The sequence below is a fragment of the Hordeum vulgare genome, chromosome 5H (assembly GCF_904849725.1).
Source record: "Hordeum vulgare subsp. vulgare chromosome 5H, MorexV3_pseudomolecules_assembly, whole genome shotgun sequence".
In the NCBI taxonomy this organism is placed as follows: domain Eukaryota; kingdom Viridiplantae; phylum Streptophyta; class Magnoliopsida; order Poales; family Poaceae; genus Hordeum; species Hordeum vulgare.
In genome coordinates this window covers 526,474,300-526,545,079 of record NC_058522.1, presented here as the reverse complement: position 1 = coordinate 526,545,079, position 70,780 = coordinate 526,474,300, and the positions used below count along the sequence as shown (strand labels likewise).

The following is a 70,780-nucleotide window of genomic DNA, read 5'->3' as shown; positions in this document are numbered from 1 at the left end:
GTTCCCTTTATTTTCGGAGGGAAAGGCATTGGCATGGTATAGGCTCTATGATGATACTCACACATGGGTTTGGAATCGTTTGAAACTGGAGTTCCACCAGAAATTCTATCATATGCATTTGGTTCATCGCGATCGGAATTATATTTATAACTTCTGGCCTCGTGAAGGAGAAAGTGTCGCTCAAGCTTGGGGGAGGCTCAAGTATATGCTTCATACATGCCCCAATGATGAGCTCTCAAGAGAAATAACTCTTCAAAAAATGTATGCTCGACTTTCTCATAATGATCGAAATATGCTTGATTCTTCTTCAACTGGTTCTTTTATGAAGAAGTCTATTGAATTTAAATGGGATCTTCTTGAAAAGATTAAGCACAACATGAGGATTGGGAGATGGATAAAGGTAATGAGTCAGGTATAAATCTTTAGTTTGATTGTGTTAAATCTTTTATGGAAACAGATGCCTTTCAGAAATTCAACACCAAGTATGGACTTGACTCTAAAATAGTAGCCTCTTCTTTTGAATCCTTTTCTACTCATGTTGATCTTCCTAAGGAGAAGTGGTTTAAATACCATCCTCCTATAGCAATTAGTCTAATCAAACTTCACATCTACCGTCTCTTCAACTTTTTGAGTGAAGTTGTTGTAGACACGGTAAGTGTGAGAGTTTGATCCGTAACCGAGTAGGAAACCTTCATATGATTTAGGTGCAAATTTAGATCGATGATGCTTATCAAGAATATAGCACTTAGAGCCGAATACCCGAAAGTATCCAACTTGGGGTTTGTTACCGGTGAATAGCTTGTATGTCGTTTTACCGAGAAGCTTGTGCAGGTAGAGTCGGTTTATGGCATGGCAAGATGTTTCCACCGGTTCTACCCAAAAGTGTCTTGGAGTCTTGTATTCATCAAGCATCGTTCTCACCATCTCTATGAGAGTCTGGTTCTTCCCCTCAACAACTCCATTTTGTTGAGGCGTGTACGTCGCCGAGAAGTCATGTGAGATACCTTCTTCATCGAGAAAAGTATCCACATTCGTGTTCTTGAACTCCATTCCGTTATCGCTTCGAACCTTCTTGATCTTCATTTCAAACTGATTTTGAGCTTTTCAAGCAAAGTTCTTGAAGATAATTTGTACCAGAGACTTATCATTAAGAAAGAACACCCACGTAAATCTGGAAAAATCATCAAGAATGACTAAACCATAAGAATTTCCACCGAGGCTCTTGTAAGCATTGGGACCAAAGAGATCCATGTGAAGCAGCTCGAGTGGTCTACTGGTAGTCATGATGTTCTTCACGGGATGACTTCCACCAACTTGCTTTCCTGCTTGACAAGCACTACAAAGTCTATCTCTATCCAAGATAACATCTTTAACACCAAGAATATGATTACCTTTAATAAGCTTGTCTAGATTACGCATACCAACATGTCCTAGCCTTCTATGCCATAACCAACCTTTCAAATATTTTGCAATAAGACATGTACATGGTTTGGAAATCTTAGAGAAATCAACAATGTATAGATCACCTCTACGGAAACCAGTAAAGACAATGTTATGATTGTCGCTACGAAACACTAGGCATTCAACTTTCGTAAGTAGCACATCGAAGCCAAAGTCTGCTAGTCTAGATACGGAAAGAAGATTGTAGCAAAGGGATTCAACAAGCATGACATTTTGAATGGAACTATCATGAGATATTACCACCTTACCAAGACCAAGTACCTTACCCTTGGAGTTATCTCCAAAAGTCACATACCTCCGAGGTCCACGGTTTGGTGTGATCCCATGGAACATGTATTTATCTCTGGTCATGTGATCGGTGCATCCACTGTCGAGAACCCACTACTTTCCACCAGCCATGTAGTCTCTAAGGTTTGCCATAAGACTAAGGTTCCTCATGGTCTTCTCATACTCGATGTCAAAGTCCTCATCTTCATCGTAGTAGCCATGCTCCACATAATCATCATCGGATAAAGTTTCCTCATAAGAAACAAGAGTTTCATCAGAATTTTGTCTATGACAATGTTCATCTTTATGCATTCGAATGGCTTCAACAATGATATTGTTAATAGTAATGACATCTCCTTTGGCACGCACGGGGTCACGAAGCTCAAATAGGCATTTATCAAAGTTATGATTGGTAGGCTTGATTTTGTGAAAAGCAATGTATTTCTGGACAATGATATCAAGATTTTTCAAGGAATAATTTGGATATCTTTTCTCTAAGTATTTCCACAAGGTATGAGCACACTCAAAGTTTTGCAACTCATTAAGCACATTTCTTGGTAATCCTCTAATGATTAGATTGACAATGTTAAGATTACCAAGCATATCAATTTCGTCATCATGAGAAGTATGTATAGGATCAATGGGAGGCGCATAGGGATACTCAACATATTTGGGCAAATGGAACTCATCAAATATATCAAGCATTTCATTTTCCATTGTCTAAAGTACCCCCATCAAGAATAGGCACTCTACAACTAAAAATACCAGAACTAGTCACACTCATCTTCCTCCAATGATGATTAAACCAAGGTTTTGGAGACCTTGCTCTGATACCAATTGAGGGATCAATAGAAGATGTGTCTAGAGGGGGGTGAATAGACTACTTGTCAACATAAAATCTCTAACCTAACCCAACTTCAAGGAAGGCAGAAATTTATCAGCCCTAACAAGTCTAATGCACCCAACACATGCTAGTCAACATAAATGGCAGCGAAAATAAAATAAAGACTTTGCACATGTAAAGGAGTAGAGATTAGGAGTTCAAACTCAAAGGTTGACACAGCGATTTTTGGCATGGTTTCGATAGGTGGTGCTATCATACGTCCATGTTAGTGGAGACTTCAACGCACGGAGGGTAACGACTGCGAGAGTACACGAAGGGCTCCACCCACAACAGTTCCACGAAGAAGCGGCCTTGTCTATTCCACCATGGCTTCCGCCCATGAAGGACTAGCCTTACTCACGGTAGATATTCACGAAGTAGGTGATCTCCTTGCCCTTACAAACATCTTGGTTCAACTCCACAACATGAAGTATGAGGCTCCCAAGCGACACCTAACCAATCTAGGAGGCACCACCCTCCAGAAGGTAATAGATGTGGTAGATCAATGAACTCCTTGCTCTTGTGCTTCTAAAGATAGTCTCCTCAACACAAAATTATTCTCTCACACAATATGCCAAGTGATAATGGGTTTTTACACCGCGGTGTAACCGAACAGTCATGATTTACAAGGGGGCTCTAATTGGCCCCCACAATCAAGCTCCTATGGTTAAGTGAAAGATTTAAAGACACATAGTATGATTCCCTTGCTTTCTCATGCACTACAGCCCTAGGGAACCAAGACGTTGGCTAAGGGTAACAATGCGGAAGCCGAAAACACCCCCGATATCATCTGTCAAGAGGCTGAAGCCGACGATTGGAAACTTTCAGGTTTAAAGCGACCACACATGAGTTAAAATTAAAAACAAGATAAGACATGGTATACCATGCAAAAGTTAATAGCATTGTATCATACAAAATATCAACCACTATTACATGATAAGTTTTTTCATTCAAAGATTACATCTTTGGAGCACTACGCTTCTATAGCCCGAGCACCTTCCATTACAGTGGAGAAGTATAGCTCGTGGTGTCTATGTTCTTTTATAGGCGGTGTACGTGTGGTGGCCATATTGGAGGGTTCCACTTTTGGCTAATGCATCATGGTTCTTGCAAAGGCCATCCGAGCTCCCTCGATGCAGACAGATCGCTTCATGATGTCAATCTGGGGCGCAACGACAATCAGCTTTTGCACAAGGACAAAATAGCTGCTGGGAAGCGGCTCTGTCAACCAAAGCTTGATGCAAAGATCCTTCATGGATGGCTCTGCCATCTTGTGTAGCTCCATTAGTTGTTTCAGCTGATCGAAAACAAGCAAGAAACTGCTTGTAGAACATCGTTTGCTCGGTTTCACCCTCTTGAGATGCATAATGCGTCGAAGCATCAGCCGCACTCTTCGAGAGATCCACAAACACGCTGGAGAATGCCACACTCGAACGCCGAAGACAACTCGAAAGATTGTTTTTTATTTTTCTGCTCAAGGATCTCATTTTTAGTGATGGTGTCCTTGAGCTCTTGCTGTACCTCATTGACCTTGGCCTCGTGCCTATCGCTGGCACAGTTGACCATCACATTTCGCCCGCAGCTTGTTCGCCCGCCGCTCTTTGTTCGGCAGCTTCCTGCCTGGCCTTGTACAATTCAGCTTTGAGCCTCTCGACGTGAGGAGCGACAACTATGATTATCATGCACATAAATCACATTTAAGGGCACATATATTACGCACCTCAATTTTTATGTGAAAACTAAGTGTTAATATCTTACCTTGTGTGTCATCAAGCCGCTTATTTAGGTGGCCGAGCTCTTCCTCAGAAACCTTTAGTTTCTTGTTCCTTTCCACCAACTTTGTTGAGTTGGGGGCTGCTGTCGAGGTCGAGGCGTGCAGATAGGGATGCTTAGATTCTCAAAGTTCTCAGATTTTTTTTGAAATCCCCTCCTGGGAGGTTCTTATCATCCTACCAGAGTCTTGGGGGCTACGAGCAACTTTTTCAGAATGTTTTTCTGAACTACTTTTACCCCCACACGATTTCTTTCAAAACTCACACAAGGTTCGCGGGCTACTGATACGTCTCCAACGTATCTATAATTTTTGATGGTTCCATGCTATTATCTTGTCAACTTTGGATGTTTTATATGCATGAATATGCTATTTTATATCTTTTTTGGGACTAACCTATTAACTCAGTGCCAAGTGCCAGTTTCTGTTTTTTCCGTGTTTTTGACCTTTTTCACAGAAGAATATCAAACGGAGTCCAAACGGAATAAAACATGCAGGATGATTTTTTTCATAACATAAGATAGGCACGGGACTTGAGAACCAAGGCAGGAGACCTCTTGGGAGATCACAAGCCCCCTAGCCGCGGCCTAGGGGGGTGGCCGCGCCTAGCAGGCTTGTGGGCCCCACGTTGCTCCTTTGCCCTACCTCTTTCGCCTATAAATTCTCTAAAATCCTGAAACCAAAGACGAGAGCCGGGAAAATACTTTTCCACCGCCGCAAGCTTCTGTCTCCGGAGGATCCCATCTAGGGACCGTTCTGGTGCCGTGCCGGGGGGGATTCGGACACGTAGGGCTTCTTCATCAACACCATTGCCTCTCATATGATGCGTGAGTAGTTCACCACACACCTTCGGGTCCATAGCTAGTAGCTAGATGGCTTCTTCTCTCTCTTGGATCTTCAATACAAAGTTCTCCATGATCTTCATGGAGATCTATCCGATGTAACTTTCTTTTGCGGTGTGTTTGTCGAGATCCGATGAATTGTGGATTTATGATCAGATTATCTATGAATATTATTTGAGTCTCCTCTGATCTCTTATATGCATGATTTTGTATCCTTGTAATTCTCTTCTAGTTATGGGTTTCGTTTGACCAACTTGTTCTATAATTCTTGCAATGGGAGAAGTGCTTGGTTTTGGGTTCATACCGTGCGGTGTCCTCACCCAGTGACAGAAAGGGTAGCGAGGCACGCATCGTGTTGTTGCCATCAAGGGTAAAAATATGGGGTTTATATCATATTGCATGAATCTATCCCTCTACATCATGTCATCTTGCTTAAGGCGTTACTCTGTTTGTTATGAACTCAATACACTAGATGCATGCTGGATAGCGGTCGATGTGTGGAGTAATAGTAGTAGATGCAGAAAGAATCGGTCTACTTGTCTCGGACGTGATGCCTATATGTATGATCATTGCCTTAGATATCGTCATGACTTTGCGCGATTCTATCAATTGCTCGACAGTAATTCGTTCACCCACCGCAATACTTGCTATTATGAGAGAAGCCTCTAGTGAACACTATGCCCCCCGGGTCTACTTCACGTCCTATATTCAGATCTACAAAATTACTCTGTTACACTTTTCACCTTTAGATCTCACCTTGCAAATAATCGTGAAGGGATTGACAAGCCCTTTTTCGCGTTGGGTGCAAGTTTGTTTGTTTTTGCGCAGGTACATTGGTGCCTCATCTTGATACTCCTACTGGATTGATACCTTGGTTCTCAAACTGAGCGAAATACTTATCGCTACTTTGCTGCATCACCCTTTCCTCTTTAGGGGAAAAACCAATGCAAGCTCAAGAGGTAGCACGAAGGATTTCTGGCGCCGTTGCCGGGGAGTATTCAAAGTGAAGCATATCCAAGTAACTATCGCAAACTCATCTCTTGCATTTACATTATTTCCCTTTTGCCTCTCGTTTTCCTCTCCCCCACTTCTAAAAAACAAAATTTACAAAAATATTTGTGTGACAGCCCGATGCCGACATTCCAGAAGATTCCCCTTTCTTTCCGTTTTCATCGTGTGGGTATTTTCATTTGTCGCATCATCATCGCATCATACGCATCATCTGCATTGCATCGGCATCTCCGTTGCCGCCAGTTTTCAAAAATTGCATTCGTTGTTAGTTGCCGGTTCACGTCGTTGTCCGTTCTGAGCCCGACCGCACACGCACGCGTCGCGGCATCGTCAAAACCCTGTTTTAAAAGTGTGTTGAGAACTTTCTCTGATTGGGTTGAGATTTGACGTGCGGTGTTATTTTAATATAGCTAGGCCGCCTGTCGAATTTCGTCGCGATCGGAGTCCGTCTGGTATCCGAACGGTCGACCGTAGCAGCACCGTATTCGGTCTATCGTCGGACGTTTGTCGGTGTTTAAAAACCCCGATGCCGGGCTGCCCGTTTTTCCCTACGTTCCCTGCCTAGCCCCTCTACACACTGCATCGACCTGCGCGCAGTCTAGTTCGAAAAAACCTCTCGGAACCCGGACCGGGCGGTCGTGACCGTTGGGTCCGGATCAACCCCGTTTTACCGCAAGCAGTCATCAGCTTGTCCATTAGACTCTCTAACCTAGGTTTTTTTTCGACCGTCCGATCAGGATAACCCCTAAACTAACCTACCTTATATATAGACCACCTAATCTAACCTAGCCCTAGTTTTCCCATCCATCAATTCCCTCGCCGCCGCCACCCACTGAAATTTCCCCTTGGCATCCATCCCCGTCCAACCACATCGCTCAGACCACCTTCCTTGTTTTCCGCCGCCGTCCAACCTGCAACATCCTCCCTCTTGCCCGAGTGGACCCGTCCGCCTCCCTTGGATCCGTGCGCCGGCGCACCTCATCTCCAAGCAGCAGGCAAGAGCTAACCTCCAGCAGCACTCATGGCACCCGTGGTTCAGCTAGCTCCACCCGTGCGCCTCCGTGCTCGACCCCGGCCTCCAGCAAGCGGCGCGCTCCACCTCTCCTCGCAAGCCCGAGCCAAGCCGACCCCGCCGTCGTTCCAGCAAGTTGTCGGCAGCCAGAGCTCCGCAGGCCGGACCCGGGTCCCTCCCTTCTCCTTCCTGCACTCTTCCTTCTATTCATGTCTCTGTCTCTGTCTCATCTCTCTCTCGTTTCTTTCAGCAGACCTCCATGGACGCCGCCAAGGAGCTCACCCTCACCGGTCTCGCGGCGCCAGCCGTCGCCACCACCGGGAATGGAACCGCGACACCAAGGCCGTCTGGATCCGACTCGAGCTCGACTTCCTGTCCATCCGTGACGTGCGTCGTCCTTCGTGGTGCTCTCCTCTGCCCCTGTTCGTCAGAAAACGAGCAGAGCCAGGACGCCGCTGCTTCGAGCGAGTGTGGTTCTCGCGTGCCCAGGCAGGTGCCTCGCCCCCTCGTGCGCTTCCCCCTCCTCTCTTCTCGGATTCCTCTCCCCCCTGACTTCTCTCTCTTGCAGGAGGCCATGCCCTCCATGGACAGGAGCTGCGTTCCCGACCTGGCAACAGAGATATCTCTGTTTCACATTTCAGTTTCGTCAGGTTCGGCTCAGGATATGGTTCATCTAGCGGAAACCCCTTTTTGCATCACTAATTCGCTTGTATCCCAGTGGTCAGCGCGCTCGGTAGCAACCGTGGGGTCCAGGGATCAAATCCCGCTGGCGCCCCCTTTTGTTTATTTCGTTTTTCCCCCTGTTGCAGTAGCAGTAGAGTTAGTTTAGCTATGTTAAGTACTCATCTGTGGTCAGCTGTGCTGGAGTAGCATAGTGGTGTGGAGTTGTGCTTAGGGTACCATAGGTTCAGGGTTCGAATCCCCCTGCACCCCATTTTATTTTATTTTCTTTTAGGTGTGTGGTGCAGTAGTTGGGGTGTGTGTGTGTATTGTGGGGGTATGTCCCACTTGCATACACCCATTAGGGGCCCTGGTGAGTATGACCAGTGGGACCCTGTAGCTCCGTTCTTTGTTCCACGTGTTAACCGACTAGGATGACATGTAGAATCACCGCTTCACCTCTTGCCATGTTTAACCACATTTAATATTGCCGTGTATCTAATCGGGATAGAACTAAATAAATAAACGTGGAGTTTCGTCAATATGCAACTCGTTGCATATTGAACTTCACTTAATGTGTAGTGTTTGATTGTGTGAATTGTCATGCCGTGACTTGCATGTATTCAGTTGCCCATGCATCATACTTGTTGTGCATCGTGTGGTGAATATCGTGTGTTGATTTGTGTTTCCGGTTTGCTTCGTCTCGATAGAGTTCCGCAAGCGTGTCGGATTGTGAGGACCCGTTCAACTACAACGGTTCTTTGCTTCACGGAGTCATTCTTCTTCCAAGCGGGATCTCAGGCAAGATGACCATTTCCCCATATACCATTACTATCATTGCCATGCTAGAATTACCGCTTCTATCGATTATGTCTTGTTGCCTACCACATGTTAAATATCAGCCTCTCAACAATACCATGATTACCTTCAACCTGTTCGACCTAGCAAACCACTGATTGGCTATGTTACCGCTTGCTTAATCATGTTGTTAGCGTTGCTAGTTGCAGGTGCAGTTGCTTCCATGTGATAACATGGGTTCCTTGTTATATCACCATATTAATGCTATTTAATTTAATGACCTATATACTTGGTAAAAGGTGGAAGGCTCGGCCTTTCTAGCCTGGTGTTTTGTTCCACCTTTGCCCCCTTAGTTTCGGCTACCGGTGTTATGTTCCATAAACGAGCGCTCCTAACACGATCGGGGTTGTTATGGGGACCCCCTTGATAATTTGTTTTAGATTAAAGCTGGTCTGGCAAGGCCCAACATTGGTACTATTTGCCCAACATAATAATTTGATAATACTGAAATGCATAGGGAGTTAGCGCTAGCCGAGGAGTAATTCTACATAATACAGGAGGGACCAGTGCTGATGGTGTTGGTCCCAAACGGTCTGCCTGCGGGGCCACCGCGAGGAAACTCGAGGTTTGGCACTCGTAGCTAGTTCCATCCGTCGTGTCCTGAGAACGAGATACGCGGCTCCTATCGGGTACGTCGACACGTCGGGCGGCCTTGCTGGATTAGTTTTACCTTTGACGAGATATCTTGTGCATCGGGATTCCGGTGATGCTTTGGGTAATCTTAGAGTTGAGGTTTTCCACTAAGGAATTCGACGAGATTGTGAGCTTCGTGATCGAGGATTTCTATGCGGCTTGTGGTAATTTGTGATGGACTAGTTGGAGCACCCCTGCAGGGTTAAATCTTTCGGAAAGCCGTGCCCGCGGTTATGTGGCAACGTGGAAACTTTGTTTAACACTGGTTCTAGATAACTTGAAGTTAACTTAATTAAAACTTGCCAACTGTGTGCGTAACCGTGACTGTCTCTTTCGTGAGTTCCTTCTCCGATCGAGGACACGGTAGGGTTATGTCTGACGTAGGTAGGTGTTCAGGATCATTCATTTGATCATCAGTAGTTCATGTCCGTTATGCGTAGATCTTCCTCCTCTTATTTTCTTGTACTCGTAAGTTAGCCACCAAATATATGCTTAGTCGCTGCTGCAACCTCACCACTTGACCATACCTCACCCAGTAAGCTTTGCTAGTCTTGATACCTTTGGAAATGAGATTGCTGAGTCCCCTGTGGCTCACAGATTACTACAACACCAGTTGCAGGTACAAGTAAAGGCTACTTGACGCGAGCGCGTTGATTGTTCATTGGGAGTTGCTTCTTCTTCTTCTTCGTCATCGATCTAGGATGGGTTCCAGGCCGGCAGCCTGGGAGAGCAAGGATGGACGTCGTTCTTATTTTTCTCGTTTGTTTTCGTCCGTAGTCGGACCCTGCTCTTACTCTTGATGATTATGTAATGTACTGATGTGACTCTGATGTAGCTTGTGGCGAGTGTAAGCCAATTCTATATATATATCTCTTCTTTTCAGTACATGTACTTGTAACGATATCCATTCTTGCGACACGACAAGATGCGCTTCTATCCCTGACGAGGCCTTCGTGCCAAATTGAGGATAGGGTCGCATCTTGGGCGTGACAATTTGCCTTTTTCGTTTGCCTTTCCTTTGCTTGTGTTGCCATGTGCCTTCTTTTTGCTTGCATCTTCGCTTGCTAAAAATCTATTGATATGGATCCTCATCCAGTTGCTAATCTTTTCAAAAGACCAAATTATGATGAACAATTTACTAGTGAGTTGAGTGCACTTGACTATCTCTATGGAGTTTTGTTTGAAAATCATGAATCTGAAAATTTTGATGAAGTGTTGAAAGAAGAAAATTCTAAAGTGGTTCATGATATCTGCTTGAATGAAAAACATGATTTTCATGTTGTTAGTATGAATTCTCTGAGTATCTATGATGCTAATGATATGCAAAATCACAAGCTTGGGGATGTTATGCTTGATGAAGATGATATTTTTTGTTTCCCAAGTTTTGGTGATGACCCTTATGCTATAATTGATCATGAAAGGAATGCTTTGTGTGATAGTTATGTTGTAAGCTTCCTTCATGATGTTACTGAAAATTACTATGAGAGAGGAACATATGCTTTTACATATTGCAATAATATCAAGCTTCCTCTCTATGTGTTCAACGTTTTGAAGTTATGCTTGTTTTGCCTTCCTATGCTAGTTAATTCTTGTTCCCATAAATTGTTTGCCCACAAAATCCCTATGCATAGGAAGTGGGTTAGACTTAAACGTGTTTTTTGCCATTCATGATGCTCTTTTGCATATCTTAACTACTACTTTTTATGTGAGCATCATTGAAATCGTTAAGCCTAGCTAGGGGCGTTAAACGATAGCGCTTGTTGGGAGGCAACCCAATGAATAAATTTATTTTTTGCTTTTTTACTTTTTGTTTAGTTGAGTCCACACCATCATCATTCTGTTATAATTGTGTTTTTATGTTTTAATTAGTGTTTGTGCCAAGTAGAACCTTTATGATTAGTTTTGGTGATAGTTGTTTCATCATGCTGAAAAAGACAGAAACTTTGTGCTCACGAAATTATTTTTAATTCCTATCCAGAAAGAGCTTTTGAGTTGATTCTTTTTGCTGCTGGTTTATATGCGAATTGCCCTAATTGTCATAATTTTTCAGAATTTTTGGGATACCAGAGGTATACGAATTATACAGATTGCTACAGACTGGTCTGTTTTTGACAGATTCTGTTTTTGTTGTGTTGATTGCTTATTTTGATGAAACTATGGTTAGTATAGGGGGGTACTAGCCATGGAAAAGTGAGAATACAGTAATACTCCCTCCAATCCGGAAATACTTGTCCTAGAGATGAATGTATCTAACTTATTTTAGTTATAGATACATTCATTATATTCAATTTTAGGACAAGTATTTCCGGACGGAGGTAGTATAACATCAATCTAAATGGAAATCAATTTTACTACGGTACCTAAAGAGTTGTTGGTTTGTTTTCTTATGCTAATGATATCACGAGTTTCTGTTTAAGTTTTCTGTTGTGAAGTTTTCAAGTTTTGGGTGATGTCCTTATGGACAATGGAACAAAGAGTGGAAAGAGCTTAAGCTTGGGGATGCCCAAGACATCCCAAGCCAAATTCAAGGACACCAAAAAGCCTAAGCTTGGGGATGCCCCGGGAAGGCATCCCCCTCTTTTCGTCTTCAATCCATCGGTAACATTATTTGGAGCTATATTTTTATTCACCACATGATATGTGTTTTGCTTGGAGCGTCATGTATTATACGAGTCTTTGCTTTTTGTTTTGTCACAATCATCCTTGCTGCACACCTTTTTGAGAAGGACATGCACTCATCGTGAATTTGTTAGAATACTCAATGAGCTTCACTTATATCTTTTGAGTTAGGCAATTTAGCTCGCATGTGCTTCACTTATATCCTTTGACCTAGATAACTTTGCTCTAGTACTTCACTTAAATCTTTTTAGAGCACGGCGGTGTCATATTTTGTAGAAATAAAAACTCTCGATCTTCACTTATACCAGTTTGAGAGTGCTCTCTCTAAGTAACTTGGTAACTGGCATGTGCTATGAAATTAGTCCTAAATATGATAGGCATCCAAAGAGGATATAATAAAAATTTCATATTCAAGTGCATTGATTAGTAAGAAAAGTTTGATTCCTCACAATTAGTTTTGAGATATGGATATGGTAATATTAGAGTTATGTCAGTAGGGTGTTGTGAATCTAGAAATACTTGCGTTGAAGTTGGTTATTCCCGTAGCATGCACGTATGGTGAACCGCTATGTTAGGAAGTCGGAGCATAATTTATTTATTGATTGTCATCCTTTGTGTGGCGGTAGGGATCGCGCGATGGTTAACACCTACCAACCCTTCCCCTAGGAGTATGCGTTTAGCACTTTGTTTCGATTACTAATGAAACTTTCGCAATAAGTATATGAGTTCTTCATGACTAATGTGAGTCCATGGATTATACTCACTCTCACCCTTCCACCATTGCTAGCCTCTCTAGTGCCGCGCAACTTTCGCCGGTGCACAAACCCACCATATACCTTCCTCAAAATAGCCACCATACCTACCTATTATGGCATTTTCATAGCCATTCCGAGATATATTGCCATGCAACTTCCACCGTTCCGTCTCATGACATGTGCCGTCACTTTCATATTGCCATTGCATGATCGTAAGATAGCTAGCGAGATGTTTCAATGTCATACGCTAAGCTAGATGGTTGCACATCCCGGTACACTGCCGGAGGCATTTCATATAGAGTCATCATTGTTCTAAGTATTGAGTTGTAAGTAAATAAAAGTGTGATGATCATTATTATTAGAGCATTGTCCCATGTGAGGAAATACTAAAAAAAAGAGGCCAAAGATGCCCACCAAAAATAAGAAAAAAAAGAGGCCAAAGAGCCCAAACAAAAAAAATTGAGAGAAAAAGAGAGAAGGTACAATGCTACTATGTTTTTCCACACTTGTGTTTCGAAATAGCACCATGCTCTTCATGATAGAGAGTCTCTTGTTTGTCACTTCCATATACTAGTGGAAATTTTCATTATATAACTTGGCTTGTATATTCCAATGATGGGCTTCCTCAAAGTTGCCCTAGGTCTTCGTGAGCAAGCAAGTTGGGTGCACACCCACTAGTTTTCTTTTTGAGCTTTCACACACTTATAGCTCTAGTGCATCCGTTGCATGGCAATCCCTACTCATTCACATTGATATCTATTGATGGGCATCTCCATAGCCCATTGATACGCCGAGTCAATGTGACCATCTTCTCCTTTTTGCCTCACAACCTCCACCACACACTATTCCACCTATAGTGCTATATACATGGCTCACGCTCATGTATTGCGTGAGTGTTAAAAAGGTTTGAGAAAGTAAGAGTGCGAAAACAATTACTTGGCCAATACCGGGGTTGTGCATGATTTAAATTCGTTGTGAGGGGATGATGGAGCATAGCGAGACTATATGATTTTGTAGGGATAACTTTCTTTGCCCTTGTTATTTCAAAATTCGCGATTACTTTGCTAGTATGCTTGAAGTATTATTGTTTTCATGTCAATAGTAAACTATTGTTTTGAATCTTATGGATCTGAACATTCATGCCACAAGAAAGAAGTTACAAAGAACAAATATGTTAGGTAGCATTCCACATCAAAAATTCGGTCTTTATCACTTCCCTACTCGAGGACGAGCAGGAGTTAAGCTTGGGGATGCTTGATACGTCTCCAATGTATCTACAATTTTTGATGGTTCCATGCTATTATCGTGTCAACTTTGGATGTTTTATATGCATGAATATGCTATTTTATATCTTTTTGGGGACTATCCTATTAACTTAGTGCCAAGTGCCAGTTTCTGTTTTTTCCGTGTTTTTGACCTTTTTCACAGAAGAATATTAAACGGAGTCCAAACGGAATAAAACATGTGGGATGATTTTTTCCATAACAGAAGATACGCAGGGGACTTGAGAACCAAGGCACGAGACCTCGTGGGAGATCACAAGACCCCTAGCCGCAGCCTAGGGGGGTGGCCGCGCCTAGCAGGCTTGTGGGCCCCACGTGGCTCCTTTGCCCTACCTCTTTCGCCTATAAATTCTCTAAAATACCGAAACCAAAGAAGAGAGCCACGAAAATACTTTTCCGACGCCGCAAGCTTCTGTCTCCGCAAGATCCCATCTAGGGACCGTTCTGGTGCCCTGCCGGAGGGGGATTCGGACACGGAGGGCTTCTTCATCAACACCATTGCCTCTCCGATGATGCGTGAGTAGTTCACCCACACACCTTCGGGTCCATAGCTAGTAGCTAGATGGCTTCTTCTCTCTCTTGGATCTTCAATACAAAGTTCTCCATGATCTTCATGGAGATCTATCCGATGTAACTTTCTTTTGCGGTGTGTTTGTCGAGATCCGATGAATTGTGGATTTATGATCAGATTATCTATGAATATTATTTGAGTCTCCTCTGATCTCTTATATGCATGATTTTGTATCCTTGTAATTCTCTTCTAGTTATGGGTTTCGTTTGGCCAACTTGATTTATAATTCTTGCAATGGGAGAAGTGCTTGGTTTTGGGTTCATACTGTGCGGTGTCCTCACCCAGTGACAGAAAGGGTAGCGATACACGCATCGTGTTGTTGCCATCAAGGGTAAAAAGATGGGGTTTATATCATATTGCATGAATCTATCCCTCTACATCATGTCATCTTGCTTAAGGCGTTACTCTGTTTGTTATGAACTCAATACACTAGATGCATGCTGGATAGCAGTCGATGTGTGGAGTAATAATAGTAGATGCAGAAAGTATCGGTCTACTTGTCTCGGACGTGATGCCTATATGTATGATCATTGCCTTAGACATCGTCATGACTTTGCGCGATTCTATCAATTGCTCGACAGTAATTCGTTCACCCACTGCAATACTTGCTATTGTGAGAGAAGCCTCTAGTGAACACTATGCCCCCTGGGTCTACTTCACATCCTATATTCAGATCTACAAAATTACTTTGTTGCACTTTTCACCTTCAGATCTCACCTTGCAAATAATCGTGAAGGGATTGACAACCCCTTTTTCGCGTTGGGTGCAAGTTTGTTTGTTTTTGCGCAGGTACATTGGTGCCTCATCTTGATACTCCTACTGGATTGATACCTTGGTTCTCAAATTGAGGGAAATACTTATCGCTACTTTGCTGCATCACCCTTTCTTCTTCACGGGAAAAACCAACGCAAGCTCAAGAGGTAGCAGCTACTGAGCATAGACTGCTTATAAACACTATAAGAAACACAATTAATTTGTGAAGAAAAAGAGTGTGCGGATTACCTTGAAGCCTTCCAACAGACCGTTGAAAGCCTCTTTTAGACCGCTATCAACGGACTGAATAGTTTTCAATACCACACTCAGCTCTTCGGGGATGGAAGAGTCATTTAACCCTCCTCCATCATAGTCGGCCACCTAGTTCGGGGTTGTTCTGTTGAGGACGGCTTTGGGTGCGGCATAGCAGTTTCCCTTCGTGGAGAAACTACTACCAAGGGCTCCGTAGATTGAGGGGCCCCTAGAATCGTCTTCGGAGGGGACCCAACATGTGCAGGTCCTCCTTCTTTTCTCGCCAGGAGGGATTCATCCTCCTAGTCCTTTTTGGTCGAGGTATCAACCTTAGCCATGATATGGTCACCCCCGACCCTAGTTTCTAGCTCTGGGGGATTCTCTCGAGATACCACCTCCCCGATCTCCTCGATGGTTGGGGGAGATGTGTTGTGCGAGTGAGTCCCGCATTCTACCAGATTGGTTGGCAAAGACCCCCCCCCCTCCAAAATCAGATCAATGGGGAAGTCATGCGGTAGGCTACAATGCGGAAAAGGGTCCTAAGTGTTAAACCACGACATCTAAAAAAGAATGATATGTTTAGATTTTTTTATAAACACATTCGCGCTTGGGGTTTCACCCTGAGGGTCCTCCGAGGGACCAGTCATAATCCATGGACCCCTCGTCGGAGTCTGGAACATCTTCAAATAGGGTCGTGGGAACCCTGCATTGCTTCTTCAGAGTGGTGAGATCTAGACCTCCCTCGGCGTCTTTGGACGCCGCTCTATTCCTCGTATGGGAGGAGTTGATCTCCTCCTCCTCCTCCTCCTCATCTTCTTCTTCCTCTCCCTCCAGATTGGAGGGAGCCAACGTCTCCTCGGACCTGGTGTTCGTGGGACCCTTGGACCGAAGACCCTCTCGGACTTTCTTCTTCTCTTTCTTCTTCTCGTCCTTCTCATTTGGATCTTTGTACGGCTTCTCGACCAGCATGGTTGCCAATAAAGGCGTCACGGGGTCTTCGGGTAAAGACGTCGGGCAGCTGATCTGTTGGGACTTCTTCAGCCAAATCTGCAAGTACGGGAGAAGGAAGAAAGCGAGCACCTTATTTAAAGGAGGAGATGAAAGCTAAGCTAAAAACATTACCGGTCCAGTAGGATTAAGGACGGAAATGCCCACGTTCTCCTCCTCGGCTCGCCAAGTCTTCTGCGGTTTGAATATTACTTTCCACAACTTCTCGTGGGTAGTGCGGAAAAGTTTTGCACACTGGTTGGGTCCTCTAGATTATAAGCCCACATCGGGCTAGCACGATGTTGGCAAGGGAGAAGGAGATGATGTAGCATCACCTAGACCACATTGGTGAGCTCGATTTTCTTCTCCATTATTGAGAGATCTTCATGGTGAGCGCCTTCACCTCCGCTGCTTCCCCCCAATCCACGGCCTTCTCCGTCCAGGACACAAGTCGGATGGGAGGACCAGATCTGAATGCCATAGGAGCTGCCCCTTCCGTGTTGCATGGCTCAGTGATATAGAACCACTCTTTCTGCCACGCCTTGACGATGTCTATGAATGTGCCCTTTGGCCATTGGACCCGAGTAAGCTTGCCAATCATCACTCCCCCGCGGTCAGCCTGCTCGCCATTAATGACTTTGGGCTTGACATTTAGAACTTTTAGCCATAGGCCGAAGTGGGGATGGTCCCATAGAAAAGCCTCACAAACGGTGATGAAGACTAAGATGTGTGTAATGGTATTCGGGGGAAGATCATGAAAGTCTCGCCCATAATAGAACATAATACCCCGAACAAAGGGGTGAAGGGGAAAACCTATACCCCGGAGGAAATGAGGAATAAAAACTACCCTCTCCCCATCCTTTGGCGTGGGGATAACTTGGTCCTTCTTCGGAGCGCGGTGGGCTATGTTCTCCCGCAGATAACCGGAGCTCTTCAGCTCCAGGATATCCTTCTCGGTGACAGAGGAGGCCTTCCACTTTCCCTTCGAGCCTGAGATGGCCATGGCCGGACTAGAGAAGGGTCCGAGGAGGTGAAGGGAAGAAGAGAACTTGGGCGCCGGAGCTTTCGAGGCTGGGAATGGCAACGGTGATGCAAGATCTGGAGTGCGTAAGGAGGCTATGGTGACAATTTTACCTTTTATGAACCGCTGAGATACCAAGAGTCCCACTACTGCGCCGTGTATTTCACCATTTCCCGATAAAATCATGCATCTATGTGCGCATGGGAAAACCCAACTCATAAACCGTATCCCTGGAAAAGAGGAACACGATTTCTGTAATGGAACATGTCAGTAAAGACGGTCTCGAACCGTGCTTCCGTAGTAGGCCATAGGCCTTGACTAGCCGTGACCTTTCATTAGAAAGGGTGTCAGGCAGAAAACATTGTTCATGGTCGAATGGTCCGCCTGGATATTAAAATTTGGTTATATGTATATATGCATGTTTGGAAAAGGGAACGTCATCGGCAACCAAACTATTGTTGGTTGAATGTAGGAAGAGGAGAACTCGCCTCGCAAGCTGAAGACTCTGCAGCTGGAGATCGAGACTACGACGTTGGAGGCCAGTTCGGGGGCTATTGAGGGAGTCCGGGACTAAGGGGTCCTCGGGCCGCTTGCTCATTTCTATGGGCCAGACTCCTGGGCCATTCTGTCATCATTAAAGTGATGTTGAATACAAGATGGATTCTTCCGAAGACTTGGCATGTAATCCAAGGCCACGTAATAATCGACATATTCCTTCCCTGGTGTAACCGACGTTGTGTAACCCTAACACCCCCTAGTATCTATGTAAACCAGGGGACCATAGTTCGTAAGATAGATTAAGCTCATTATAGTTAGGGTTTAGACCACAACATCCGATCTCGAGGTAGATCAACTCTATACTCTATGCAACCCCATCAATATAACAAGAGCATGACGTAGGGTTTTACCTCCATCAAGAGGTCCCAAACCTGGGTAAACATCATCTCCCTTGTCTCTTGTTAACCATCGATCGAAAGACCCACACTTCAGACCCCTACTCGAGATCGGCCGGTTTTGACACCGACAAAGGCCGCCTCTGGGCCTGCCAAGCCATGAGGGCGCACACACAGGGGTGGGCGTGCCATGATGGCTTGGCACAAACAGGTGCCCTCCTCTGGTACTTCTTTGCTCCAAAAATTTGTATATATTCAATATAAAATCATCATGAAGTTTCAGGTCAATTGGAGTCCAGAAAATTTCCAACATTTCCCATGGCTTTTAAGTCCGGAATTCCAGTTTTCGGCACTTCCCTCTTTGTGTAGATCTTGCAAATTAAGAGAGAAAAGGCATTAGAATTGTATGATAAAGTGGAATAATGACCAAGAACCATATAAATATCAATAAGAAATCATGATGAAAAATGGACGTATCACTCCTCTCTCTATCAAAGGAAGCGTGATGGTGCACATTTATTCAAACTAAACAAAGACTTTATTCGTAATTTAACTAAAGAGTGATAAAACATACACATGCCTTTCAAAATCCCCCAAGCCTATCATGCTAAGCTGGTTCGATTCATTTAGTCTCCTTTTTATTGATACCCGCGTTCTTTTTAGGAGGTGGAGTGGTGCCGCCGGTAAGAGCGGCAATCAAGAGTTTGTTGGAAACCTCCATGCCTATTATACGAGAACGATACACGCACACCATTTCATCTTGGTTGGCGATGATCCGCATGCTCGTGTTGAGAGCCTAATGGGTCTTAGCAGCCAACGCAGCTCCCATATCCTTGATTTGCTCAGTCATTATTTTAGTTTCAATCTTAGAATTATTGGCATGTATCTTGGTGATGGTGTCTAGGACTAGGGGGTACTCACTACGTCATATCCCAGCAAGGAGGGCCGGGCAGAGGACCCCCATGACGGTTCACTAGTGGGACACGTCTGGCAGCCCATGCCGTATACGAGGAAGATTCCACAAGACTTGGTGATCAAGACAAGGACTCCTCTCCACTGACGTATCCGGCTAGGAATCTTGATATCCTAGGCCTCCGGTATATTATATAAGCCTAGGTCAGACTAGTTGATAGATCATATTCTAGAACATTCGAGTCATACACAACAATCTTGTGGTAGATACTTGTAATATTTACCATCCCTCATATCACTACAATCAAAAGTAGGGAGTAGGGTATTATCTCTCTGAGAGAGCCCGAACCTGGGTAAAATTTTGTGTCCCTATTACCATCGCTCCAAGATACCTGACTTAGGACCCCTACCGTGAGATAGGCTGGATTTAGCACCGACACTCTGGCTAAGCATATTGTGTAGAGTTGGTTGTGCGCCTCTTTCTTGGGGGTCCAACTTGGATGCGTGCACCGATGGTGTGCAACCTACGTGCCTTGGGGTCGATCTCCTGAGACTCTCCCATCGGCTCATTGATAGTGCAGTTACTAAAAACACACTTACCCACGATGATGGAGGTGTCCTTGATGAAATCGAATCGGTTCCCGATGGTGATGACCATGAGTGATTCGATGGGGATGGCCTCCGGCTTCTTCTCTTTTTCTTCATCTGCAAACTCAAAGGGTTCTTCCTCTTCAGTCTCCTCAGAAAAATTCGTTGGGAAACTTCTCAGGACTGGGAGGTATAACCTAGCTGCGCGAATCGACGATGTGTGAGATCGATCATATCACGTATCTTCGTAGTGATCCTGGGCGTGATCGTGCATGGTAATTTTTTTGTTGCATGGCACATTCCCCTACATAGAACTCTCTCCAACATAGATGAGTGCCATCCAAGAGTCATTGAACACGTTTTGCAGTGCCTATGCTCAAGTGGTAAATTTGAACCAAAGTCACATTGGATTCAATATCCATGTAGTTTTTGTTTGCTCCACATTGGTCATGATATTTCTTGCTTGTTTCATTTCTTGCATTATGTTCATGTGTGATTTTTGCTAGACAGGATTGGTGGGTACTTTGTACCATCAAACTGGGAACAAGCCATTCACTTTGGCCCATTGTTGGGTGGAGTTGAATGGGAAACCCAAGTGGGCAACCCCCATGAAGATCCCAAGAACCTCATCAACAAGAAGATGAACAATGATAGTACAAGCTCCTACCAATCTATTGAATTGGATAACGACAATGACAAGGTGGAGAGGTGGCCGGAATTGGGACTGAGCCAAAGAGAAGTAGGCACTTGAGGGGGAAGAAATGGGAGAAAGATAGGGCCCCACATGACGTCGTGGTGAGCAAGATGTTAGCCACGTGGATGAACAAGTCCAACAAAGAGGAGGAATCAAAGAAAAAGAAGGATAAGGAGGAGAGGTGCAAGCTCTCTTAGATGCGTAAAGGGAGAGAATGAAATTCGACCGACAAAGGGTGTGTGAGCGGATGATGATTGAGAGGGGGGTGATGGGGATGGAGAAGATGGACAAATGGGAGGAACTGGAACTTGAGAAGGTAAAGACACATGCAACTATCGAGCTTGAGAAAGAAGGTGCAACTCGGGAGGATTCTAGAGGAGTCGAGGATCATGTTGGTCAATACTAGCCTCATGGATGGCCATGCCAAAGGAGTGGTTCACCAACAAAGAGAAGGAGATCGACGAGCGCTAGAAAAAGCACTTGATTTATTCGTGTATCCCTATTCATGAGTTATTGAATTTTATTTCTCGTGGATCATTTTGGTTTGTGTTGTATTATTGAATTGGTTGTGTGCCATATTGACTGAATCATCTATGTGCATGATTTGCATGAAAACGGGAGGCGCCGTTGTCCATGCGGACAAATAGGGCTTGGCCGGCTCCTGTCCACGTGTCCGCGGTCCAATTAGTCCAGTCCGATTGGACATGCTCTTATTGCAACAATGCAATGAAGGGGTGTGCCAGTCTCCTCCTAATCCGCACACACACACAGAGACGAGTCAAGAACAAAACAAGGGGACACACACTTCAGAAACTTAGAAATACCCACAAGATAGGAAGACAACCAAATGCAGCTGGCTGAAATGAGAAACTTACAATCAAAAAGTGTTGTCATTGAATTCATCAGTCGAGATAATCAACATATGTACTTTCACGAAAGAATTACAGTGTTTCCTCTTTCACGCTACCAATACCAATCAAAAGAATGCTATCGAACTCTTCTATATTTCCCTTTCTCAAAATATACATTCCACCCAAGCCAAAACTGCAAGCAAACCAAAACCCAAACTATGCAGTCCTATTTTGTTTTTTAAATCTTCACTGCCCAGGAACATCACAAAAACTGTACCTATCTGTATTTTCCTTTATATACGTAATGTAATCAATCAGTATGCTGTTGCAGAAGAAAGTGGAACTGGGAGTTCTGCCGCAGTAGTGGCGGCGGCTCCACGTCAGTTGGATTGATGTTGAGCATCAACTGCGCTATATCGTCCAAGGATATCGGTATGCTGCAATGTCGTTCATATGGGTGTTAGAACAATGGCAACTGTTGGGGTTTTCGTTATGTGCTTCCTACAGACGTTACATCTTTGTGCTGCTACTGAACATACCTTGAATCGTCGTCTAGCAAGAAAGAACTGTTTGGAGTAGTTATCGAGTCGTCGGTCGTCATTGTTCTCATGTTTCCAATTACCTGAAAACATGCCTATTTTTGTCACGAAATGGAAACCAAAATGTTGTATCTTCGTTTGCTACCACATCATGTTAATGTTTTGCATGCTCTCATTGAATCACGAAGGGGTAACCAAAATGTTGCATCTTTGTATTCTACCAGATCATGCTAATGTTTGAGAACTGAAGCACGTCTATTCTATAGCAAGCACTCTCGCGTACCTCTTGGGATAAACCTTGTGCACCATATTTATCGTCCCAGAACATCGTCCCGATGCGATATATTTGGCTGATGCTCAGAACCTGCGAAAAATATTACAAATATTTGATACTGGATGGTTTGCCAAAATTTCAAGCATTTATAACCTTGTCTTGTTCAGGACTTACAGGGCAAAGCTCAGCAGTGATTTCGTCCAATGTTTTGTGCGATTTCTGATGCAAAACCTACAATGAAAGTTCATTTAGTAGGTCGGCTGTAGACAGATGGAGCAATATCTATAACGGTCAATAAGAGCATCTTCTCAGGCATACCAGGAACCCAACCGCCTGCCTTATGTGCTGCAGTTCATCCCAAGATGTTCCTGCATACTGGATTACAGAAATACATTTTAGTATGTCGACTTTCTACTGATTACTATGTTCCTTGTTGAAATCACACATTTTTTTACTTCACCTCTTCAGTTGTCCTACAGCACCATTGCTCCAGTTCCTGTAAACCAGCCTTCAAGAATTCTCCATTACTAAAGGAGCAGCATTCACGCCGAAGTAGCAAACTGAATGAAGAAAACAAAATTTGCTATACTTCAGAACCTAACCATTTTTTGAAGCGTTTACAGATGATTTTCACATGACAGTGTGTAGTCAAAAGAGTTAAATCGAGGGAACTTCTACAAGACTAGCAGTACCTGTTGAAGAGTTGAACGTTCATAAATGCAAATACTTGACTGAATGTTTTCCTAATTATCATTGGAGGTACCTACAAATCAAAGTTGAAAAAGGAAAATCTTTAGCATATTCAGAAATTTTTATGTATTTGCTAGGAAGACAACTGAAAACAAAGCTGTACTCACATAATTATTGTTCATTGTTTCCAGTGTTTGATTCAGGCACTTAACAATGTTTTGCCAATGCACACTTGATGCTTGCCTTGATATTGCACTAGAGTGTATACTTTTCAATGATCCTCGAGATGCTCTCACACGACCAGCTCTTGGAGCCTATGAATATTGACAAATGTTAGAAAAATTGTATCGCATTATACAACGATTAGGCATGAAGATGCCTAAGCCTTGAAGTACCTGTATGCAGAGAGTCAATATTGCACTTATTTCCCTTTTCAGGCTATCTCTCATCATGCCATATATCTTCTCGACGTATGCTGTTAACTGTTGCTTGAAACGTACAGCTGGATACTTGGCCTCTATCATTGATGTAGTGTCAGCCCTTCCTACCATTCCACTATATCCGTTTGAAATACCTAATCCTGACGATGATGATCGAGCATTCTGAAAGTGCAGTTTTTGGCATATGTAAGCTCATTTCCCCCCAAATGTAGGACATTTTTGCTCCCAATTGCATAGCATGAAATCGGTAAGACATAGCAGTAGGCAGTAGCAGTTCAATACAAATAAATAAATAATGAGCACCAGGAGCCGCGTCCTGATGCCCACCAAACAGAACTCCAAGACGCAAGCTAATGTTTTATAACGTGATCACAGATCAATGGTATTAAATGAATTTGAGATCTCAATCAAGAACTTCTGTTTATTCAGAGAAAAAGTCTAGATGGAGAACTTACCTGCACCATTCTATTGAACAGGTTGCCTGTTGCGGTCCTGCTGCGGTTTGGTACTTTTGTCGATGAACTGCTAGCTTTAAGGGTATTTTGTAGAAGGTAGAGGAGGGTTGATGTTGTCGACAACCAATAAGCTAGTTCTCCAGAACTTTCAGCATTCTGTACATATATTCAGCTAGTGAGTTTCTCGACAACTTGCTTACCAACTTTCTTATGCCATTGCATAGGAAAATATGTATAGTTATTGATGGGAATTACAACCTCAACAGATGACCTAATTGTATGGATGATACGGTCAAATATGTTTGTCTTTTCTGCTTCAAACGAGTGCCAGTGAAGGAGTGATTTGTAGACAATACATGCTGCAGCTGGTCTTCTGTTGTCATATCTTCTGTCTTCAGCCAGACTTTTGATAAGGACATCATGATTTTCCTGTAAAAGAGTGAAGGTAGAATAATTGAATTTTTTTAACATGTACAATGTATGTTAATTAAATACATGAAACTTGTTCCCACAGTGAAATTATAAGAAGTTAAAAGAACAAACTTACTTGCTGTCGGTCCGTCAGCGACTGTTGTTTGCTTAAATTCTTTATTGGGGGAACAACCACCTCCTCCTGCAAGCAAAGCATATGTGAACATTAATCCGATGACCTACTTGAGTATTGTTTGTTTCTATCTTACAGTATGTTTGTGGGGTATCACTGAGTTATAGTACATACACTAACCATTTTAGGTTCTCCATGCTGGTGTCCATTCTCGAGAACCTGATGAGATTTTAACACAAATGTTAGTGAAACTTTGTACTTCTGAAATACAGTTGTAAAAGCCAAAAAATATCTTATTAAACTTCCATTAATGGAATTGTACCTTTACAACAGCTGGCTCAATCACTTCAGGAGTGACAACTGCTTGAACAGCTGGTGCAGGATTGCTGCGGAGCAACTGATTCTCTGACTCCAAGATGGCAATCTTGCTTTCCAGACTAGATAAATCATTAATTGTATTAAGTTATGATGCTTCAACGCAGGCAAGTGGTTAAGAATGGAAATACGAGGTATACATATTGTAAAATTTTACCTCTCTATTTGTTTTGTCTTGTTATCATCATCTGCTGATGCAAGCAACGATTGTTGGCGTAGAACGTGGTTTTCCGAATCCATGTTGGATAAATTTGTTTCAAGCCTGAACCATATACCAAAAATCAGTGAGTGGATATGATATGTAAAGTCGACTTTTTCCAAACTCCAAAGCTATGAACTCATTAGTACCTAGAGATCATGTCTTGAAGTTGATTAATTTTGGAGTCCCGTTCTTGTGTCTCACGTGACAATTCATCAGACTGTTTTTGAATCTCAAAAAGCTTCTTCTCAAGATCTTCAGCCTTCGTTCTAAACGCACCGAGCTCAGTCTGGATTAGAAAAAAGGATGTGAGAATTTCACTATAAAATAAAATGATGAATCTTCCTTTTGATTACAGTTGTGGAACCTATTGGGTGTTTATACCTCAAGTTCCTCATTTTGACTCGTCAACAATTCAACTTTTGCATTATCCACCACTGGCACCTCTACTATCTTCGGTGGTGCCTGTTCAATTGCTAACTTTGCAGCTTCTTTCTCATTTATAATTGCTGCATGGGCTTCCACAAGCTTTTCTTGCAGTTCTTGCAACGCAGATTGTAACTTCGTAATTTCTTGACCCTTGGCTACCTCAAGGTCAACCTACCAACATACATAATTTAGCAAACTCACTGGTGTCCAAGCAACATATTAAATTGTACAGCAGCTACTATGATAATCTAAGTGAGTTACCCTCAAATGCTTCTCAACATCCAATCTCCATGTGAGTTCCTCAACTCTCTTTTCTAGCTTATCTTTTGCTTCTTTAAGTGCACCATTATCTCTTGCTTCCTGTTACATGCTTATACTTTAGTTTACAATGCATTAAAATACACATGAATGATGTACGACTTCTCAATCTGAAATTGGACAAACCATTTTGAGCTTCCGAAGTTCCTTCCTTGCAACACGTCCCCTCCATGAGCACTGGAGAATTAGAGAAGCTCTTTTTTGCTGCTTGTAAGCAACATAGGCTTTGTGTCGACGCCATCGAGTCTGGATTCACAAAGTAGTTAAGTTTAGTTGATTACAAAATTATCTCTGTACCTTGGTTCACATAAGAATACATACCTCGATGATGATGGCCGCTTTGGTCTCCCTTCTGAATCTGTGTTCCTTACGAGCAGCCATTGCACGTAATCCTGTCTGTATTGTTATGGATGATCTGTATATTTGCAGGTAAGCTTTCCAGGCAGAATGAGTACGGGTGTGCTTCTGTATTGTAATTGCAGCAGCGACTCTTCTCATGTGCTCGAAAAGCTTTCTAGCTAGTCGTGCTGTGCCATTTCATTATAGTATGTCAGCTCAAGTCAGAACTAAGTAAGAAGTACTTATATGAGTTATATCCAAGACATGAAGTACCGAAAACGAAGCAGTGAAGAAATACCTCTCCAGAACTTCTGAGTTTGAATGGAAGCTTTTTTTAAGCTAATGAAGTCCTTTCGCATAAGATGTGTCCTTATACGCCTCTGGATAAGTCGCACAGCATTGGCCAATACTTCTGCTCTTCTAGCATCCAGCTCTGCCATTTGACCAGCTCTTAAGAATACCTTTGTTTTCCCTATCTGATAAAGAAAAGGGTATGCACAGTCAATTTCAACCTGCAAATGCATATATGGTGGATAAAGTTGTTATGTTTCACAACTTCCCATTTTCACTGTAGGTTACCTGATATCCCTTCAATCCCATTTTATCACATATTGCTGCGCAAGCTGTCTTCTCATCAGAACTGCAAAATAGTTACAGAACAAGGGAAATTGATATATTTGACTTGAGTTTCATCTCCTTATCAACTCACGTAACTTGAGCAGCCATACCTGTCCACAAGCTCTGGTGCAAGCACTCCGAACCGATCAATGAACTCATCAAATGTCCTTTTAGTCGGATAGCCAGCACAACTGATCCGGATTGCTTCCAAAACACCCTGTGCCATGAGCCATGAGCACGATGCAGTTCTCAAATAAATTCAATGTGACACAAAACATGAAAAAAAATACATACCCCACATCTCAACTGATTCAAGACATTGTCGTTCTCGAAGATGCCAGGTTTCAGTACCGTATTAGGCTTCACACATCTAATGTAGTGTGGTTCTGTTGTACTCAATGTTTCCATCAGAGCTTGTAGTTGTTGCTACACGTATTATAGAATAGAGATTAATGAGTATTCCAAGGCTAAAGAAGAAATTTAGTTCCAATATGACACACCTTAAAGCGAGTGCCGATGGAAGAGAATTTGGACTGTTTAGAACTTTCCTCTGGTAATGGAGGAAAGAGATTTGCGACGAAAGAGCACCTTGATGAATTTAGTAGAGCTTGATGTTCAGCGACCACATAATCTTTGTTCTTGTCAAGAAAATAATCGGCTTGATATGTGACCTATCAAGTAGAACAGTTTGTTCAAAGTCCTTACTGATTATAAATGTAATTATCATACTATCACCGAACTAATGCTTACATCTCCTGCGTAGTGGTTGATTGTGAAGGCAGTCCTGGCAAGTTTGGGCTTGCTAAAGCGCTTATGTGATTTGTATGTTTGATACATCTTTTGTGCAAATGTCTCGTGAGTGGACTTCGGAAACATGCTGCATCATCGATAAGCATGTCAAATAATTGCATTTGCCTTCAGTTTGCATGCGATGAAAAGTATCCTATGTATTTTTTTAAATGAAAAATAGTACAGAAAATTTTCATTGTTGCAAGTGTCATCGTGGACATAAAACTAAATCTTGAATAACTCAAAAGTCAAAAGAAACTTCATTTTTGGGTCGAAATATCATATACCATGCCTCATCCAGGAGGGCAATTATTCCTCCAGGTTTCTGCACGAAATATTTAAATGTTATTGATAAGTAAATACTTGATTCATCTATTCAAGTTCACATACAACTTATGAAGTTATGATATGCTCAGAGGCTTTACCTTCTCAATCAGGTCCAGCACATCCTGATTGTCCACAAATTCCACGTAGCTCCAATCTATCTCATCCCTTGTATACTCTTCTTGCTCCATCTTGAATACGTGCTGCCCAAGGAATAAACATATTTATGTGGATATTAAATATACATTTCAAAATCATTTTCTCTTAGCACCTATATGTCTTAACTAACCTGATTGAAGTGCTGCTGCAATTTCTCATTTGTCATGTTGATGCACAGTTGCTCAAAACTGTCAGATGAGCAGAAAGTTAATCATGTCTAGAAACTGAATATCATACTTGCACTTCTGTAGTGTGACGAAGGTACTAATGGCAAACCTGTTGACCTTGAAACTCTCAAATCCATATATATCCAGCACTCCTATTATACTTATTGCATCAGGATCTTGACCAATCGAGTTATTGATCTTATCCACAATCCTGTTAACCCAGATAAGAAAAACCTTTCTGGTTAAATGGCATACAGTAGGGATGAAAGATATTAAAGTATAAAGTGCTAAATTTATTAGTTTTTACAAAAAAAATAAAATAGGAACCAGTAGGAGCACTGCCTTTTCTGTAAGAAGAAGTTAGATATATGAACAAACAGGTGGGCATGAACATGCCAAAACCCCTAGGTAGATAACGCTCGACTACTCCTGAATAAGCACAATGCTCTGGAATCCCAGGCAGAAACCCATGCCCCACTGGACGATTTCGTTATATTACACAATGGTCGATCTCTGCGAGTTTTATTAGCATTTTACTACTGTTATGACCGGTACAACGTACCAACGGAGGAGGCCCAATGGGCAGGGTTAATTACGGGCTTAGCCCAAGTTATCTTACCTATCTTAGAGTCCAAGTTATATTAGAGTCCAAGTTATTTAGAGTCCAAGTTATTTAGAGTCCAAGTTATCTAGGGTTTAGTGGAGGCTGTCCTCCTATATAAACACATGTACCCCTTCGATATTAAGCAGACAATAAACAGTATATTCTGTTGTCGTCTCCTTCAGGAGACGGGAGCCCCAAACCCTAGCCGCCTCTCTCTCTCTCTTTCTCACGCCGCGACGGCGCCCAACCGCCGGCGCCGGCGTCCCCAACCTCGCAGCCCGCACTTCCACCCCTACAACCTACGTCCGAGACCTGGTAGAACCCTAGCCTCTACCAATTTGGTATCAAGTAGCTTGGGTTCGATGAGTTTGTCGGACCTTCCCACCACCACCGCCTTCCCCGCCACCTCGCAGCAGCCGCCGCCGCCGCACCACTCGCCGCCGCCGGCCACCTCAGGTCCGGCCGCCTCCGGTCCCGCGGCCCTGACGGCCGAACCCACCCCCGTCCTCTCCCCGGCGGAGATGTCCTCGGCGATCCGCGACCTCAACCTGGCGGTCTCGAACCTCCGGACTTTCCTCCAGGCTCCGTACGCAACCCCGCCACCACCGCCTCCGCCGGTGGCGCCCTTCGCGCCACCGCCCCCGGCCACTGTCGCGCCCCAGGGCCTGCCGATCACCCAGGTCCGGTGGCCGTCGTCGCCGTCCCCGCTACCGAAGTGGATCGACACGCCAACCTACACGACGGCGCCCCTACAGCCGACGGTGTTGCAGCCACCCGCCCCCACCTTCGGGGGGTACACTGATCCGTACGTCGGGAGATCCGTGGTGCCGTAGCACTCTCCTTCCGCCGCGCTGGGTCGTCACGAGGGCACCTACGCGGCCTCGCCACACGTGCAGCAGCCGCCCCGCTTCACCAAGCTGGAGTTCGCCACCTACGACGGCTCCGTCGACCCCCTGAACTGGCTCAATCAGTGCGACCAGTTTTTCAGGGGGCAGCGGACCATGGCGTCCGACCGCACGTGGATCGCCTCCTACCACCTCCGTGGCGCCGCCCAGACGTGGTACTACGCCCTCGAGCAGGACGAGGGCGGGATGCTTCCGTAGGAGCGCTTTCGCGACCTGTGTCTCCTCCGGTTCGGCCCCCCCATACGTGGGAGCCGCTTGGCCGAGCTCGATCGCCTTCCCTTCACCACCTCGGTGCAGGACTTCGCCGACCGCTTCCAGACGTTGGCATGCCATGCGCCTGATGTCACGGCTCGCCAACGCGCCGAGCTCTTCGTCGGCGGCCTTCCCGACCACATCCGCATCGACGTCGAGATGCGCAACCCCCAGGACCTGCAGACGGCCATGTATTACGCACGCGCATATGAGCAGCGCGCCAACGCCCTGCAGCAGGCGTTCCCGGACCGCAGCACGCGTCCCCCGACCCGCCCCGCCCCGGCGGCCGCCACCCCGACACGCCCCGCCCTGCCGGCCGCTACTGCGGCTGCCCCCGCGCCGACACGCACCTTCCAGCACTTGACGTCGGCCGAGCAGCTCGAGCGGCGCCGCAAGGGCCTGTGCTTCAACTGCGACGAGCCGTATGCGCCGGGTCATACGTGCGCCCGCCTGTTCTACTTGGAGACCGTCGACGACGCGGAGGTGGAGGCCCTCACCGCGGAGCTCGACGCCACCACACTCTTCGAGGCCAGCGTCATGACCTACGGGCCGGTCGACGCGACCGCCTTCGTCGTCTCCCTTCATGCCATGGCTGGCATCAAGACGGCAAAGACGATGCTGCTACCGGTGACGATCAACGGGGAGCGTCTCACCGCGCTCGTGGACACGGGTTCGACGCACAACTTCCTGTTCGGGGACGCCATGCGCCGCCTCGCACTCCAACCGGCGGGCTCGGAGAAGTTCAGCGTCACCGTCGCCAACGGGGACCGCCTTGCTTGCCAGGGGGTGGCGCGGCAGGTTCCCGTCCTCATCGGCGACGAGCCGTTCTCCATCGATTGCGTCGGCATCGACCTGGGCTGCTACGACTTCATCCTCGGCATCGACTTCCTGTCCACTCTCGGCCCTATCCTTTGGGACCTCGATGTGCTGTCCCTCATCTTTTGGCGCGAGGGCGGCCGTCGCGTTCAGTGGACAGGCATCGGCGGCTCCGGCGCCGTGACTCCGCAGCTCCAGTTGATGGCGGCCGCACTGGACGAGACACATCCCCTCCTGGCCGACCTCCTGCAGCAGCACAGCGACATCTTCGACGAGCCACAGGGCCTCCCTCCCGCGCGGCCCTGTGACCACCGCATCCACCTGCTGCCGGACACGGCACCTGTAGCCGTGCGTCCATACCGGTACCCTCAGCTGCAGAAAGACGAGCTCGAGCGTCAGGTGGCGGTCATGCTCGCGCAGGGCATCATTTCGACATCGCCGTTCTCCGCCCCGGTGCTCCTTGTGCGCAAGCCCGACGGCACATGGCACTTCTGCATCGACTAGCGCGCCCTCAACGCCCTGACATCCAAGGACAAGTTCCCCATCCCCGTCGTGAATGAGCTCTTGGACGAGCTACACGGAGCGCGCTTCTTCACCAAGCTCGACCTTCGTTCGGGCTACCATCAGGTGCGCATGCACCCTGACGACATTGAGAAGACGGCGTTCCGCACTCACCATGGCCACTTCGAGTTCCTGGTGATGCCGTTCGGCCTCTCCAACGCGCCGGCGACCTTCCAGGCCCTGATGAACGACGTGCTCAGCCCATACTTGTGCCGCTTTGTGATTGTTTTCTTTGATGACATTCTTATCTACAGTGCATCTTGGGCGGAGCACCTACAACATGTGGCCATCATCTTCAACGAGCTTCGAGCGCATCGTCTTCACCTCAAGCGCTCGAAGTGCTCGTTCGGCACGACCTCTGTCGCGTACCTGGGGCACGTCATCTCGGCGGACAGGGTAGCGATTGACGCGGACAAGGTCGCCGCCGTCGCCGCGTGGCCGATCCCGCGGTCACCGCGAGCACTCCGCGGCTTCTTGGGCCTCGGCGGCTACTACCGGAAGTACATCCGGGACTTCGGCCTCATCGCCGCGCCACTGACGCGTCTCCTTCGACGCGACGCCTTCTCCTGGGACGAGGAGGCGACTACGGCATTCGAGGCTCTCCAGCGGGCGCTCACGACGGGACCCGTCCTCCAGATGCCGGACTTTGATATGTCGTTCATGGTGGACTGCGACGCCTCTGGCATCGGCTTCGGCGCCGTCCTCCACCAGGGCGAGGGACCGCTCGCCTTCTTCAGCCGCCCCTTCGCCGCTCGCCATCACAAGCTCGCGGCCTATGAGCGCGAGCTTATTGGGCTGGTTCAGGCGGTGCGCCACTGGCGGCCTTATCTTTGGGGTCGGTCATTCCGTGTGCGCACGGACCACTACAGCCTCAAGTTTTTGCTGGACCAGCGCCTCTCCATAGTTCCGCAGCACCAGTGGATTAGCAAGCTCTTCGGCTTCGACTTCACCGTCGAGTACCGCCCCAGCCGTCTCAACACGGTCGCCGACGCCTTGTCCCGCCGCGACACTGAGGATGTCGCGGACGACGTCGCCATGGCTGGCACTATCATGTGCATCCGCTCTGGGCCATCTTTCGCCTTCATCGACGACATTCGCCGGGCAACTTCGACGGCCGTGGACGCGCAGGGCCTGCGCCAACGCCTTGACGCCGGCGAGCTGGACGCGCCCTGGCGCTTGGACGAGGGGCTGCTCCTACATGGCCGCCGCATCTTCGTGCCCGACCATGGCGACCTGCGCCACCAGGTCCTGACCTTGGCGCACTCTGCAGGGCACGAGGGCGTGCAGAAGACTCTCCATCGTCTCCGTGCTGATTTTTACATCCCCGGTGATGGCGCGATGGTCCGCGACTGGGTGCGGTCGTGCGTGACGTGCCAGCGGAACAAGACGGAGACACTACGACCCGCGGGTCTACTGCAGCCGCTGGACGTATCCTCCCAGGTGTGGGCGGATATTTCCATGGACTTCATCGAGGGCCTTCCCAAGGTGGGCGCCAAGTCCGTCATCCTCACGGTAGTTGACCGCTTCTCCAAGTACGCGCACTTCATCGCCCTGGGTCATCCATATACAACCGCCTCCGTGGCGCGGGCCTTCTTCGACGGCATCGTCCGCCTCCACGGTTTTCCGTCGTCCATCGTCAGCGATCGTGATCCCGTGTTCACGGGACATGTCTGGCGGGATCTCTTTCGACTGGCGGGCGTGAAGCTCCGCATGAGCACGGCATTCCACCCTCAGACAGACGGCCAATCCGAGGTGGTCAACAAGGTGATCGCCATGTACCTGCGCTGTGTTACTGGTGATCGTCCACGAGCTTGGGTGGACTGGTTGGCGTGGGCGGAGTACTGCTACAACACCTCCTATCACTCCGCCCTGCGCACCAGGCATTTCGAGGTGGTCTACGGGCGCCCACCTCCGGCGATGCTCCCTTACGAGCCTGGGACGGCTCGGTCCGAGACGGCGGGCGACTTACTCCGCACCCGCGATGACATTCTGGCTGAGGCGCGCCAGCGTCTTCTCCAAGCACGGCAGCTGGCTCGGAAGTACTACGATGCTCATCATCGCGAGGCGGAGTTCGCGGTGGGCGATTGGGTGTGGCTGCGCCTCCTCCACAGGACCACGCAGTCTCTGGACCCGCGCTCCAAGCGCAAATTGGGACCTCGCTACGCCGGTCCCTTTCGTGTGCTGGAGCGTGTCGGCACACTCGCATACCGCTTGGAGCTGCCAGCTGGTTCTCGCCTCCACGACGTCTTCCATGTCGGCTTACTGAAGGCCTACCGCGGGGACCCTCCAGCAGCGACGCCGACCCTTCCTCCTACTTCAGATGGCCGCCTCCTTCCAGCTTCCGCACAGGTGGCGAAGGTGCTGCAGGCGCAGCAGCGTCTGGCATGTCTTGGTACAGTGGACCGGCCTGCCAGAGGAGGAAGCGACTTGGGAGAAGCTCGACGATTTCCGCCAGCAGTTTCCAGATGTTCAGCTCGAGGACGAGCTGTTTGAGAAGGCGGGGAGAGATGTTATGACCGGTACAACGTACCAACGGAGGAGGCCCAATGGGCAGGGTTAATTACGGGCTTAGCCCAAGTTATCTTACCTATCTTAGAGTCCAAGTTATATTAGAGTCCAAATTAGAGTCCAAGTTATATAGGGTTTAGTGGAGGCTGTCCTCCTATATAAACACATGTACCCCTTCGATATTAAGCAGGCAATAAACAGTATATTCTGTTGTCGTCTCCCTCAGGAGACGGGAGCCCCAAACCCTAGCCGCCTCTCTCTCTCTTTCTCACGCCGCGACGGCGCCCAACCGCCGGCCCCGGCATCCCCAACCTCGCAGCCCGCACTTCCACCCCTACAACCTACGTCCGAGACCTGGTAGAACCCTAGCCTCTACCAACTACATTCATATTAATATATTTTGGTCTGTACACACATCTGGCAATCTGGTAATACTGATAAGAAGTATCACTTGATATTTTTTGCTTGTTTGATGCATTAATGAATATAATAATTCAGGCTTACCAGTCAAACAGTCGTGAATACACTGTCTTTGCCAAAGCATCACGACTCTGTAGAGCCGAATCTGGATCGAGGGGTTTTGTGATATTTCCATCAGGTGTTACAATAACACGCTGACAAAGAGAGTCTTCAAGCAACTTCTCATCACACCTAAGATAAAATATGTACTTGAGTAATACCATACAGATGCAGATCACCAAATATAAATCACTGAAAGAAATTAGACATACATTAGCAGTTCTGCCACTATTTTCAGGTGATTGATCGATTTCTCATCCCTCAACCGTGACGAATCAATTTCTTTCCCTTTGGAGAAATTAATGTTTCCTAGGTGAAGGATTGCCGCTACTACTCTGAAGATTGCATCCTTGAGCAGCGAAAGAGATTAATTAGTTCTAGCCCCAGCTCCATGCAAGTGTCGTTCTAGTGTCAAATACCTGTTCTTCTTGAGAAATTCCAACTATATCCATTGCATTTCTTGTTTCTAGATATTCTCTTGCGTCATCCACATTAGCTACTTCATAGCAGCTTGTTTGGTTCAGGTAATGAAATGATCGCGGGTTTCCCACCTTAAACCTTTTTACATCCTGTAATTAGTTAAAATCAAGAAGAAGTCTTTTGAACCATGCAGATATTGTAAGTGCTATATAGGTACTGCTTGTTAAGAATTACCTCCGGTGGTGCAGAACATAGCATGTAAAAGCAATGGTAATTCCGTTCAGGATCGGAGACCTGGCATACTCGTGATCGTTCAAGGAGGTATGTGCGAACAGCCGCACCAGATATCTTCCCATATTTGTCGAATTGGATTTCAACAAACTTACCAAAACGACTGAAAAACATCGACATGTTAAATATAAAACATAAAAAACGTTTGCTGCTGAATCATACTTCTAGTTGCTAGTTCAAGAAATCACCTGGAGTTGTTGTTCTTCACCGTCTTCGCATTACCAAATGCTTCCAGTACTGGGTTAGACTGAGTGTTGTACAAGAAACGAAAGAGTTAGTGGGACATCATTCTAGAAGGAAAAAGTGAGAAAGAAGATGAACAAAAGTGTTGTGTTTTCCAACCTCTAGAACTTGCTGCTCAACGGTTCGTCCCTCGGTTCCAGACCTTCCTCCCATGAACGCAAGGTACCTCATGAGCATCTTCGTCGTCTCTGTCTTACCAGCGCCACTCTCACCGCTCACCAATATCGACTGGCTTCCATGCTCATTGATCATTGCCCTGAAAATTATTCTCAGCAATCAAGCCATGATGAACATCAGGCACAATACATTGAACTGGCTGACTGTCCAATGCCCACAGACTGCAATCGCACACACCTGTAACAAGAATCGGCAATGGCGAAAAGATGGGGGCTGAGCTCCCCGAAGGTGGCGCCTTTGTACTGCTCCATCATGTGCACGTCGTAGAGATGGGGCAGCCTCTGGAAAGGGTTGACTGCGATCAAGATGTTCCCGGTGTACGTCTGTCATCGGATTAGTCACCAGTGTCAGACAATCAGCTGAAATGGTTCTTGACTGGGAGAGAACATCAAGATGGACTACCCTGGATTACTCACGTATATCTCGTTAAGGCCGTACCGGCAGGCAAGGTTATGCAGGACTCCCGGTTCATGGAGGTAAGCGAGCTTGGTCATGTCGTCCACTCCTGCCGGGGGCGCTTCGGTGTCTTTGGGGTATATGCTCGCGAGACTGGCCACAACCTGAACCCATTGAGGAATGATTCAAAAGCTCATGTCATAAGCAGCATACATCGATTGGCAATCGAAAGCAACAGTAACTCGCGGTGGCGGCTCCTTTGAAGCAATTTGACGAACAGTTGGTGGTCACGGTTAGTTGCTAGGACGAACTAGAGCCTGATTTGAAATCTGTGTCCTTGGCAGAACACTGGGCGGTAAAGAGCAGCGAAGAGGAAGAGAGCAGGGGACTGCGGAGTGGCTCACCGTTTTGCCATTGGTGGTGGCGACGGTGACGTCGGCGCCCTTGATCCCGGTGACCTCGCCGTCGACCCAGGCCTCGTCGGGATCCTCCAGCCACACCTGCGAGCCGACGATGATGTTGACCGGAGTCCCCTGCCGGCCCAAGAAACAGGAAACGTGTCAGCTGGGCCAAGAAACCAAACCAGCCGTCGTTCACCGGCGTGAAAGAAGCTGGCAGGAATCGAGGAAGAAAGCAGGCTGACCATGTTCACAAACTGAGTCCACGGACGACGAACTCAGCTCAGCTCGATCGCCGACGCCGGCGAATCTCCGCTCATGCGAGCACACGGGACCAAACAAGCTAAATAATACTGCTCCTACAGGCTACAGCAGCAAACAAGATCCCGCGAGCGGGAGCTGGAGTTGTCGGAACGCGCACGCGAAAGTACAACTGGAAAGGGAGTAGAAGCTAGCGATGCGACGTGAGATGGCAGGAGGAAAGCAGAGCGGAGCAGGGGAGGGGAGGGGAGGAAGGAAGGGGGGAAAAGGAATATACAAGGTGGTGGAAGCGGAGCGAGAGGGGTCGGAGTGGGGTGGCGGTCGGTCGCGGGGGCGTGAGCTGGTTCAAGCCGCCCTTTTTGGTGGGATAAGTCGGTACCGCTACGGCCACCCCGTCCCGTGACGGCGGCCGGTGGCTTCTTTCTCCTCTTCCCCGGTCCCGGCCCCGGTCCGTTTCCCCATTGGCGAATGGTGGTGATCTACCCGCCGGAGTGCCACCGAAAGCCGAAAGGGGGCGGGCGAAAAGGAGAGCCATTCCCTGGCCCCGGTGACGGCGACTAGAGCGACGGCTAGGACGTCCTCCTGCCTTGTGTTTGGAAGAAGTCGTCCAAAGTGATTATCTCAAGTTTCTATTTTTTTTGGGTTGATTTTAGTAAAAATAATAACAGGGTGAGATATCTTTATCTAGACCATCCAATCATATTTCATTACATTTTGATGGCTCTTATCCAATGGACCTGCATGATGTTGTGCTCTTCTTAATCACTTCTTGAAAATGACTCTCTTTTTCGGACGTGCAGTTTTTGCTGTTTATCCGAGCTCAAATGAGCTCGGGATTAGAAAAGTATTTTTGAATCATACACTTAGGTAAAGACGGAATTGCAGAAACCGTCAAAATTATTGAGGTCGTTTCGCATAAACTATCTACACAACATAGAGAATGCTAAACGCGGATTTTAGTTGAGCCCTTCAGCCCCATTTTTTAATACCTAGATCTCTATACCTATACTAAAAAATAAATAAAAGTATTCTTAGTTTCTTATGTTATTTGACAGAAAACTCCCTGATGTTTTTAATAATCAGCCCGCATTTTAGTTTTAAGTCTGATTTTTTACTTTTGCAGAAAACTCGGTGATAATTAGGTTAATCAACCTGCAATACATTTTTTAAGATATTCGTATCTTTTAACCTCATATTGAAATTTAACATGTTATATGTGGAGTTTCATCAGAAAACTGTGTACAATCTGAATATGATGTTATTTTACATGTTGATCATTTTTAAAATACTACTTAAAGGGAAAATTTAATTCATAGCGCATAATCCGCTTTTTTCATACGGGTACCTATCCGGATTGAGAATGAACACCTCAATAAAACCAGAGTTGAAGATGAAGAAAAAACATTTATGACAACATGCTCGTCTTGCCAAAACTTGAAAGCAAAACGCAGGTTTTTCATCTTATACCAAGAAATAGACACATTTAGATTCACAACACCCAAACACGTTGTGGAAAGAAGGACATGGGGCAACAAAAATAAGATGCCATGTGTTGAAAGAAAGAGCATGGACTCATAGTTATTGTGTTCGAGCAGTGTGGTATTTTTTTTCTTTAGTTATAACATCGCACAGACTATTTTACTACTCCCTCCGTTTTTAAATATAAGTCTTTTTAGAGATTCCACTAGTGGACTACATACAGATGTATATAGACATACTTTAATGTGTATATTCGTTCATTTTGTTTCGTATGTAGACGCCTAATGAAATCTCTTAAAAGACTTATATTTAGGAACGAAGAGAGTAGTATTCTTTTTCCTTGACAGGCGGTGCTCTGCCTTAACTTTTCATGCCAGTAGCTTAGTGGATGGTTTTTCGTTCAAACTGATAGATGTAGAAATCTGAGGGCTTATTTCCTATCCCCTCTTTCGATCAGTTTTATTGCTCTAATGTCCTCGATCGAGGCTATCTCCGTTGGTGCAGCGGCACACCTGTGGCTTCACGTCCAACTAAATTAACACTCAGAGCATCTTCAACGACGGCAGTAAAAAATATACGCCCATGAGAAATATTGATTTTAGCGCGTGCGGAACGGTTTCACACGTTTCAGTGGACGCGGGAGATTTAGGCACGCAGGAAAAAGTTGCGCGTGCGAAAAAACGACCCGGCGCGCGTTAGTTTTGACGCGTGGCGTTCGACGTGCTTTATAAATTGAGCGCCCCTCCACGCCTCTTCCCACCGCTCCGTGCCTCGCCACGTGTCCTCCCACCACTCTTTCTCATCTCTGCTCTCCTCGCCGCCGCCGCGCCATCATGCCGCCGCTCCGTCGGGGAAGTTCGAGCTACCACGGTGTCCGCGAGCGCCCCTCCTGCACCTCCTACGCCGAGATCCGCTCCAACGACATGCGCCTCGGCCTCGGCACGTTCGACACAGACGGCGAGCCTGCCCGTGCATACGACGCGGTGGCGTGGCGCCTCAATCGGCCTCGTAGGGACATGAATTTCCTTGAGGTGATGACGTGGGAGTGGACGCAGCGGCTTGCGCCTCCCCGCGGGTTGTCACCGAAGAGGACCGTCGCCAGAACCGGAGGCGGGAGCACCGTCTCGGCATAGCTGAGATGAACGAGCCGCCATAGCGGCGTGGCGCAAACAGTTTCCGCAGGACGTCCTTGACGAACGCGCATTCTTCATGCAAAGGAAGGCGGAGAGGAGGACTAAGCGAGCCCCCTATCATAAGGACAGGCGTATGCGAAAGCAAGCCGTACTCTTTAACATGAAGCTCAAGAAAGCGTCGACTTGGTCCTCCGATGATGAACGGTGGGCTGACGCCTTCATCACGAAGGAGGAGTCGGACACCAGCGCGTGAGAGGAAGAAGGCGAGGAATAATTTTTATCAATATTTATTATGTATGTTTTTAATCTACGTGAACTATCAACGAGAAGTAGTTTATCTACGAACTATATGGGTTTGATCTTCTTAATTTTATTTAAAGTATATGTATATTGTTTGTGTTGTTCGCGCGCGTCATTTATTTGCAGCGCCTGTTGGAGCGGCTCTGGCGCTATATAGTTTTTAACGGTTGTTGGAGCCAACTTTCAAGCTGCACACAAGACCGACTATTTCGATGTTGTAAAATTCTTTTTTACGCCCGCGCAACGTTCGAGATGCTCTCACCAAGCCAAGCTCAGCTTTTAACCCCCGCCATTGCCGCCGCTCCAACGGCTCGGCATGCAACCTCCTGCAAGGCCTCGCCGCCGTCAACCACTGTGGCGTACGTCCCGGTGCTTTGAGGTTGACGTGGACTGCGGATCCATGAAAAAGCTTGGCCCTGGTGACCCGCGGAAACCTCGTCGAATAGCTGTGTTTGGAAGCTGTGCTAAAAATCAGGCGACACGACCGGACCAAAGAATAGCTTGGGGACTGATCACAAGTCAGAGCACAGAACTGTCGCGTGGGCCGGCGTGAACTGGACGTCTCGTCTCTAATCATTTTTCTCTTGGCCGGTGCAAAGGGAAAGGGACGTCCCATAAAAGATTGGAGAGAAAAATGATTCAGACTCGCGCCTTTCGGCCGTCGCACCGTCCGGTCGGGAGGCTGGCGTCGCCGCCACGTTTCCACCTGCGTGTGTTGCTCACACAATAGCTTCGGGGCTAATCGGAAGCCAGAGCGTGGATAACGAGTTTTTTTTACCTTATTAAGAGCAACTCCAATAAATAGTTTAAATATAAAAGTACCTAAATTTTAAACCGTCTGAGGCCAAAAACGTAGCTTCAAGGGACGGTTAATATGTAAAAAAAATTGTACCGCGGTCTCCTCGTGATGTAAAATGCAACACCTCGCGGTGCAAATTTACATCACGAGATGCATCTGGTCCAAAACCAGCCGCCGCCCGCGAACGTCCAACCGTCACTTCATTTCCTTTCCCGTCCGCCCGTCCGCCGCCAAGTGACGGTGGCTGAAAACGCGTCAAGTGACGACGCGTATGAGTGCTCGCTTAAAGGCTTTTAAAAAGGGAAAAGATTACGTCCCACCGGCTGATCCGGTTGATTCATCCACCGCCCGCTCGTCCGTTGGATCTCGCCTCGATCATGAATCATTTCTCGAAACTGGTTCGTTGTTTCAAAAACTGGAGCGTTGTTTCAGGAACGGGGGCTGGAGCTGGAGCACTCCAGGTTCCTCGTCGTGGCTCCTCTGCTACCGGGGACGAGCGTGCCGGAGTCCGCCGAACCGCCGCCGCCGTTGGTCCTCGCCAGCTTGCCGGATCCCCACCTCGCCGACGAGATCCAGCCCCTCGCCGGATCGCCGGATCCCCACCTCGCGCGGCGAATGGGAAGGTATGCGGCGCGGACGCCGGCGAGCTCCCGCCGACGGGGAGCTTCTCTGCCTCGCTGGAGATGCGTCCCTGCTCCCGCGCCTGACTCTCCGTTGAGCATGGATCCCGGCTGCAACGTGACTTTCGTTGCAAAAATTCCTAAAACTCGACCGTTGTTGCAAAAAATTCTTTGTAAAAATACCTATGTTACAGAAAGACGAAGAAAAAAAAATCTACAACAAGCAAATTGTTTTTGAAGCTCGACCGTTGTTTCAGGAATTAACGGATCCAAACTTTATTTCTTGCAACAAAGCGAAAGTTTCCGCAACTCGAGCGTCATTTCAGGAAATAACTACTAACCATGCGGCGGGGATGCGGGGCGTTAGATCGGCATCCGACGGCTATCTAGGTGACGGATAATTTTTAAAATCATCCGGCGGACGCATAGCGTTCTCCTTTTAAAAAAGCCATCACTAATTAGTTGCTTCGTTACGACAACTAGTACGCAGGCACGTGCAACGCACGTCTTAACTGTCATCATCACTCACTATGTTCTTCTTAACTTAAATCTACTACCCCTCCCAAACCTAAATGGGCGTTGAAGGCCTACAGTTAATAATCAGAGGACCAGCCCTGTTCTTATGTTTCTATCTACAGGGATCTCAATGTGTTGACAGAATCAAAATACATATGGCCTCAAAATAGAAATATTCACTAATTTTATAGGTAATACTTCAGAACTAACCAACAGCAGGATAAATCATGGCCATATTTTGTATGGACAGGTTTGCTAGCAACCAAAACGTACCCAATATGCATAACCTTTGGCATGCGATCCAAAAGGCCGAGCTCCCACAGCTCCAAGCTGCCGCTGCCGCCCCGTAGGCTTGCGTCGGTGCCGTACGCGGTGCGCCGCCTCTCGCCAGAGTCCGTCGCAACCGGAGGTTCACCGTCAAGGCCGCCATGCCCTTGCCCTTCCTCCTCTCCCTTCCCTCTGTTCTTCTATATATCTCCTCCTCACCTTCGAAGTTGTGTCTCCTAGGAACTGCAGCAGGCCATGGAGAAGCTCAGCAACCGCCGCAGTCCATCCGACTCGCCGGAGCCGCCTGTCGTACAGACATCATTTAATGGCAGCCAAATCTGCATATAACCCTGCATGATTTAGTACCTTGGTTGTGCTCTATTATAATAGTTGATTAGAGAGATTAAACCCCCAAGAGTATACATAAGCTATACCTGTTCTCGAAGTTGCAATCATTAGGTTGAGAAGGAACAAAACCAAATGAGATGCTTGGTGCATAATTTATAGCCAAGAGATAATCTGCAGTTTTATGTATGATTCAGCTAGGTTGACAGGATGCTTCACATATCAGAGCTGGTGGAGAAGTTCAATATGGAAACAACAGACAAAATCACGCTTTTATATTGAAATGTTATATGAAGTTGCATAGCAAAAGCTTTTATATTGTCTGAGAGGATACTACAGGAGCCATGCATCTTGGAAGAAAGTTGCCAATCACAGGTTGTAAACATAATAACTTGATAGTTGCAAGACTTCCCTTAACATCATCTTGGAAGAAAGTTGCCAATCAAGTTTGTCACCATACATCAAACAAATCAGCGGTTTAGAAAAGAAGTACCTTCAGAGCATCGCACTTGAAACAGGCATTCAAGTTGGTATGCAGTGACCGCCCCATGCCCTCTAAGATCAACTGCATAACGTTCACAGCACAAACCAACAAATCAAACAACTCCCTAGCTGATTATTGCACACAAGGAAATACATTCAGCTCAAAGAACAAGTCCCCTTACCAGATCAGCATCCTTGGCGGCAGCTGCAAGCTCCGAGCTAACCTGCCGGAAATCAATACACGGACTGCCACATCCATTCTCCACGACCATTAGTGGCACTGATGCCGGTTCATCCTTGGTATCATCTTGGATGCCAGCCATAGCATGGGCCATCAGTCCGCCTGCTTCTGCAGCTTTCCAAAGGATACCACAGTGCCGCGACACATAACAACCAATAAAGCAGAAGCCAGATGCATGAGTAGATAAAACAGCTAGGATGGTCTAGGAGAACAAATTTCCATTCACTTTGTACCTTTGCAGCTTCAACTACAATTTCTGGAAGTTCATTAGTGAAAGGATCGATATGGTTGGCTAGAGGGGGGGGTGAATAGACAACGACCACTTTTTAATTAATCTTAACAAGTTAAGGTAAACCCTATACGGGTTCACAAATAATATGACAATGAGGTGAACCCTATAGAAGCTAACAACAAGAGCTATTAAGACAAGTAAGATATAGTCACAAGCATAAGCAAATACAAAGTAAAGGGTAGAGATAACCACAAGTGGAACCGATGGAGACGAGGATGTGTTACCGAAGTTCCTCCCCTTTGACAGGAAGTACGTCTCCGTTGGAGCGGTGTGGAGGCACAATGCTCCCCAAAAAGCCACTAAGGCCACCGTATTCTCCTCACGCCCTCGCACGATGCAAGGTACCGTGATTCCACTATACGTGCCCTTGAAGGCGGCTACCGAACCTTTACAAACAAGGTTGGGGCAACTCCACACAAAGCTTGGAGGCTCCCAACTAAACCACGAAGCTTCACCACAATGGAATATGCCTTCGAGGTGACCTCAACCGTCTAGGATGCTCAAACACCCAAGAGTAAAAACATCCGCAAGGGATTGGTGGGGGAATCAACTTTTCTCTTGGTGGAAGTGTGGATCTAGGCCTTCTCAACCAATCCCTAAAGAATCAACAAGTTTGATTGGCTAGGGAGAGAGATCGGGCACTTTAGAGCTTGTGGAGCAACAATGGAGCTTAGAGAGGTAAGAGATAGGGTTCCTCAGCTAGAAGGACCCTTTATATAGTGGGGGGAAAATCAGACTGTTTTCCCACTGTCTGCCCGAGTACCAGCGGTACTACCGCTGTGCCGGAGCGGTACTACCGCTGCATGGCGGTACTACCGCTGGGCCTCCAGCGGTACTACCGCTGGCCCCTTGGTAGTGCACAAGCACTACTACCGCCGGGAAAGTCTTCGCAAAAGGGTCCGTCCACGAACTACCGCTAGGTAGGTGGAACAAAGCACCTGGAGCGGTACTACCGCTGACCAGGGGCGGTACTACCGCTGGCTGGGGGTACTACCGCTAGCAGTCCAGCGGTACTACCGCTGGCACCAGCGGTACTACCGCTGGGGACCATTTTGCAGAGATAGTCGAGACGAATAGGCGAGGGCCGCTCCAAAAGATAAGGAAAGGGAGAATGTGAAGTGTGCGTATGTAAAGATAGATTCCACCCAAACCTTTCCACTACGGATCCCCTCTTAATAGTACGGCTTTCCTATGACTCAAATAAAGAGAATCGTAGAGAGCGTCGTGCTTCCGTTCCGGAAGAGAGGAGACGAGTCGTCTTGTGCCGTTGACGAGTGTTACCTGAAACCTTGACACACAAGATTAGTCCTGTACGGTACTGTCATCAATCACCAAAATTACTTAGGCATAAACTATGCCTCAACAATTAGCCGTAATATCGTTCAAAGCCGGCAACGAATTTGCAACCAGAACTACCTGCGGAATCAGCATTTGGTTACCAGCTTATGCTGAGTGTCTGAGTAGCAGTAGAAAGAGTAATCATTGAATGGTTATTTCACAACGTTGCTCAAACTGGGGAAGTCATCTTTCTATCAGTTCCGGCATTCAGTCTTTCAGTCTGGTTGATGCAAATAAAATAAAATTTCCAGATCTGGCATACAGTCTATATTTTCAAGTAAGGACAACATGAATGCAAATTACACACTATGGCATGCAATATACTGCTTGTCTCCGGTCCATGATGCAATCTCTTGAAACAGTAGAGCGTTTGTTCTTTTCAATTCAAACTATAATGTGTTGCAAACCTAGCAAAATGTGTTCTTATTTTCATACTCTCAATTTATACCTCAACCCCACCTCGTAGAAATTCTCGTGCTAAAGGAAGCATTCCAAGGACCACATCAGCACCCGCGTTATCAACAGAATTAAGTGCTCTTTTGTATGGTTGATCCTTCTTAAGCATTCTACTTTTGAACGTATCGAAGTCATCAATCTAAAACAAAAGATACCATCATTACAATTATCTGGTCATATATTAGTATAACTCGTAAAATATAATTTGGGTAACTCGTGCATTGCAATAACATTTGAATTTGAGACTTGGAATACTTGCCCGCCAAGGACGTTGCATCTTTTTGCGGCTCATGCGATAAATTTCTATTATGGTTCCTTGGTTGTAAAGGTCCACGCAAGCTTTATACCCCCAATCAAATATGTTTGCAGCAAGGACACCTTCAATTAGCGCAAGCAATCTATCTTCCTGAAAACATTGAGCATAAAAGTAAAACTCAGACGAATTCATAATTCTAGAGATGAAACTGAGTGTAGATTGCTGAACTACCGGCCACCAGCAGCATGTGACCGTCACAGAAGCATGCAAGCAAAAAAAATAAAAATAAAACTGCTTACCGTGGCACTGGCGGATGGGGCCAGAACAGATCTGATTCTCAGTTACACAATATGTGGCAGTTTATGAAATTTTTATTATTTTTTTGCTGCGATATTAACCAAAATTCCTTAAAAAAACATCTACGCGCTATGCCAATGGATAAAGAAGGGAAACATTCTGGTACTGATAGATGCATCGGTACTGATAGAAGTTGTTCCTCCTGAAAGTGAGAAGGAAGAGGCCTTCTCAACTTCATCGTCATTTTCAACATTCTTCGTAATTGCCAAACCAGCATTTGAAGGTGTACATGTACCAACAATACGCGTTTAGCCAGTAAGAAAGTCCTAGTAGCCTAACACACAAGTTCATCCACATGACTGATGATGGCACATAAAAACCCGTTTCACTGGACCATCAAAAAGGGATACATCAAGCGCGGTGTGGTACCTGATTGCTGAACAATGCATTAGCAACATCAGTCACTTCTCCCCCACAATCTCCCTGCATTCCATGACCGAGTGACTGCTGTGACGCTTGGGCGCCGCCAGCCACATTCCCCACATGTACTTGCAGTCTGGGGTTGAGATTGTGATGATCTTCCTGCCGAGAGGGTTGCATCGGCTGCGCCAGCTTGCTGGAGGCGTCGTCCTCCTCCTTAATCGTCAGCTGCAGCAGCCGCAGCGTCTCCGACGGCGGATCCGCGGCACCCTGGTTGTTCCCCAGCGAGTTCTGCGACGCGCCGCGAGCGGAGCGGTGGCAGCCAAGCGGGGCGCGCGCGGCGCGGGGCGAGTGGGGCGGGGGCGTCGATCGTGCGGGGCGCGCGCGGTGCGGGGCGAGCGGAGTGGCGGCGGCCGTGCTGGGCGAGTGGGGCGGGGGCGTCGGCCGTGCGGGGCGCGCGTGGCGCGGAGCGAGCGGAGCGCGCGCGGCGTGGGGCGAGCGGAGGGGCGGCAGCTGTGCGGGGCGCGGGGCGAGCGGAGCGGCGGCAGCCGAGCGGGGGCGCGCTGCGTGGGGCGAGCGGAGTGGCGGCGGTCGTGCGGGGCGCGCGCGGAGCGGGTTGAGCGGGGCGGGGGCAGCCGAGCGGGGCGGGGGCAGCAGAGCTCCATGGTGCCCGCCCGCCGTTCCCCTATGGCTGCTCGGCCGCCTCCTGCGGCGGCGGCGCGAGGCGAGCGTCAAGCGACGACGACGGCCACGCGAGGCAAGCGGTGGGCGAGCGGGCGAGTGGGAGGTGGGGTGCTGATTTTGTGGGATTAGATAGGCACTCGTGATTACAGTTTCCTAATTGACGAGGTGTTCATTTTCCTTTGAGGAGGTGGAGCACGGTCAGCCTTACTTTAATTGGTAAATGCACACGGTGGTGCTGCGTGGATGGTGGAAAGCCGTTAGATTTTTATTTGTTGGCTAATTGTGTGGTGGTGATTGGTGTTTGTTTTTGTGAGGTAATAGCTGTGTGTATCTAGGAAAGTTTACGTTTGATCTTTTATTAGTAGTATAGATTAGCATCCTTGGAAAACACAAAGAATCTGGGCCAGGGTCGGCTTTGAGTGAGCCCATGTATTAGTATCGGGTCGGGGGCCCATCACACATTCTGGCGTGAGCCCATACCCGCCCCTCTCTCTCTCTCTGTAGTCCTCCACCAAGCAGAGCAGTCTTTCAGATAAGGAAGTCTCTGGTCCAGCATACACAGCTCCGACCAAATTTCCGACTCCTTCGTGCAGACCAATCACCAATGCCTGGGCCTCCTTCCACCACCATGTCGCCGCCGAGCAGGTGCTACCGCTGCTGCTCGTCACCGTCGACCCCGCCGCCGCCGCCGCAGCAACCTATCCGTAACTTTATCGCCACCCCTATTCCTCTCGCCGTCGTTCTAGCTGTGCTAATTTATTTAATGCCGCGCGCAACAGTGCAGGCGGGGCGAGGCTTCTGCTGACCAGGAGGGCGCACGCGCTGTCCCTCCTCGCGGGCGCGGCGTCGGTGGCGTCGGCAGCGGGCCGCGCACGGGCGGCGGCGGAGGAGGACGGCAAGGGCGAGGGGGTGGTGGGCGCCTTCAAGTCGCTGTTCGACCCTAACGAGGAGACCAAGGCCGGGAAGGTGCTGCCCAAGGCGTACCTGAAGGCGGCGCGGGAGGTGGTGAGGACGCTCCGGGAGTCGCTGGAGGAGGGGGACGCCGCCGACGACTCGGCCAGGTTCCGCAGGGGCGCCGACTCCGCCAAGACGTCCATCCGGGAGTTCCTCGGCGGCTGGCGAGGCCAGCCCGCCGTCGCCAAGGAGGTACTCCAACACTAGTTCCATTCCCTTTCTTAAGCCAATGCTCTGAATCTTGCAGCTCAACCACAAGTTTTAGTCAGGGAGAATGCAGCTTATTCATTTCTCACTACACTACTGCTGCACTAGTAATGCAGGCATCATTATTTAGTACGTACTCCCTCCGTTCCTAAATATAAGTAGAGGTTTCACTGATGAACTACGTATCAATGTATATAGACATACTTTAAAATATAGATTCATTCATTTTGCTTCGTATGTAGACATCTAGTGAAACATCTTAAAAGACTTATATTTCGGTACGGAGGGAGTACATGAAATGCACGCTCTTATAATCTATCCAAACGAGAAGAATGTTTTTTTTCTGAGAGAAACAAACAAGAAGAATGTCGAGAGTTAATATACATGGTGATTAAACGATCTATGTATTCACCTGCCGCCCTAATACTATTATTATGATTGGACGCAATGCAGGAGTCGTATGTTGCGCTGGAGAAGGCCATCAAATCGCTGGCGGAGTTCTACTCCAAGGCAGGACCCTTTGCCTCGCTTCCGGGAGACGTCAAAAGCAAGATCCTCGACGACCTTAACGCCGCGGAAGCCTACCTCTAGATTTTCTTGCTTAGCGGCATTGTATTTCCGGCGTAAATTCGTTATACCTGCATCCTTTTCATGCGACGTTATGAGTAAATGAATATATGTTTTATTTTGCATCCCAGTTCTGTTATTTTACCGGCTAAACTTGCTTGGTTCCGTAGTAAGTACAATTGAGTTGGAAAGACTGTACGATGTGCCATTGTATTTTCTAATTTATACCTCTCCCAGCATTGTATTTTCTGAATATAGGCATCGTGGTAGTATAGACATCAGAAAGATGTTGGGTCTTCCGTTCATTCTAAATTCCCCACACGACTGACATAGGAGGCAATGCCTTCTTATTGGCGATGGAGGAAGCCAGGGCGGCCGCAACCGAAGAGGCGCTCATCTACTACCACGACGCAGGGAATCTGATGCTTGCCAACAGGCCCCATTCATCATTCACAGTTAAAAACATGGGTGACCAACCCTGCACCTAAAATTTCAGATTCAGATTTACTCGCAGCAGCATGGCAAGCTTTCCCCCCCATATAATTAGTATCTTACAGACATGAGGTTCCTTCTTCTGGTTGCAAAAGTGCAAAGCTATTGACAGGGTAATAACAACTAAAATCCACTATGATTCACGGCGCCGTTGGCCTTCGACCTTTAAGTTAAAAACTCCCCAAAATACACAGAATAAAAACTATCATCCCCGTTCTACCTGCTGAGGACACCACACAGAGTTAGATATGGTCGGGGTCAATAACTTCTAATACTGCACACTGCACAGGCTGGTCACCAAGCCCTGTCCGAATCGAATTCTGGCCAAAACAGCGCTGGTCTCCAAAAACGCATCCTTTCAGGGTTTTTTTCTGGAAGCAGATGCACGGCAGGCCGAGTTAAAACAAAGTAATTAAATGGTTTCATCATCCACGTTTGTCCCTTGCGAAGCAGGCTGCGTCGTCTTGTCAGAGGCTAAAAAGATCTGGGGGCGAGGCTCGTCAATCTGCAATTAAGATTTGAAATATAAAATCTTGAGACCCACGTAATGATAAGAGGTCGTGGTAGTGGTACTCATGCATACATCTACTTATAAACACCATCTATATATAAAAACCTGAGGTACATCCATGGGCCTGGAGATCTTATATAGAGAACCCTATCAGCATGATAGGGTATACTAAGGTATTATTAATTACTTGAGCAAGAGTGTGTCCTGATCCTTCGGAAAAGGAAACAACATTTATAAAGAAAAAAACTAGTATTAGCCCACACTTACTGACATGCTAAACAAAGATATGGTTATCCAGAGATGTTATTTTAGACAACCGCATGTATATGCTATTAAATGGGGTTTTTTCATGCAATTAACATGGGCAGAAGGGTTAGTTGTTTAAGAAATATCATGCACTAGAGTTGTCAGCTTTCCTAAGGAAAATTATACTTCAGGTTCAAATTCTATCGTCTGAAATTCTGATATTTCAAATTAAGATCCAAAAAAAACACAAAATGATTATTATGGAACATTACCTTTGCAAGTGTCAGCATCTTCTTTGCTGCTGTTCCAGTGATCCATGACCTCCGAATCTTGGGTCTCCGCATCTGCAACGGAGCAAACAGAATCCACATTGGATACTTTTCTGAACTTATCTCCAGAGAAGCCAGTATCAATTGTACAAATGGCCAGTAACCATTGGATAAAGAAAAAACAGGAAGAAAAGCTGAAATGTACATAAGAGACATGTTATTTGTGCTGACCTCCTTCAGAACCTGGGTGTTCCTGGGGTGAAGCCTGCTTATTTAGCAATGACTTCTGAAGAAGACCTGTACCAGGAAAAACTAACATGTTGATAGACTTGACTTCTTGCTTGTCTGAAACTTCAAGTGGGCTAAATCCGAATTTGGATGTCCAGGTGTCCACAAGTTCATTAATAGCAGGAATGATCAACTTCTCAACTTTGAGAGAACTGAGGATCTGAAATGTAAATAAGAAAAGGCATTAAGAACATACATCGCTATGATAGAATCACCCAACTATGGTAATAAGCAAAAAAATCAAGCCAGTTCATACATAGCCTATTGTAGGGAAAGGTGCAAAGTATTTCCAGTTATACACTAATATAGCTGTACCATGATGGAGTTACCCTACCATTGTATGCACATATGCGCTAAATCTGTTACAGGTTTCAGTACCAAATGAAGAAAACATTGTCAAGCAGTTGTAGCATGCCAACTGTAACTCAATATCATTTTACAAGAGAGCAATATTAGTTTGCTACCTTTGTAATATCTATTTCAGGTTGATAATAAAATCTTGCATAAGTTCGTAAAGTTGGGGTTTGAGCAGTTTTTCGAAGTTACAAACTACAGTGAAACATACATAACTACAGGACTAAAAATAAAAGATTCCCAAACTTTTGTCCTAATGAAGCACCATGAAGAGATGCCCAAATGGATCTGAGTCTCAGGTAAAGATACCATTTCAATTCCATCTAAAAGTCGACGGCACATCCCTTGGCGCCGATACATATGTCGTGTACCAATGAATGGCATCTCTGCTAACTTGGTCCCATGTATTCTGTTTCAGCATAAGACATAATAACAGTAACCTTATATTAGAATCCAGCAATTCAGCAGAAGAAAAAAGAAACTCAAGAGCAACCAGAGACTAGTATGTGTCACAAAGTTAGTATGATGTCTATTACTGCTTAATGCTAGAGTTCATATAGCGAGGCTAAAATGTTGCATACACAAAGTATATAGTGTAGGACATACCTAGACAAGCAAGGTACACAATTGCATGAAAAGAGCTTTATGAAGTATGCGAAGTGTAAGCGAAGCGGAAGGCCACAGCTTAGAGCAATGGACGCTTAAGCGCAGCTTAACCGCACTTAAGCGGAAAGCGTAAGCGAAGCAGAAGGCCACAGCTTAGAGCAATGGACGCTTAAGTGCAGCTTAACCGCACTTAAGCGTTTTTTCAAATTGGCTAGAATTTGATAGATTTTGAATAATATACACAGGAAAATAGGAAACATGGCACATGTGTAATTGAATAGCCATCTAAAATAGAGTTCACCATAGCGAATACACATTAAGTTTACATGGCAATCAAAATAACAACTAAAATGCAGTTCATTTCAAATAGTCATAGCCTAATAGAGATTGTGGCTATAATTTTGCCAGCATATGAAGGAAATAGTTCCCAAACAGAGCCTAATAATAAGATAAATGGGATATTGCCATTATTGCGCAAGCAGACAAGCAAGAGTAGTTCAAAAACAGTCAAATTCTGGTCAAAAATTTAAAAAACGATTAATCTACCGCTTAGGGCAAAAGCGAAGCGCTTTGTCATCGCTCAGCACTTAAGCGTTGCTTAAAAACGCTTCCTTGAACACTGGCAATTATAAGTTTATAAGTAATGGTATCTTGCTAAAGTGTAACTTTCCAGTGCTATAAAGCTACTTTCATTAATACACAATACCGCCAACACCATCAGGATAAATGAGTACTTCCGTAAAAACTGTGACCTAGCAGGCTAGCAGTGGTACTAAACGATTGAACATAACTTGTTTTTTTCAAGTTTGAATTATTCGATTATCAGTAGCCCATGTGCAAGCAACTTGCATAATCGCCTGGCCTACATTGGAAAATCAGAGAGGGAATGAGCTTCCACTCCATAGTTAGAGCATACATGACTACTTGCCATATAGGTCAGCAAACTAGTGGTTGAAACAAGAAACAAGACAAAGTCGGTATATTAAGCGAGGACATGAATCTCTGATATCTATGAATAGTGTATTCAGTTCATACAGATGGCAGAACAGTCACAGAACCTGGCACACACAAAAGAAGGAAGTAACCCACCTGACTGATGCTGCGGATACTATTTCATCTCCACGTTCCAAAATAAAGATATAAAATCCACGGAAATCCAGCCGGAGAAAATTTGATCTGCGCAGATAGGAAATGAGAGACCAATCAAACATCTCCCATTGATAAATGTTACTAGCTCAACTTGTTGTCATGATGCAACTGTTAGATAAGTAACTTGACCAATGTGCCCAGCAGCATAAACAAACACTCAAACCAATTACTTATGCCAGTAACTGAACATAAAGTAAGCCAGATGGATCATACCCGCATATAGATTCAAACTACTCAAGCCACGTATGCACCCAAGTAAGCTCTAGGAATAGGTCCCTCCAAACAGCCAATTTATCGAACTAGGAATAAGCAATTACATTGTCATGAATGGCGTTAATCACATGGTGCATTGATCAATTTTGTTAGTTTGCTATTTGGTGCATGCATAGGTAACATTTACCAATGCACATATTTGAATTAAAGCACATATTTCGGTTTTTTTTTTTTGCTGTTTTAACGCACATATTTGCACATACTTGGCATTATTCACATACCTCTATATGCCATTGTAGCGAAACACATGATGTAAGCTCAAAAACATCAAAGAACTAAACCGACGAGCAGCAAAATCTTATCATCCAAAGAATAAGAAAAATATTAAATCTCCACAATTGAACTTATGGTGACGAGCGTCGCCAGCTTGCGACACAATCAAGGGCAAGCCCAGTTGGGGGCAAGGGCAGGGGGCACGTTCTCACAATGCTTCTACTGGTGGTGCCTAGAACTTGGCATGTAACGTTGTATTTCTATAGGGCATGGACCCTTTCGGACTTGTACATAAAATTCTTCCTACTATCAATGCATCGAGACACAAGGCTTTTGTGTTTTCTCGAAGAAAAGAAATTATGGCAAGGAAACAGAAATGCTGGGCGGTGAGCTCACCCCGACAGACCTGCATCTGTCAATAGCTATACAGCCAAGCATGGAGAGGGGTAGAAGGATATTAAAAACAACCCAACTTAGCAAGAGGTAACTACAGCAACATTGAAGGTAAACTCAACCCCGCCCACCGTGCAGAGGAAGGAGAGAAAGATAGTGTGTGCAAAGATTTACAAATGGAAAGCATATCAACAACAGTGTTCTACAAAATATCCTTGAGCTTGCTTAGAGTACCATGAGCTGGTGTTAAGAGAGATGCCTACCCACAATTGTACACAACATTACGTATCAAGTTGATGCCAGTTCTTTGGTCAACAATAGGAAGAAAGCACTCATCCATCAGTGAAAGAGCAACTGCAATCTTAGAATTACACTCGACCCTTCCATCCAAATCAAGAACTGTTTCTGGTGCATCTTCATGAATGCACTGAATGATTCTGCATGCATATTCAGGTCCAAGATCCTTCTCGACCGCAAGAAGATTCTGCAATTCCTCAAACAGCTGTATTGCATAAAAAGTTATTTTAGATATCGTAAAGAAGCCCAGAGGTGTGATGAGGATTCAGGGAGGGAAAATGCCGACTAATGGAAAAGAAAGTGAGAATAAAGAGTAACATGTGAGCAGCAAGGTTTAGTCTTGAAAGGGATACATGAAACAGAAATATTAAGCACTAGGAAACTTGGCAAACTGTTTCCGGTCAAAGTGAAACAGAAATAGTAGCCATTAAACTGATTACATACACCTTCATTATAGAATATCAATACTACTTTTGTTTGTTGTCCACCGTATCCAAGGTGGATTAGTTTCTACAATAATATTGCAATAAAATGTATAGAAATAAGATATTATGAAATTACGTTTTGACAAAAAAAAAACGATAATGACATTTCTATGCAGCATTTCGAAATACTTCTATATATATCTGCATTGAAATTTCAAAGTTTGACTACAGTACTACACAAATTCTTAAACATCACTCAACTAATAACTATTTCAAGGATGATGGTATTCGAAGTTCTGCATGTTTTCAGATAGTAAATTGTCACCATACTGGAAATATTCAGTCTCAGAAGACAAACTCAGAAAACGAAACCCAAATTCCAAAGTAAATGATTTTGGTAGCTTTGTTTACTATAGTGGTCGCTTATCACGTACAGCTACTTCGACAAAAAACTAAATGCCATAATTAAAAATAGAAGTAATAGAACTCTGATGAGTGGGGTTTAGTGCAGATATTTAACAAGTGACATTTTCAAGCATCAAATTGTCACAAGCTAGTGACACTAAACTTAGCAGAAAATATAAAATGTCGATGATCTCATGGAAAACTACATCGTAATATGCATATGTCCAGAAAGAAAGTCATGGAAAGGGAAGAACTAAAGTTAACAAGTATTACCAGTCTGCAACTTTGTTGGCAAAAATGATTTCCTGCCTGACTGGAGACACTGGATAGCTTCTCAGTCTCGGGAGAGCAAGATGGGTGATCTGCAGGCATCATCATTGTGGAACAGTCAAAAACATGATTGATAAGACAACATTATAGTAACAACAAATGGAATCTGACAAAATAAGTTATCGAAGACTTCAAAGTACCAAAGAACTAGAATATACAGAGATCACATACATTTCTTCTCGCATTGGGAACAAGAATGTAATGGATCAATTTCAGCATTGTCTGGAACGTCATGATTCAAATGCTCGTGACAAAATTTACAAGAGCAGTTTGTACAACGCCAATCATCAGATGGAAGTTCCTGTAAATTGGATAGCTCATTAGAGAATGCTGCGCCAGATACACTTAGCCATAGACCATAAACTAGGGAAAAATCGAGGTCATATACTAGTCCTTTCAGTATCTCCCTAATCCAGAACTGCTAAATTAATCAGACACATAAATGAAAATGCTGACAAATCTGTGATACAACTGAAAGAAATGTCACACAGTTATTGCTCAGAGTAAAAAAGGCATTAAGTCAACAGCCAACACAGTAACTGTATGACAAGCGTTTTTTTCAAGTATAAACGCCATTTACTCTCTGTATAGAAATATACATACCTCGAGTTCTAGGCAACTCATGTGGAATGTTGAGGGGCATCCGTCACAGCAGATCAAATTGCCTCCATCACCGCAAATACCACATGTGTCATCATTGGGATCATCACCCTCAGTGCTAACAGGAAAAAATGCCTGTCTTTCAGAATCAGACTGCTTGTCCCATGCAATAATGAGACAATGCAAAAGGTCATTGTCCAGACCATCCACAAGTATATTCCTGTACGGTTTGCTCAGTTGACCACCACCATGAGCCACAAATTCGAGAACTGTGACAACCTTGCTACAGCAGCTACAGTTAATTCCATCCCTGGTGATTAAACCCTCTAGCAGAACTTTTGAGCGGCTTTCATCCATGCATTTCAGTCTAGCGTTGACGGATAGAACATCCAGATCAATCAACCAGGAGAAAACTGTGCGTTTCCATTCATATGGAGCAAATCCATTGCTGCTTCCAGCCTCCTGATTTGATCCACGAGCAAGTAGAGCACAACCACCTCGCTTTTTCCTTTCCTTTGAAATCTTTTTCTTTTCCTTTGGCCTTCCCTTTAAATTTTTAGAGTTCTTTAGCAAACCATGCTTCCTCTTTTTTGACTTCTGAAGCTCAATTTTGGTCTTTCGCTTGTTAACAACTACTCTTTTTAATTTGCTCAGGATCTCCTCTGGTAAAGAACTAACCGTCGAAGCATGTATTTTGCCAGGGCTGCCCGGAGATTTTTTTGATAAATTCTCGCTCGCAGCTTCATCCTTTTGCTCAGATTGCATACTTTGATAAATTGCATATGCTTTTGTGATTGACCAGTAAGATCCTTTACCAGTTGGAGGTATATAGACAGAATCCAAATAATCCCTGCCATTCCTGGGTCTCAGATCAATCTTCCAACCAGCATCCAGAAGTATGGCCTTTATCTGTTCACTTATTTTACGCTTCTCACTGAGAGCACATGTTGGTTCACCTGGGTTTCCAGATTTTTCTTTGGAACCATATTTTGTCTTTCTATTGCCTTTGGAATTACTTGCTTTGGGAGAACCAGATGAATGGTCTGGTCTAGATCCAGACCTTTGTTTACGCATTGGACCTTTCCTTTTTCGCCGATCTTTTCTCACGACAATAACTTCCTCGGATTCACTAGAGTACTCTTGTTTTATCAGGACTGGAGGACGTTCTCTGCGCCCTCTACAGTTTCTCTTGTGGGTAATATTGATGTCAGTTCCATCAACATCAGACCCATTATGTGAAAGCTTGCTGGCATCTTTATTAGAGGGGTTAACAGATCTGCTCAACTCAGCTGCTCGACTGTGGTGCTGCTGTTTTGTCAAAATATCTTTCTTATCTGAACTGGAGTGCTTCTCTGTAGCCATCTTCCCAGAAGACTTCTTTGATTGATCTAACTCAGTGTGAGAAGTACTTCTTGTCTTTTTCATGGATGGCATTTCAACTGGTGACCCTCCAGCAGTTTTATCAAGACCTGATTCCAACATCCTCTTCTTGCTGGCAACAATCTTAGCACCAACTGATAATGGTGACTTCGGCACGGCAGTCTTGTTTTCAGATCTAACTCCTTCCGAATCTGTTAGCTCTGTATCATTCTTTTCAGTGAAAGCTGAACTACACACATTCTGATCCACCAGGGAAACTGCATCTTTTGTTGTTGCCTTGGCGATGCCGCCACTTCTAGTGGACGGCTGTGGCTTCGAATTGATTTTTATCTCTGCTGCTGATGCCTTGTTTTCTGTGATATTTGCAGGATAATCATTACCAGTAACACTTGATATTCTTTGGGCAGTAACCTTTCCATTTAGTGTGTTATTCTTTGTGCTCGTTCCACGTTTAGCAGGTTCAGTGTGATCAGCTTTTAAGGATGCGGTATTGCTCACTTTCCTTCTATAATGAACAACATCTTCCTTTCTTCCCTTGCTTTCCATGCTAGCCGCGTTTGCAGTACTTTTGCATGAGCTTCCAGAAGCCTCTCTTTGTCTAACTGTAGATGACCTTGTAACTCTCCTCTCAAACTGAACCTCCTCCTCTTCAGGTTTCACCTGCTTCATTTCGCATGAGTTTCTGGTCAACGACCTTCTCCTTATAAACACAATGTCAGGAGTTGAAAACCCCTTGGTTCGGTGTACAGGGCTTCCTAAGCCCCCTTTCTGGTTAGTGCAATCAGTTAATGTAATGTGGTTATCTGCCACACATCTTCCATTCTCAATTAGAGAAGTTCCAGTGTCTATAGGTACATCATCATTGTGACGATGCTTCTCAACTCCCTGATCACCGCTGTGGAGTACCATTCCCTCAGTACGCACAACAGTATCATCCTGCTCAACAGGTTCTGATGCACTAGTAGGGCTTTTTGTGCTCACACCAATGCCCAGTTCATCATCATTTGCTGCAGTTGATGGGTCTATGACCTCCCCCTGGCAAGGTCCATTGGCAGCCTTGTTTTCCTGGGAGTCATCAGTACAACCCCCAGTTGTTGCAGCTGCAGACACATTCTCCTCCTCCTGAGTTGCAGAGTGAATCTTCTCGTCTGCCTTCTCTCTCTTATCATCAGATTCAGAATTGCTTTGTTGGCTGTCTAAACCATTCTCTTCAGCAACGCCGAGACTTTCCACATTATCCTCATAACACTTATCTGGCACTTCTATAGCATCATCCACTTTCACTGGAACCTCATCCATGTGCTCATCATCACCTTCACAAGCGTCAACTGTCTGCAACCCGCTTCCGCCTTCCTCCGCAATAGCCTCACAGTTAGCCTCCTCCGAACTGTCACCTGCAACAGCCTCACAGTTAGTCTTCTCCAGACTGTCACCCGCAATAGCCTCACCACAGCCAGTCTTGTCCAAACTGTCACCCGCAATAGCCTCACCACAGTCAGTCTTCTCCAAACTGTCAGCCCCGCTAACATCCACAGCGGCGGCTGCGGCTTCACCCTCGGGCTCAGCATCCACATGCAGCTTCATGGTGTCCGACCTGAGCACCCTCTTTGTCACGCCGCCATTCTCTCCCCCAGGAACATCCTTCCTCTTCTTCCCCGCAAGCGTGGGCCCTCCGCCGAGATGGTCAAAATCAGCAAGGGAAGGGTTTTCCACCTCCAAGGAGGAAGCCTTGGGCGAGTCCTTCATCAGGGCGTCCTCTATTCCTGGCATCGGGCTTCGCTCCAAACCGTTATGCCTCATCCCAGCGCCCTGCGTAGTAAGACGAGAAAAAAGGAAAATCATCAAAACCACACTCGCACTAAATGTTGAACTGGTAACCACCCAGCTGCTGGAGTGTAAACCTAGCCCCATAATTAGGAAGGAGAATTTCGTAGCAATGCGATATGAAGCACATGGAACGGTTAAAGCATGCTATTTTCAGTACCCTAGACGGCAATTAAGGAAACTGGCGGAACGCCTTCGCATCAATCAAGCGGAAAAAAAAAAGGAGCATAATCCCTGGAAATCCGGAGTAGGCGGAGCAGCTCACCAGAACCGGGCGAGGCGTGGAGCATGCCCCGGATCAGCAGCGAATCGCGCTGCGAGGGCCGTGGCCCCAACCGGCAGGCCGAGATCGCCGGCCTCCGAGAGCAAGTGGTGGAAGCAGCGGTTGCCGCCGCGGCCCCACAACCAGCCACGCCGATCCGGGCGCGGCGCGGGGAGGTCCGGCGCGAATCCGCGGCGGGGGGGCGGCGAATCTGGGGAGGGGATTGGGGCGCCGGAATGCCGAATTGGGGTGCTGGGTGGAGGGACGGTGGGAGGAGGGGGAGGGGGAGGAGGCGCTTGGTGGTGTGCTGTATGTAGGCTTTTGGGTTTTAATCCTCTTCCTAACTCCTTTTCCTCTCTTGTTTTAAATCGGGGGCTCCTTCGGGTTTTCGGAAGGGGAGACCCAGGACGGGACTGGAGGAAGACGTGGGCGGTAACTGGCGTGTGGAGCCCGTCGGCAGCCGCCTAGGGCTGGCTGGGGTGGGGTGGTTCCCGTGGCCGGTTCGTGCTCCGCTTGGGCCGCGACATGTGAAGAATCACGAGTTCGAAGCGTGGATTGGTTTCAATCTCCCCACGCAGAATGTGGGGTAGATCCCGCTCCAAAAGGAGGAGGTTGGGGGTAGATAGAAGCAGCCTCCATGGTGCTCACTGCTCGGCTCTGCCTTCAACAACACTCATACCCTGCCAACACCAAAGACGAGCCACGACCTTCCAACCCTAGTTGCCGCCGTCGCCACGGCCTCGTCGGCGGCAAGAGGAGCGGGCAACCGTCGTCTCGTTTGAATTATTTTTTTAGGTTTTTTCCTTCTTCGGCCACATTGACAAGGCGGTGGCAATGATGGCGCGTGGGAATAAGGTCTCTTTGGTTAGTCCCTGTCTCTTCGACTTCCGATCTAACGTCGATGAAGGATCCGTAAGAGTTTGTGTCCCCAGATCTGTTGGTTCCCTTCAGATATTGCTATTTTCATGTGTCTTTCAAGAAGAGCTTTTGGTTGGCTATTGGTTTGGCGACTAAGACATCTTCTTCTATATTGTTCTCTGGCCTGACCCAAATTTTTTATATCTCGTCTTAAGGTAAGAGTGGCTATTGCGGTATTCAAAATCTGATGGAGAGGGTGTTCATACGTGTTGTTTTTCTTTCCTGTTTTTTTGCGGGGTTTTTTTCTATTTCCTGTTGATTCGGTGTAATTTTCAATCTTCGACAGGCGACGTACAATCGGAGAAAGAAGAAGAGCAATATACTTTTTAATATAGTTTTATTTTTATGGTCTTTCTATGTCCAGATGTTTATCCATTGTATCAGTCTTTATTTTACTTCATATTAATCAGATCTAAAATGTCCTTTAAATGTCTATATTTAAAAATAGAAAAACTATGGCTTCAATAAGTGTTATCATAGTTGTGCTTGGTTAAAGATCTTTGGGATTTTCTACAATGGGCACGGGATTAGTTCAGTACCTCAATGACTAGAACAAGATAGCCTATTTGGCGGTGCCAATAACAACGTGTGAATTGACCTTCATATATATGAAGAATCACGAGTTCAGCTTGGGCTGAGACATGTGAAGAATTACGAGTTGGAAACGTGGATTGGTTTCAATCTCCCCACACAGAATTGGGAGTAGATCGATCCCACTCCAAAAGGAGGAGGTTGGGGGTAGATACAAGCATCCTCCATGGTGCTCACTGCTCGGCTCTGCCCTTCAACAACACTCATACCCTACCAACACCAAAGACGAGCGACGACCTTCCAACCCTAGTTGCCGCCATCACCACGGCCTCGGCGGCGGCAAGAGGAGTGGGCAACCGTCCGTCTCGTTTGATTTTTTTAGTTTTTTCCTCCGTCATCCACATTGAGAAGGTGGTGGCAACGATGGCGTGCGGGAATAAGGTCTCTCTGGTCCACTCCCTGCCTCTTCGACTTCCGGTCTGACGTCGACAAAGGATCCGTAAGAGTTTGTGTCTCCAGATCTGTTGGTTCCCTTCAGATATTGCTATTTTCATGTGTCTTTTAAGGAGAACTTTTGGTTGGCTATTGGTTTGGCGACTACGACATCTTCTTTTGTATTGTTCTCTGGCTTGGCCCAAATTTTTTATATCTCGTCTTAAGGTACGAGTGGCTATTGCGGTCTTCAAAATCTGATAGAGAGGGTATTTATACGTGTTGTTTTTCTTTCCTGTTTTTTTTTGCGGTCTTTTTTTCTATTTCCTGTTGATTCAGTGTAATTTTGAATCTTCGACTGGCGACGTACAATCGGAGAAAGAAGAAGAGCAATATACTTTTTAATATAGTTTTATTTTTATGGTCTTTCTATGTCCAGTTGTTTATCCATTGAATCAGTCTTTATTTTACTTCATATTAATCAGATCTAAAATGTCCTTTAAATGTCTATATTTAAAAATAGAAAAACTATGGCTTCAATAACTGTTATCACAGTTGTGCTTGGTTAAAGATCTTTGGGATTTTCTACAATGGGCACGGGATTAGTTCAGTACCTCAATGACTAGAACAAGATAGCCTATTTGGCGGTGCCAATAACAACGTGTGAATTGACCTTCATATATATATATTGCACTCTATTTTGTCTAGGCATTGATATGAAAAGTAGAGTCCTTGTTTTAGTTATGTCATTTTTTTTGTTGATAAAATGCAATGTCGAGTAAAGTTTACCATTTGTGCGGCCGCTAATTAAAACCTCTTGCAAAATTAGATTGTATATCTCATGTGCATTATACTTAAACCCTAGTTTCTAAAAAAACATAAACCCTAGTTATGATGTATTTATGGTAAGAGATTTTTTTCCGACTACATATGATGTGGGAAATTGTCGATGCACTCGAAAACGGGGTCGTGAGCACACTCAAATGAGCCTTCCAATAAAAAAATCACAACTCAATCAAGTTAAGTTGTCAGAGCTGATCCTGAGATTTCAAGGACCTGGGGCAAAACAAAACAAAGGGACCCTAAAGCAACATTTTTCTCAATCTCAATTCCATCTAAATACTCAATGCATCATAATTTATGTTGTATTGTGATGTCCACCACCCAACAAACCAAGGTCATAGATATTAACAGAAAATTTGATTGTCCTTTTCCGTCGACGCTTAAATGTTTTTATTATTAGGTTTGTGCCTACACTAATTATTATCATTCTATTTTTTGTCACCGTGTTTTTAAACAGTAACTAAAAGCATTCCTCGAATTTCTAGCATAAGTAACTATTCTAGAAAAATGACAATATCTCATTTCTTGTTCTCAATCAACTCATATGATAAGTTTATTTTCTCTAATCATTACCAGATGCATACTTTATAGAGAACATCTTGGTAATTAGCACACAAACATGTACGGGGTGATCTTCATAAAATGAACAAACGACCTATAAAAATATATAGAAAAGGAGAGATTTGCATCGGAGAGTAGGTTGATTGGAGGGCCCGAGGCGGCCACCCCTTCTGCCCCCTCGGGGTCGGCCCTGTAAGTTGTGCCTTATGTTGAAGAAGCTTGGTCTCATTCAAGTCTGTTACGAGCCAATCAAGAAAATCATGGTTATTTGTGAAAGCAAAATAGCAAAGAAGAGTTGAAGCCCCAAGCACCCAGAGGATGGCTGCTTCGAGCACGACACCTGGCGCAGCTAAAGAGTAGTGGCACCTTCCTGCATTCCCGGGCATCACATAGATATTGAGAACAATTGAAACCTCCACACGATTACCTCGGACTCAAGCAGACGGGTCGGGCAAAGAACATTTTCTCACGGCCCATACAATGCCATGCCAGGGTGCGGCTATCATTAGTAGCGCGTTGTGGGCTACATATTTTAAGGGAATGATGACACTTTCGCATGAAGGCATCACGGCTCCCCGCGAGATAAGGGTGACAACATACCAGGATGACGCGACTACACATAGCTACTTTTTGACTGACTCTGACGCTCTCGGCCTCAACGCTGACATGTGGAGCCCGAAACGATGACTGTGAGTAGGTGTATCTCAGAGATACACACGATTTGGGGCGAACGTTTACTTACCGCAAGTGACGAGCTTCATGATGACAACGTGTGAAGACCGTAGTAATTTTTACCTTCTACATGAGAGGTCGTTGTGGAATCCTCCCCCCCCACCCCCGAATTCTATATAAGGGAAGGACCATGGCCATTAGAGGGGCGTCGATCCCAAGAACAATAGATCAAACTTTTAGAGAAGAATTAGAGAGAGGAAAGAGAGATGGAAACCCACCCGAGCACCACCTAGATTAGCTGCGAGCACTTAACTCAAGCTTGTACTTCATCTTTTCACCATCCGTCAATACATAAAAGGCAAGAGTAGGGTATTACATCTACATGTGGCCTAAACCTAGGTAACTGCTTGTGTTATTAGATCTTAGGACGCCTGGAGAATTTGTGAGTGTTTTAACCCCTAGTCGAACAACTAAAAGGGACCTCTGTGACCCCTGCTCTCAACGATCACACGTGGACAAAAACCTTAAGAAAAATTACTAGGTAATGATCTATTCATGTTTCATATTTTTCTCTATTGTATTACAACATATTCTACAAGAGTATTTGGGTTTTAAAGATGAAATGTAGACTTGAGTCAACTCCTCGTGGGATCGTTACTCTTACTTTGAAAGCAACTATAACTAACCATGTGCACTTAGAGCATCTCCAACAGTCCGTATGTTCAATTGTTGGTATAAGTGTCCACATCAACAACCAACAACATATCATACAAGCTCTTCAATGGAGTGTATGTTAATCGTATGTAAAATAACTAAGGGGTCCACTAAATATGGAAGAAATAACCATACTTGCCTCGGAGCTTGTGCGTGAACCGTTGCTTCAAGTTCATACAATGTCATTCTCTCTCTTCTTTTATTATACACCATGTCATTAAAATCATCTATGTGGCAATTTTACCAACGATGATCATACGATCATTGGAGATGCCCTTATAGGACACAATAGTGCAATAAGGTTACCCATGAACTAGCTATAAGATGGTGAGGACGGCCCAATTGATGCATGACATGGAGATTACAAGCACCATCAGTGGTTTCTAAAACCATTGGACCGGGAATGCATTCCCCTATATGATATTTGATACGTCTCCAACGTACCGATAATTTATAAAGTATTCATGTCATGTTTGCCTATGTTTACAATACTTTTATATGGTTTTGTTGCACTTTATATAATTTATTTAGAACTAATCCGGACTGACGTTGTTTTCAGTAGAACTACCATAGTGTTGTTTTTTGTGCAGAAATAAAAGTTCTTGGAATTGGGCGAAACTTTTTGACGATTTTTTGAAATAAAAGAGAAATAATGGAGCAAAGAACCACCAGAGGGGGGGCCTGGAGCCCACTAGACACCAGGCCGCGCCAGCCCCCTTGGCATGAGCTAATGTCTAGTGGGCACCTCGTGCCCATCTTGGCATGATTCCAACGCCCAAAAATCCTATAAATATAGAAACCTCTGGAAATAACCGTAGACGAGAAGTTCCACCGCCGCAAGCATGTGTAGCCACTAAAAGTCATTCGGGGCCGTTCCGACACCTTGTCGGAGGGGAAGATCATCTCCGCTAGCCATCTTCATCATCTCAGCAGAGGCTGATAACCCACAAGTATAGGGGATCAATTGTAGCCTTTCTCGATAAGTAAGAGTGTCGAACCCAACGAGGAGCTAAAGGCAGGACAAATATTCCCTCAAGCTCTATCGACCACCGATACAACTCTACGCACACTTTACGTTCGCTTTACCTAGAACAAGTATGAAACTAGAAGTACTAAAAACTAGGGGCTGGTTAGATAAAGAAACAACTACGAGTGTCTAACGAGTGTGGGAAAGTGGTGGTAGGAGTTGCGGAATTGTCCCTAAGCAATTGACTACGTTACTAGATCGATAGAAAGTATCATGTGGGAGAGGCCTCTGCTAGCATGTCATCCCTTACTTGGAATTCTATGCACTTATGATTGGAACTATTAGCAAGCGTCCGCAACTACTAACGTTCATTAAGGTAAAACCCAACCATAGCAATAAGATATATTGGTCCCCCTTCAATCCCATATGCATCACTTTCTATGCTAGGTTTGAAGCTTCTGTCACTCTAGCCTGCCAATACATAGTCCTATCAACATACAACTAACCCTATGGTGTGATCCATGCGTGCGATCATATGATGGGCACCAAAGGACAACAACATAACCACAAGCAAGTTAAACCAACCATAGCAATTCATCAATCACCGATAGGACAACAATAATCTACTCAGACATCATAGGATAGCAACACATCATTGGATAATAATATGTAGCATAAAGCACCATGTTCAAGTAAAGGGTACAACGGGTTGCGGGAGAGTGGACCGCTGAATATAGATGGGGGAAGGTGATGGAGATGTTGGTGAAGATGACGGAGGTGTTGGTGTAGATCGCCGTCACACGATGATGTCCCGGGCGGCATTCCGGCGCCGCCGGGAGAGAGGGGGAGAGAGCCACCCTCCTTCTTCTTCTTCCTTGACCTCCTCCCTAGATGGGAGAAGGGTTTCCCCTCTGGTCCATGGTCTCCATGGCGGCGGAGGGGCGAGAGCCCCTCCTAGATTGGATCTCTCTCTCTGTGTCCTTCTGTTTCTGCGCTCCCAGATTCTTCGTTTCACCGTTTCTTAAATTCCCGGAGATCCGTAACTCCGATTGGGCTGAAATTTTAACACGGTTTTCTTCCGGATATTATCTTTCTTGCGGCGAAAGAAGGGCTCCAACCGCCTTAAGGAGTGGCCACAAGCCTGCCTGCCGCGGGCCCACCCCCTGTCCGCGGCGACAGGGCTTGTGGGCACTCCATGCATCGCCTCGTGTTGATTCTTCTTCCCAAAAATCATAAATATTCCAAAAAATCCCCGTAAGTTTTTATTACGTTTGGACTTTGTTTGGTATGGATATTCTGTGAAACAAAAAACATGCAACAAACAGGAACTGGCACTGGGCACTGGATCAATATGTTAGTCCCAAAAATAGTATAAAAAGTTGCCAAAAGTATATGAAAGTTGTAGAATATTGGCATGAAACAATCAAAAATTATAGATACGACGGAGACGTATCAGAGGCCATTATGAGGAGGGAGTAGTCCGCCCTCGGGGCTGAGGGTTTGTTCCAGTAGCTATGTGTTTAATCTCTCTCTCTCTCTCTCTCCATCGTGTTCTTGAGATGTCATGATATTGATATATCATGATCCTTGTTAATATAGTTGGATCATATGATGTTTGTCGTATGCTATTGTTGTGATGAATTGAGTCTTCCACTTTAAGATCTCATTATGTTGGATTGAATATTCAGGTTTGAGAGCACATGATATATGTCTTGCATGCAGATACCCGTAGTGACATTGGGGTATTCAAATGATTCACTTGATATATGTTGTGGCGTCAACTCGCGGATTCCTGAGGTGACATTGGGGTAATCTAGGCATAGGGGTTGATTGCACGTTTTCACACTATGTTCTCCGGTAAAATCTTGGTGTGCTCCTTGAAGTTCTTTGTGTTGGATTGAGTATTATGAATATGAATTTGTTATGGTATTATTTTAGTACGAACTCTCGATAGATCGATCGGAAACGATAACTTGTTATCTTAGTACGAACTCTTGGAAAGATTGATCGAAAAGAATAACTTTGAGGTGGTTTCGTACCCTACAAACAATTTCTTCTTATGTTCTCCGCTAGATAGGAGCTTTGAAGTGATTCTTCATCGCATGTTAATGGATTGTTATATGATCCAATTATATTAGCATCATCGAGAGATTGCACTAGCGAAAGTACGAACCCTAGGCCTCATTTTCAAGCATTTCAATACCGTTTATGCTCACTTTTGTTACTTGCTACCTTGCTGTTTTTTATTGTTCATATTACAAAAATCAATATCTACTATCATTACTACACGTGTATCACCATCTCTTCGCTAAACTAGTGCACCTATACAATTTACCACTGTATTTGGTGTGTTGGGGACACAAGAGACTTTTTATTATTTGGTTGCAGTGTTGTTTGAGAGAGACCATCTTCATCCTACGCCTCCCATGGATTGATAAACCTTAGGTCATCCACTTGAGGGAAATTTGCTACTGTCCTACAAAACTCTGCGCTTGGAGACCCAACACGAGTCTATAAGAACAAGTTGTGTAATAGACATCAATATTATATAGTAAAGATCCATCACAACCTAAAAATATGACTTATGTCCTAAAACAAGTGAGTTCCCTTTAAATAGATGTATCTCACAATTCTTGGAAGTCAATGTATGGTGAAAGCATCTTCAGTGAAAACAAATGTGGGACATGCAAAATCTGTGTAACACCCACAAATTTTTAATTTGGAATCATGAAGTTTTTGTTATTTTTAAAGAGAGTTATTGGAATTTTTATAAAAACCTCTTTTGGAATCTCTTGGGAAACTTTATTCTTGAGAAAATTTCTTATGAGATTTCTTGAAACAACTTCTGATTTGACAAGAGTTTCTATCTAATTCTTACATGACAGAAATTTCATTGTGAGAGTTTCATTTCTTATTTTTTTTAGAAAATCACAAATTAGTTTATGTTCAGAAAAATTCCTCTAAAATTCTCACTCATTTCTCTCCTCTCCCAAATTCAAGTTTTTCATCCCAATAACCCTCTTCTGTCCTCAAAACATCATCTAAAACAATTTCACAAAGTTTTGAATATGTTTATTAATTTTATCTATTTTAATATGACTCAAGGCTTTTTTCTGTAATCATTCTTGGACCCCAAAAATTTGCAAAGGAACCCAATAGTTCTCTTTAGCTTCTGACCACAAGTAATCTATCCATGATAGCCGTGGGTACCCTCAATCTATTTATCGAAAACCCTTTTTGTTTTGCGGTTCAAATTATTCATATTCTGTTTGACTGAAATTTGGACCAGATTTGATCTTTTTGTTGAAAACCCATCTTTTTCAGCCCCAAAAATTCTGATTTAATTTATTTAGCCTCTAGAACCAATTAGAAGCCTTCCCTCCAAGTTTCAGCTCAAAACTCGTTTTCCTCATGCCGTTTGCTTTCTCTCGAGCACCTGGCATGCACTGGATCAGTGACTGGTCAAATCCGACCACAATCTCACCAGTGCCGAGCGTTGGCGCTTGCTCCGTGTCCCCCGAGCCTATCCATGCGCCGCACGGTCGTTTGGCCGCACCTGGTGTCGGTGGTGAGCTCGCTCGTCGGCGCCAACCTTCCGAGCGGCACCGTGGTGCCCATTGCCGATGCTAGTGAGCAGGACCAGTTGGCTGATGCCGTCCATCGCCCCTGCGAGCTCCGCATGGCCCTTGTGAAGCCTGCAACCCCTTGCCCCACTCTGCAAGATCATCGTCATGGTCTAGACGCACCAGAGCACGCCGAGTGCAGCCGCCGCACCCGTGATCACCTTACCGTTGAACAACAATATTAGTAGAGCAATGAGCTTGATTAGGTGCAAAATGGAACCCCCAAACCTTGTTGTAGCTGTCCCCACCGTCGTAACCACCTGCTGACCTTTTGGTTTGCCGTGATGTGCGCCAGAGCTAGCTCCTTCACGACACTCTCCTCGGCCGTCTATAAATAAAAATCCCATGAGCCATCATCGTCCAGTACCACTCCACACCAACCCTAGACCCACGCCTATCCTCGCGGAGGACCTAGGGAAGGTCCTCTTCCCCGCCTCCGATCGCCCATCCTCCTCGGCCTCCGGCAGAATTCACTGTGGTGAGTGGATGCCCGCAGCCCAAACCTCAACCGTAGCCTTCTAGTGAAGTCGCAACTCTGAGCCGCTCTCCAATTTGATTGATGCAGGTCTCTCAGCCGAGATCCACCTACACCCGAAGCCGTCGTTCGATGGAGTGGAGTTTGCTGTTGACGTGGTGCTCGCCGACGACCCCTTCCACCACCCACCATCACGGAAGGACCCCGTGAGTCTCGTCCTCGAGTTAGTAAATATTTTGTCTCTATTTTTTTCGCTTTGAGCTCTGGCACCACTACAAATCTCTGCTTCCCTCTGCAAAGGGCCTATCTATTTACTTTATGCAAAAAAACTATTTTGAATTTGAGTCTCCATCTTCTCTTATAAAGCACCAGCTGCGGAACATTTTCATCATACTTGAGCATTGGATGTAGCTAATATTTGGATGTGTTGCATAAATGGTCAATGATGCAACATGATGGGCTTGGGATAGCGTTCTTTAGCGTTGATATTTTGAAAGACTTGGTTGCTTGTTGATATGCTTGAGTATTGAAGTTTTCATGTCAAGTTATAGACTATAGCTTTGAATCATCTACATGTCCATATGTCCATGCTTAAAACAAAAGAATCTGATGAACATGTTAGGCAACATTCCACATAAAAAATTATGTTTTTATCATTTACCAACCTGAGGACGATCAGGAATTAAGCTTGGGGATGCTGAGACGTCTCCAACGTATCTATAATTTTTTATTGTTCCATGCTGTTATATTGTCATTCTTGGATGTTTTACAATCATTTTATAGAAACTTCATATCATTTTTTAGGACTAACCTATTGAGATAGTGCCCAGTGCGAGTTGCTGTTTTTTGCTTGTTTTTTCCTTCACAGAAAATCAATATCAGATGAAGTCCAAATGCCACGAAACTTGTTGGAGATATTTTTTTGGACCAGAAGGAAACTTCAGGACGAAGGAAGCCAACTAGGGGAGGCCCAGGCGGCCCACTAGGCACTAGTGTGTGTCCTGGGCCCCTAGCGCGCCCTGGAGGGTAGTGGAAGCCTCGAGCACTGACTCCCCACTGATTTGCGTTGGTTTCGCTCCATGCTTAAAGAGTGATGTAGCACAACGACGACAAGTATTTGCCTTAGTTATGAAACCAATGTACCAATCCAGTAGGAAGATCCACAAGACTATGTAAGCGGTACCTGCACACAAATAACAAATCCTTCCAACCCAATGCGTGCACGGGTTGTCAATCTCTCATGGAGAAACACAATAATGCTCTAAGAATTATGACATGATGTAGACAAGATCTATTCATGTAGGAATAAACCCCATATTTTTCTCCTTAATAGCAACAATACATGCGTGTCATGTCTCCTTCTGTCACTGAGATTGAGCACCGCAAGATTGAGCCCATCACAAAGCACCTCTTCCCATTGCAAGATAAAAGATCAAGTTGCCCAAACAAAAACCAAATATTAGAGAAGAAATATGAGGCTATGATAATCAAGAATGGATATAATTTCATAGACTTGATCATAAACTCACAATTCATCGGATCCCAACAAACACACCGCAAAAGATAGAGTTACATCAAATAGTTCTCCAAGAGACCATTGTATTTAGAAGCAAAACGAGACACAAAGCCATCTAGCTACTGCCTACAGACTCGTAGGTCTAATATGAACTACTCATGCATCATCGAAGGAGCATCAATGAGGATGATGAACTCCACCATGATTGTGTTTCTCTGCGGAAAGAGCTCTAGATTGCTTTTCGTGGCTTCTCAAACTTGCGGCGACTGAAACGATTTTTGGTCGAATCCTCTAGGGTTTCTGGAATATTGGGGTATTTATAGAGCTCAGAGGTGGTGGAGGAGGTGCCCGAGGCCCTCACCACCCACCAGGCCATGCCAAGGGCCTTGGACGCACCCTGGTGCCTGATACGTCTCCAACGTATCTATAATTTTTGATGGTTCCATGCTATTATCTTGTCATCTTTGGATGTTTTGTATGCATGAATATGCTATTTTATATCTTTTTTGGGACTAACCTATTAACTCAGTGCCAAGTGCCAGTTTCTGTTTTTTCCGTGTTTTTACCTTTTTCAGAGAATAATATTTAACGGAGTCCAAACGGAATAAAACCTGCGGGATGATTTTTTCCATAACAAAAGATACGCACGGGATTTGAGAACCAAGGCAAAGTACCTCGGGGGAGGTGACAAGCCCCCTAGCCGCGGCCTGGGGGGCGCCTAGCAGGCTTGTGGGCCCCATGTGGCTCCTTTGCCCTACCTCTTCCGCCTATAAATTCTCTAAAAATCCAAAACCACCAGAGAGAGCCATAAAAACACTTTTCCGCCGCCACAAGCTTTTGTCTCCACAAGATCCCATCTGGGGACCGTTCTGGTGCCCTGCCGGAGGGAGGATTCGTACACGGAGGGCTTCGATGACCCACAAGTATAGGGGATCTATCGTAGTCCTTTCGATAAGTAAGAGTGTCGAAC

At 45.6% G+C, this 70,780-nt stretch overlaps 3 protein-coding genes across 7 annotated transcripts; 1 reads left to right on the top strand and 2 right to left on the bottom strand.

The window, feature by feature from the left end:
* Positions 1–21,597: 21,597 nt before the first annotated feature.
* Positions 21,598–37,039, bottom strand: LOC123452217 (myosin-12-like). Of its 3 annotated transcripts, XM_045128830.1 has the most exons (40): positions 36,572–37,039; positions 36,333–36,461; positions 35,949–36,092; positions 35,710–35,855; positions 35,455–35,611; positions 35,301–35,359; positions 35,056–35,215; positions 34,821–34,970; positions 34,614–34,750; positions 34,387–34,533; positions 28,346–28,447; positions 28,200–28,257; positions 28,012–28,113; positions 27,874–27,911; positions 27,548–27,674; positions 27,298–27,468; positions 27,092–27,223; positions 26,908–27,014; positions 26,759–26,819; positions 26,478–26,655; positions 26,162–26,367; positions 25,967–26,086; positions 25,784–25,882; positions 25,478–25,693; positions 25,243–25,382; positions 25,052–25,156; positions 24,842–24,956; positions 24,694–24,738; positions 24,523–24,588; positions 24,234–24,404; positions 23,976–24,131; positions 23,476–23,682; positions 23,248–23,394; positions 23,083–23,153; positions 22,851–22,950; positions 22,709–22,765; positions 22,565–22,621; positions 22,400–22,480; positions 22,117–22,199; positions 21,598–22,014 (listed from the first exon to the last, which is right to left on the bottom strand). In XM_045128830.1, the coding sequence occupies exons 1-40, from the start codon at positions 36,572–36,574 to the stop codon at positions 21,888–21,890; spliced, it is 4,677 nt and encodes a 1,558-aa protein (XP_044984765.1). In that variant the 5' UTR covers positions 36,575–37,039; the 3' UTR covers positions 21,598–21,887. The 3 variants fall into 3 exon arrangements, with proteins under 3 accessions (XP_044984765.1, XP_044984766.1, XP_044984764.1); XM_045128831.1 differs by lacking the exons at positions 36,333–36,461; positions 36,572–37,039 and having other exon boundaries at positions 35,971–36,063; XM_045128829.1 differs by lacking the exons at positions 35,949–36,092; positions 36,333–36,461; positions 36,572–37,039 and having other exon boundaries at positions 24,700–24,738; positions 35,710–35,868.
* A 9,970-nt stretch (positions 37,040–47,009) lies between these two features.
* On the top strand, positions 47,010–48,368 carry LOC123452216 (photosystem II D1 precursor processing protein PSB27-H2, chloroplastic). The gene is made up of 3 exons (XM_045128828.1): positions 47,010–47,217; positions 47,298–47,659; positions 48,128–48,368. Exons 1-3 carry the CDS (start codon positions 47,118–47,120, stop codon positions 48,263–48,265), a joined length of 600 nt encoding a protein of 199 aa, XP_044984763.1. The 5' UTR covers positions 47,010–47,117; the 3' UTR covers positions 48,266–48,368.
* Positions 48,369–48,726: 358 nt separating this feature from the next.
* LOC123452214 lies at positions 48,727–58,888 on the bottom strand. Of its 3 annotated transcripts, XM_045128827.1 has the most exons (11): positions 58,562–58,888; positions 57,963–58,281; positions 55,096–57,866; positions 54,664–54,793; positions 54,436–54,524; positions 53,299–53,537; positions 52,097–52,183; positions 50,711–50,810; positions 49,991–50,207; positions 49,763–49,834; positions 48,727–49,238 (listed from the first exon to the last, which is right to left on the bottom strand). In XM_045128827.1, the coding sequence occupies exons 2-11, from the start codon at positions 58,270–58,272 to the stop codon at positions 49,234–49,236; spliced, it is 4,020 nt and encodes a 1,339-aa protein (XP_044984762.1). In that variant the 5' UTR covers positions 58,273–58,281; positions 58,562–58,888; the 3' UTR covers positions 48,727–49,233. The 3 variants fall into 3 exon arrangements, with proteins under 3 accessions (XP_044984762.1, XP_044984759.1, XP_044984760.1); XM_045128824.1 differs by having other exon boundaries at positions 55,096–58,281; XM_045128825.1 differs by lacking the exons at positions 48,727–49,238; positions 49,763–49,834 and having other exon boundaries at positions 49,977–50,207; positions 55,096–58,281.
* Positions 58,889–70,780: the final 11,892 nt, after the last annotated feature.

Coding starts and splice junctions, on each gene's coding strand:
- LOC123452217 (XM_045128830.1), bottom strand. Junction 28,114..28,199: donor TGCAGCAGCACTTCAATCAG/GTTAGTTAAGAC, acceptor TTCCTTGGGCAG/CACGTATTCAAGATGGAGCA. Junction 26,820..26,907: donor GCACCAGAGCTTGTGGACAG/GTATGGCTGCTC, acceptor ACTATTTTGCAG/TTCTGATGAGAAGACAGCTT.
- LOC123452216 (XM_045128828.1), top strand. CDS start 47,118: ATGCCTGGGCCTCCTTCCACCACCATGTCGCCGCCGAGCAGGTGCTAC. Junction 47,218..47,297: donor GCCGCCGCAGCAACCTATCC/GTAACTTTATCG, acceptor GCAACAGTGCAG/GCGGGGCGAGGCTTCTGCTG. Junction 47,660..48,127: donor AGCCCGCCGTCGCCAAGGAG/GTACTCCAACAC, acceptor GACGCAATGCAG/GAGTCGTATGTTGCGCTGGA.
- LOC123452214 (XM_045128824.1), bottom strand. CDS start 58,272: ATGAGGCATAACGGTTTGGAGCGAAGCCCGATGCCAGGAATAGAGGAC. Junction 53,538..54,435: donor GCCAACAAAGTTGCAGACTG/GTAATACTTGTT, acceptor TATGCAATACAG/CTGTTTGAGGAATTGCAGAA. Junction 52,184..53,298: donor AATGTTGTGTACAATTGTGG/GTAGGCATCTCT, acceptor CTATCTGCGCAG/ATCAAATTTTCTCCGGCTGG.